This window comes from Miscanthus floridulus, chromosome 15, assembly GCF_019320115.1.
Source record: "Miscanthus floridulus cultivar M001 chromosome 15, ASM1932011v1, whole genome shotgun sequence".
Classification (NCBI taxonomy): Eukaryota; Viridiplantae; Streptophyta; class Magnoliopsida; order Poales; family Poaceae; genus Miscanthus; species Miscanthus floridulus.
The window spans coordinates 14,215,267-14,285,559 of record NC_089594.1 but is presented as its reverse complement, the minus strand read 5'-3'; the positions used below and the strand labels follow the sequence as shown (position 1 = coordinate 14,285,559).

Genomic DNA, 70,293 nt, shown 5'->3' with positions numbered 1-70,293 from the left:
TCCACGCCCTTCAGACTCCGACACGACCAAGCCATAAGAATGCTGTTCACCGTCATGGACCATGACATGGGGGGGGGGGGGGGGGGGGGGGGAGGGCTAAAATCTTTGCTGTCCACCTGATTTGGCAACACAAAGGTAGCCCTGTGTTTTATATACTTTTCAAGATAATAAAGATATGGAGAGCAGAGGAAAGACTTTGATGGAGCGGTATGAGCTGGGGAGGTTGCTGGGGAAAGGCACGTTTGGCAAGGTGCACTATGGAAGGAACCTTGAGTCCAACCAGAGCGTTGCTATTAAGATGATGGACAAGGACAAAGTGCTCAAGGTCGGGCTTTCGGAGCAGATTAAGCGTGAGATCACAACAATGCGGTTGGTGGCGCATAAGAACATTGTTCATCTTCATGAGGTCATGGCGACACGAAACAAGATCTATATTGTCATGGAGTATGTGAAAGGTGGAGAGCTCTTTGACAAGATTGGCAGGAGTGGCAAGCTCACAGAGGCTGCTGCACACAAGTACTTCCAGCAGCTCATTGGTGCAGTAGATCACTGCCACAGCCGAGGTGTGTATCACCGGGACTTGAAGCCTGAGAACCTGCTGCTGGATGAGAATGAGAACCTCAAGGTGTCGGATTTTGGACTGAGCGCGCTTTCAGAGTCAAAGAAGCAAGATGGGTTGCTCCATACTACCTGTGGAACACCGGCATATGTAGCTCCAGAGGTGATCAGCAAGATAGGCTATGATGGTGCAAAATCTGACATCTGGTCTTGTGGTGTTGTCCTGTTTGTTCTTGCTGCTGGCTATCTCCCTTTCCAGGGCCCAAACTTGATGGAGATGTATCGGAAGATACAGCATGGTGATTTCAGGTGCCCCAGTTGGTTTTCACACAAACTTAAGAAGCTGTTGTACAAGATCCTGGACCCCAACCCAGGCACAAGAATTTCAATTCAGAAGATAAAGGAGTCTACTTGGTTCCGAAAGGGTCCTGGGGAGACCCGTGCAGTAAAGGCAAAAATTCTTAGTGAGAATTCCAACACAAATGCTGCCCCGGTGCTTGCTACTAGGCGCAAGAAGATTGCTCACGAAGATATGAAGCCCCTGGCTGCCACAAACCTAAATGCCTTTGAAATTATCTCATTCTCAACAGGGTTGGACCTGTCTGGTCTATTTATCAAAAAGGAGTGCAGAAAGGAGACAAGGTTCACTTCAGATAAGCCTGCCTTGGCCATCATCTCAAAACTTGAAGAGGTTGCAAAACAACTGAATCTCAGGATAAGGAAGAAGGATAATGGCATTGTCAAGATTCAAGGGAGGAAGGAGGGGAGGAATGGTGTCCTTCAGTTTGACACTGAAATCTTTGAGATCACACCATCCTACCATCTCATTGAGATGAAACAAACAAGTGGTGATTCAGTTGAGTACCAGAAACTGTTGGAAGAGGACATCCGGCCAGGGCTGAAGGACATTGTCTGGGCCTGGCATGGAGATGATCTGCAGCAAAAGCTGGAGTAGCTTCGGATGTCTCACATAGATTTTGTTCTGAAAATTCGTCGGATTTTCAGCTCAGAGTGATTCTGTTCTACATTTGATGTCTTCTTTTTTAGCAGCTACATTTTTTTATGTATTGGAGAAGATGGTGGTGATGTGAACCATTAGGCTATATTTTGTTCAGCAATAATTGTTGAGAAGCTGAGTTGTTGTGTTACATTTTGAAGATTGTTCCAGTTTTGTAATGGCTGTAAATATCAATAATGAAAAAAAAATGTTGTTGATCCTTAAAAAAAAAGCCGAGCTTTCCAGGAGATGCATTAGTAATTTGATGCGTCTATGTTGGAGACTAATTTGAAAAGCAGATCCAATCAAATTAGTTTCAGTAAACCAGTCATGATTATACCAGCAAGTTGTACCATGATTAAGGGAATAAACTCTTTGGGTTCCTATAGTCTCCAACATAGATGCTTTTATCCTAAAAAATGAGGTATCATGATGGATGACTGATGCAATGTATGTCCATAAACAAGAGATGAAACACTGATGATATAAATCTTGCCTGTTCTCAACAATTTACTTGTTATTTTTTCTTGGCTCATCTGTATCTGTTGGAACTGTGGGGATATGCTAAGGGCGCAAGGTGATCGACAGACGGCAGGTAAACATGTATTGTGAAGTGCAGTTAAAAGTTTCTATGCACGGGGACAGAAACTGTTGTAATAGGACATCAGGCCAGGGCCGAAGGACATAGTCTGAGCCTTGCATACAGATGATCAGCAGCAAAAGAGCTTTAGATGTATCACATAGTTTTTGTTCTGATAATTCGTTGGATTTTTCAGCTCAGAGTGATTCTGTTCTTTGTCCGTGTCTTGTTTGTTAGCAGCTATATTCTTTTCCTTTTTATATATTGGCAGAGCACCAGGTGAATGGTGATGATCTGAAGCATTAGGTTATATTTTGTTGAGCAATAGTTTCTGAGAAGCTGAGTTCTTGAGTGACATTGTGAAAATTTTTTCATTTGGTTCCACGAAATACAATGTTGTTGACCCATAAAACAGGGTGAGCTTTCCTGTACTATTCTAATGGTTTTTTTTATGTAATATAGTACGAAACGTTTACAAAAAGCTATGCGTACCTTAGCACCTGCATATAGCATGGCCGTTACAACATTTGACAACAGGTGAACTTGGAGATCTGAAAGTGTACTATAATTCGAAATGTGGTGTGCTATCGATGAAGACTGAATCTCTTCTTTCATGTTTGCTTGATTCCAAATGTAAAGCACTGACCCTTGTGCTTATTAGGATCTTGATGCTTCGTTTAGAGTTTGTCCAGAAAAATAAATATCAACTTTTTGGTCCTATCAACACTTAGTGCTGTGCTTTGAACCTCAATTTCCTTATTACCAGACTAACATTTCACGAGTGAGAGGAGTCTCAATAGCAGGTATTTTTTTCTTGCTCGGTCAATCTGAACAGAAATGAAAAAAAAGAAACTGGGGATAATGAGGTAGAGGTAGCACCTTCATTGGAAATTAGAAACTAGACCAACAAAGAAATCAAGGTAAAATATGGTCCACACAAAAGAACATATGAAAAGATGAAATGCACATCACATGTTGATAAGTTTAATCTTGGGGCAATATTTAAACTCCACTAACTAGTCCACTTGCTCTAAAAAAATAATTGTCACCATCATCACGGGGATTCAGGATAGATCCAACAGCTCAGTTTTCACATTCCTAATCGACCACCAGAAGTACTTTCCAAGAGATAACATTAGTAATTTGACGCTCAAACGTCGATCCAATCAGATTAGTCCTAGCGGACCAATAGCGGTTATGCCTGGTTGTACCATGATTAAGGGATAAACTCTTTAGGTTCCTAGTCTCCAGCATAGATGCTTTTGCCCAAGATGAAGGTGCCATGGTATGATAGATGCCTGATGCGAAGTCTCTCCAAAAACAAGAGACAAAACACTGACGCTAGAGATAAATCTTGCCTGTTTTCAACATGCAAATGATTTACTTGTTAGTTTCTTCAATGGCCTGGCTCATTTGTAGCTGTTGTTGGGTCTGTCAGTGACGAGGATATGCTTAGCACTGACTATGATACTCCAGCTTGCAAACATGTACTACCAAGTGGAGGTGAAATTTTTCTATGAGCAGATATTGCTAAACCTCCTTCGGAAAAAAAAGAAAGAAAGAAAAAGTAAAAAAATGATATTTCTCCTACTAAACCTAATCCTCAGCTGCTGGAGTCGATCACTTAGCTTTCGTGTACATTATTTTATTGCATATGCATCGATCGTGAATAATGGTTGGTGTGGGAGTTCCAGAGAGTGAACTTTGTATTGTACTGGAAATCTAGCAAAATTTGAAACTGGAGTTTCAGAGATTGTATTTGTGCAATGGTTAAACTGAATAACATCAAGCTATAAGAAATACTATACTCCGTAAATACAACCAAAGAATATTATCCTCTTGCAACACAGATGCATGCAGTACTACCTTCACATTCACATATCTTCATTGAGTAGAGACTGGAGAGTATGTTACTGCAACACAATCTTCAGAAGTTGGGTCCACCCAAGCCCATCAAGAGTTGATGATGACCCAACTTGAGATGCTTCTAGCCTTCTGGGCCGCATCCGCATGAAAAACGGAGCTACAATGGAAGAAGGCAGCAGCATCTTCTGAAATCGCGGGTGGCGGCAGATTGCGGCCCTAGTCATCTCCAACATATATGCTTGCTCTGCTCTGCACCTTGTGTTGCACTCACCATTGTTCCTTGTGGCTGATAAAACTTGTATAAAAATTGCTTCATTTCATTGTACAAGTCCAATTGACTCATCACAGCTTATCAAGTGTCAGTACTGCTCTGATGCGTTGAATACCGAATTACCGATGTAACCGATCCGATCCAATTTGCTTGGAGTTGATCGACAGCCACAGCTATTCTAAGTTAGATGCTTCTACCTGATGAGAATGAGACGCGTTCTGATACGATGTAAGAGATGCAACCAAACTATATTATCATCTTGCTACCTTGCAGCATTCTGCAGTACTGCATGATGCATATGCATACAAATCTTCAGTGCAAAGAGAAGAGGCTGATTGAAATCATCGCTGAGTAGAGGGCATGTTTACTGCAACACAATATTCAGAAGTTAGACGGTTAGACCTGATCAAGGGTACATGACCCAGTTGCTACTAAGGTCTTTGAATGAGGTGTTTTTCCTTTTCAGTTTTCACTCAAAACATGTAGCACCAGACAACAGACATACGCTTCTGGTCTGGGGAAGAGGAATAACAAGATGTTCGGCTCTTCCTGCCTGTAAGCTACAACAGCAATTCTCTCAAGGTTTTGCTTCATTGTCCAGAGTATCATGGGCACTAGAGTTTTCAGATCCCAGCAGGTTCTGCACCATGAAAGAAACACAATATCGTTTCAGGCTGCATCCGTTACCGTTTCGACATTGGAGGATGCCACCAGTAACAGCATGCTCAGAACTGAAGACCAAGGCAGCCAGAAAATGGTGTTTCATAGCTCTAAGGAGCTTAGTTCATGTCATCTAGTCGACATTTCACAATATTACCGTGTCGTAGCACGTTAGAAAATACAAGTTTTGAACACAAACAACACAAAAACAATACTGATGCCAAAGGTTGTTTGTGCAGCCGGTGCCATACAGGCCTCAAACAAGTCTCTCCAGACTCCAGTATAGTTTTGCTTGCAGCCACAGTTCTGCATCTGTGGACCAAAGCTGGTCTTCCTCATTCTCAACATCCTGATCTTGCTGTAAATCTATACTCCTACGTGTTGAATAAATGAGAAATTCATCCAAAATCTGTACACATCATTGGAAGTTATAGACCAGAGTACCAAGCAACAAATCCCAGATCATCACCAAACACAGACATGTCATAAGGATGAAAAATGATGTTCCTATGCAAGTACCATCACAAATACCAAAAACCACCAAGAGAACTTACAAGCATGGTAACAAAAGTAACAAAATGGAGAACCAAAAACGGTTCTTTCAAACAACGGTACTGACAACATCGTTTCGACAAAACAAGGGTACACACTTGCATCCAACAAGCTTCTTTAACAAACTATCATATTGCAATCCAACAATCTTATTTCACAATTTCCATATTCCAGCTACTTGCTTTTTATTCTATATTTCAAGTCTCACATTTGAGCGTGGATTAGTTGAAAGACAAAACCTGCAAACCTCGACCCAAATCTCATGGCCAAAGTACATACTTCCAGCATAGCACCCACTTCCAGTCTTACACAACACAAGGCTCAACACATGAATAATTTTGCGAAATCACTTTAATATATAATCCCCGTGTAACATCTGCCACCATCTCATATTACACACCAACACCATTATACCAATATGTAACAACAACAGGATTGTACCAGTCTTCACCTATGTGGCACTCCATCCGCAAGATGAGATAATTTACGAACAATTGAGCATTCGTCACCGGGCCTTATCGGATTCCGATTTCGCAGGTTGGGCAACAAGGGTGCGCCAGAGGTACCGCCCACTTGCCATGTCCACCATCGTCCAGAACCCTGTTTTCACAGCCGATCCAACCTAGATTTGTGTACAAAAGAAAGAACTCTCAGATTCTCAAGTAATTGTTATTAAAGAAACATTATTGTGCCATTAGAATTTGTGCACAAGGGAGACAATGGACTGATGATTCAATATTAAAATCAAGTAAACAGTACAACAAGTGACCATCTCGACTCATGTTTCTATGCAGCTGATATTGTAAATCAACTCAGACACTAGATCCAAAAGCTCCGTGCACATGACATAGAATGGTGGTTAGCTGAATTTAGGAGGGAGGATGGGGAGTGGGCTCCCAGAAATCACAATGGCTGGCAAGCTGCACCCAAGCAGATTGCTCATTGCTCAAATCGATTGTTACATGGAGCAAATTTAGCGTGTTAATTAGGAAATACTGTGCAAGAAGAAGAGCAAGGTTAGCTTATCGTCCACGGAATGTCTGTATGCAGTGATAACTGAAGTTGTTCAAATTAGCTCGAGACTATGACTAAGCATACTACCTTTGCAAAATCCCCTAAGCTGAAGGCCATGGACCGGCAGCTCATTGTGGGGACCGCCAGCTCATTGTGGCTGCCTCGAAATTGGAGTGCCAAGGAGGGAGTTTGTGATAGCGCTAGTAGAGTAGGAGTATTTACCCTTGTGCGCCAGCAAGAAGCTGCCAAGAATAGGGGGGCGGAGCCATAGGGGCCGACAGCCCACAGCGACAGGCGAGAAGGAAAGGGCGAGAGGCAGAGAGGCGTTGGTTGGTTACCTTGGAATGCAGGGGCAGGGGTGCCCTGGGGGTTCCCGACTCGTCGGCGTCGACGTCGAACTGGTCGGGCTCGGCGTTGAGTCCCCTGATGAGGAAGAAGCCGGCGATGGTGGCGGAGAGGAAGATGAGGATCACCCGCAGCGGGCACATCTCTTGCTGTCTTCTCCGGGCTCGTGTTCCTCTTTCTCCCCCGACCAAGGAATCGAGCAATCAATCAATCTGGCGTGGATGGAGGGAAACCGGAGTCAGGAAAGGCGACGCCTTTCGGGCTTTATTGCTTTGCTCCGAGCAGGGGGGCTGGGGCTCTGGCCGTCTGGCGACGGGGAGAAAAGGAAGAGCAATGGCGGATTGGGGGACGAGTCGGTCGCCTAGGTTGGTGGTGGGGATTTTTTTGACCTTCTCCCGAGGCGGAGCACGCAGGCGCCCACCTAACGCCTTCTCCCCCAACTTCCCTCCAATAAACTAACAATTGAATGGAACCCGAAATGGCAAGGCGAGGAACGGCGGAGGTGGACGAGCAGGAGCAGCTCAATCAATCCAAGGAGGGGGAGAGATTTGCGCTGTTGTTTGCCTTCGCCTGTTCGCCACAAGGACAGCAGGAGGATGAGGAGGAGGGATCCGCGGAGGAAGACGACGGCCGCGCCGCGCGTTCCCATTTATATTTCCTTCCCCTTCTTCCTCTTGGTGGTAGTTGTGGAAAGTTGGCAGAGGCTGGCGGGGCCCGCTTGCCAGTGGTGGCCAGAGGCCACGTCAAAACACGCTGGGTTGACGGCTTCTGCGTCCTGGGCCCACTTGTCACTGGGCCGTACCGTGACGACCGCCGTGATGCGATGCGGCGGTCGCGGAGACCCGGTTCGTTTGGTGGCCCCTTTTCCGTCTTTGACAGTGAAAAAAAAATGCTGTAGCGTGTGGCTCGGACGAATTCCTGCAGATGAAATCTCCGACTTGTGCAGGGCTAAAGATGGCAACGGGGACCCACGACCGATACCCGACGGGTATTTACTCTATTAGGGTCTAAATATGGACTAAACACACTACCCACGGTACGTAAATGGACCAAACCCTTCACCCATCGGGTACGCGGGTATGGGTATGTTCTAGCAATCCCCATACCCATTTACCCATGGGTGAAAAATACTCGGCCCAAAACTAAATAAGCCCACCAGCCCATGTAAAACCCTAGGTTCACCCACCGGTCCCGTCTGGCGACTTGGCCGTTAGAGTCCTAGACCGCTCGAGGGAGGCTCAACGCCTGGCCTCCCGCCGCCGAAAAAAATAGGCGCGTGAGTAAAGCGCGTCATTACCTCGTCTCGGCGCTGGCAGCCTGGCACCGCAATCACCACTTGCCAAAAAAACACCGCCGTCCGCCCGCCCCTCGTGACCTCGTCTCGCGTATTCGCATCGCATCAAAGCGTCAGGAACTCGCCACGCCATGCCGGCGATGGAGCAACTCGAGCAAGAATGGTGATATGCTATTATTTGTCTAATTTTATGTGCTCTGGTTAGTGGTGGTTGTTGTTGAATTGTTGATTTTCATGTGCGTGAATAAATTATTGGCGGGTACGGGTGACCCGCCGGGTATGATTTACCCGGCCAGGTATGGGTCTGGGGAAAATTCCCCACCCATGACGAGTATGGGTATTCTGGCGGTACCAATTTTTTATGCGCGGGAATGGGTCTGGGGTGGCCGTACCCGATGGGGATTTACCCATTGCCATCCTTATGCAGGGCGGAAATATTCGATTTGAATAGCTCGACGAAGCAAGTTTTCATTTCTTGCATAGTTGCATTAGATAGGGTTCAAGATTTTTTTAAAAAAAGAAGCTACAAATACAAGTGGGCTTCTTCTATCAATGATTGTAGTGTTTTGTCTTAGTCACATAGTTTCAAATTATAAAATATTTTGATTTTTCTAGCTACATTACGTTTACTACTTAGACATAATATAAATCTAAATGCATAGCTAAAGCTATATATTAAAAAAATCAAAACATCTTACAATTTACAATGGGTAAAGTTCTATATATGCTCGCACATGCTCTCGCTACGGAGCCTGCCTAGAGCAGGAATGACGCGGAATTGCGGATAAATTGAATGAAATACCTTTTCCTCGTCCCTCAATCGACATGAGAATTGGTGTGCGGAGTATGTATAAAAAATTCCTTGAACTTTAAAAAAAAACACCAAACATTTTTATTTCATGTCCTAATTAATTCCTTCTCTTCCCTTCAAGACTGTTTCAGCCGTTAGCGGGACCCAACTTCTATTTCCACGCATCCTCCTATGGGTCATGCATGTCAATGTCAAACCATAACAAGTGGTCCATTTTCACACCAAGCAATATGTTATTGCGCTTCCAGAAGATTGACCAGAAACTACCTAATTCAATACTCCTTCCATTTCTTTTGAATAAATCAATTCCTAGATAGAGTTATCTTAAATCTAGTGTTTTAGTGTTTTTAAGTTTGATCGAATTTATAAAAAAAAAAGAGCACAAGACTTATGACACCGAATCAATATCATTAGATACACCATCAAATATATTTTCATCATTTGCTCGTCTGTAAAATTCGGTCAAACATAAAAAAAACAAGTTTAACTTAAAGTAGCTCTAAAATTCCCTTATATTTTAGTTATCTTAAATCAACAGTCCTAGATTATCATAGCAAAGATGTAAACTATAAAAATATATTTCAAAGTGTATTTAATAATGCTAGTTTGATTTTATAAATATAATTATCATTTTCTTATAAATTTGGTGAAACTTAGCACAACACGTGTATTTGGCGGGGTGGGTATCATGTAACGAGAAGTGCAGCAACTTTAGTATTTTTCATTTCAAATCCTGCGCAGTAGGTTTATCCTATCGGTTGGTGGCACAAGTTAAGCATATTTTAAGTATCTATGCAATGAATCAGGAGTAGTACCAATGGTTGTCAACGACCGGTGATTAGCTAGAGTGGAGTAGACATGGCGAGCACAATCAATGAATCAAGCACAGCTACCTGTCGTCCTGGCATGATTGCGTGGCGGCTCAGCTCATCCAGTGCCGACCGGCCGGCGAGCCCATGTGCTAGCCCAACCAAACCCAACTGCCACCGTCCTTTTTTTTTTTTTTTTGATGCGATCGATGCCTGTTTCTATCCTGAAAGCTACGGTTGGCTTGATTCAACACCAAAGAGGTCGGTCTTTGAACCATTCTAGGCATGCACGCATTGATACATAACAATAAAACAGACTAGACCCCAACACGATGCAGGACCTGTTCGTTTTGTTCTCAATCCAAGTGGATTGATGGGGATTGAGCCATTGAGGAGGATTGAAGCACCGTGAACTGGTAGCCTCAGACCCTCAGTTTATACTTCTTCTACTTGTCACTGAGAGAGTGTCGGGGACTAATACTAGGGTACCTAAAGAGAAGAGACTAATGGTTATCAACATTAATTCATCCGAACAGTCAAGAGCGCGATTACGGCTCCAGCCGACCCTCAGGCACGCGGGCTCCGCCTTGACCGACCTCTGGGGAGCCTCTAGGGGAGGGCTCCGCCTCGCCCGACCCCAAGGCCACAGGCTCCGCCTTGCTCGACCCTTGGGTTTAGGCTCCGCCTCGTCCGACCCTTGGGTTTGCGCTCCATCTCACCCCGCCTCTGGGGGAGGGCTCCGCCTCACCCGACCCTTGGGTTTACGCTTCGCCTCGCCCGGCCTCTGGGGGAGGGCTCCGCCTCGCTCGACCCCAAGACAGCGGGCTCCGCCTCGCCCAACCCTTGGGTTTGCGCTCCGCCTCGCTCGACCCATGGGTTTGCGCTCCGCCTCGCCCGGCCTCTGTGGGAGGGCTCCGCCTCGCCCGACCCCAAGGCCGCGGGCTCTGCCTCGCTCGACCCTTGGGTTTGCGCTCCATCTCGCCCCGCCTCTGGGGGAGGGCTCCGCCTCACCCGACCCTTGGGTTTACGCTTCGCCTCGCCCGGCCTCTGGGGGAGGGCTCCGCCTCGCTTGACCCCAAGACAGCGGGCTCCGCCTCGCCCAACCCTTGGGTTTGCGCTTCGCCTCGCCCGGCCTCTGGGGGAGGGCTCCGCCTCGCTCGACCCCAAGACAGCGGGCTCCGCCTCGCCCAACCCTTGGGTTTGCGCTCCGCCTCGCTCGACCCTTGGGTTTGCGCTCCGCCTCTCCCGACCCCAAGGCCGCGGGCTCTGCCTCGCTCGACCCTTGGGTTTGCGCTCCGCCTCGCCCGACCCTCGAGTTTGCACTCCTCCTCGCCCGATGGAGACCCATGCCGCCGCCAACCACTCTAGGTCCAAGTGCATGGGCCTAGGTCAAAGCTCTAGAATCAGGGAGGCGACCGACACGCCCCGATGTAACCCTCGGCCACGACGGGCCATACCCGAGGATTCACATCAGGAACAGCGTCCGGCGTATCGGTGTTGTTCTGCCTAACCCTCGTATGAACACTGACAGGCGCGTCAGTTCACCACGATGTCCGCTACAACGGAGTGAAGCGCCATGACTGGCAGACGACGCCTGTGCATGGCGCTAGTGATGGACAGGGCTGCGACATGGAGCCGTCCATGTTGACATCTACAGGGTTGGCGGGACCCACATGAAGGATAAGAAGGACCTGGCGATCCTGAAGGCCTTCGGCTCTCTCTCGTTCTTCTCTTTCCCTCTGTTGTAATCCATGTTTTTCCTTGGCCTATAAAAGGGAAAGTAGGACACCCCACGAAGCGCATCGCATCGATCCAGGCTAGACCTGATCGAACCATCACGAACCCATCGAACCTCGAACCGATCAGAGCACAACACAAGCACACGGTCGAGCAGCAACCAAGCTCTCGGCACCCGTTCATTCTTTCCACCAGAGACTTGGGACCCGTCCCTCTCTCGCCCATTTGTAACCCATACTACAAATTTTCCATGCTAGTAACATGAACAACAGCGATGAACTAGACGTAGGGACATTCTGCCCAAACCAGTATAAACCTCGTGTCCTCTAAGCACACCATCCGAGCCAGATGCGCAATACTAGGAATTTACTTGGTGGTAACTCAAAACACCGACAGTTGGCGCGCTAGGTAGGGGCCTTTTGCGCATCTCGACATCCACACCAGGCCTAGGATGGTTAGTCACAACGTCAGCTGGGTCTCGGGCGCGCACGTGCGCTTTGGGGACCTGGACTTCATCATCACGACGGAAGGACAGCTGGTGCAGGCTCCCACTGCCGTCCAACCTCTCCACTTCACCGGCCTTGACGTGATCGACGAGGCGCTTGAGGAGCTGCAGTTACACACACCGAAGGCCCACGCCCCCAGGAGCGACCAGCTCCTCGGCTTCGACTAAGGGCGGTTAGAGCGCTAGTTCGGCGCCTTCCTAGGCCCCCAACCATCCTAGGAGGACCTGTGCCACCTTACCTTCTCGTTCACCAATGTCATGGCGTAGCTTGCCGGAGGAGAGCCGCTCTCTTCGGAATACCTCATCCGAAGTGCCCCGACAGCGCTCCCATTCGATCTCCGCAATGCCACAGAGACCATTGGGCACCTTGTGGCACAACGCACGCCTCTATCCCCCGTGAATGACGAGTTCGTGGGGATGACCAAATATGTTGTGGAATCTTTCCACGACCTCCTTGCGAGAGAAATGGAGTCGCCCTCCACCTCTGACTCCAGATGGGTGAGCCATCACCCCTCTCGTGAGTGTTTCATGATAGGTACCTCCGAGGGACATGTTGAAAGCATCCATGAGGAAGAGGCTACCCCAACGAATGACCTCGACAATGAGGCCGAGGGGGATGCAGGGGCCCCACCTTGCCTACGGGTGGAGCAGTTGAAGGCCCAACACCAAGAGCTCGAGGAAGCGTGACTCTAGCTTGAGCGGGAACGTGCAGAGCTCGATCGAGAGATCGAGCGCCATGGAGACGGTGGGCGTGCACGCGCCATGCCACTTCGCTCGGGCAAGCCAGAACATCACTGTTGTGGTGGCCTTGCTCTGGGGGCTTCCGAGGCCCGCGACACCCGAGGATCGTCGGACCCATCGCGAGATTTGTATGCTACTCGAGCGTGCGGCGGTGCAGCAGGCCGAGAGCTCGCTGTCCCGACGACGTGAGCTTGATGCCAGCCAGTGCACGCCCTCAGAGCGACCCAACAAGGACATGTTAGTCCACCAGGCGTCGCAAGGCGGCAGGCCATGCACCGTGGTCCTAGTGCATGAGCATCTCGACCTCCACCGTGACACGTGCGACACCCTCGATGCCCGCAGATGTGCCCATGGTGATACGAGGGAGGGGGCTAGCCACAGCTACCACCCTCGACATGGTAGACGCTATGACAGCGGCGAGGACCGAAGCCCGAGCCCCAGCTTGCCGGGACCTTAGGCCTTCGGCCGACACATCCTCAACACCGTCTTCCCACCACGGTACCGACCACCGATAAACATCCTAAAATACACTGGGGAAACGAACCCTGGACTATGGCTAGAGGATTATCGCTTGCTTGCCAAGCCGGTGGAGCGGATAATGACGGTTTCATTATCCGCAAGCTTCCATTGTCCCTGGCCGATTCGACGCGAACGTGGTTGGAACACCTTCCGCCCAACCGAATCCAAAGTTAGGCAGACCTAAAAGAGATCTTTATGGAGAACCTCTAGGGCACATACGTGCGTCTTGGGAACCCCTTGGATCTAAAAAACTATCAACAGAAGTCTAGGGAAATTCTTTGTGGCTACTCTGGCGCTTCTCCCGGCAGTGCAACGAGCTGCGCAACGTAGCCGACGCTGATGTCATAGGAGCCTTCCTGTCTGGGACCACATGCGAGTCCCTAGTTCACAAGCTGGGACATAAGGGCCCGCGAACCACCAAGGAGCTCCTCGACATCGCCACCATCCATGCCTCGGGCGAGGAGGCGGTCGGAGCGATCTTTGACCGCCTCAAAGGCAAGGCAAAGCGGGACAAGGACGCCGGTGAAGGCGCTTCCAACCATCCTGGCAAGAAGAAGAATAGGCAGCGGTGCGAGGGCTTGCTCATGGCTGCCATCCACCGCAAAGGGGGTCTGAAGCCCACCGATGGTACCCCGAACCACTTTGAGAAGCTGCTCAAAGGGCCATGCCCGAAACCATTCTTTCTTCGTCGAGCACTTATACAAGGACTACGACCTCTTGAAGCGGTTCTTATTCGAAGGCTCCAACAAGGGGGGGCACATGAAGGAGCCTAGCTAGATGAAGCGCGCAATGTCACCCTCCTCTGCTTAGCCAAGTACCAGCAAGCGTTGCGCCGGTACCACAACTGTCGAGTACAAGGTCGAGCCTTCAATGTCGGGGACCTGGTGCTCCACTTCGTCCAGAGCAACAAGAACCACCACAAGCTCTCTCCACCATGGGGGGACCATTCGTCATCATGGAGGTGCTCCGACCAGGCGCCTACAAGCTCAAGGCCATCGACAGTGAAGTTTTCGTCAATGCCTAGAACATCGAGCAGCTACGTCGCTTTTACCCTTAATATGTGCACACTTTCTCTTATCAGTTTCGCTATCAACTCCCCAATCTTTAGAGCTCCCCAAACCCATCACTTGAGCCATCTAGGTAAATCATGTGCCAATGGGTCACCCAAGTCAATCGGACAGCTTGAAACCCCTGTCGAGAGACGGGTCACCCTTAATTTATGTACGTTTTCTCTTATTAATTTCGCTATCGAGCCCCCGACCCCAGCAACAGCAGGGGGTCGGGCCTTACTCGGGGGCTAGCAAGAGTGTCTATTTGGTACACATTCTCTATGTCCGACCCCTTTTCTCACACTAAAACCTAGAGGCAAGGTGTGTGGAAACAAACTCTGAGTAAATCTAGTCGGACCGCAAGAAACCTATGCCTAGCGGCTACGACATTTTTGCTCACCAGCGTGATCAGAGTTTTTATCCCCACACCCCGAGCTTTAGCCTCTGCCTTCCCAGAAAGGGTTCAGAGGGGCCCACCTGTGGAATCTCCATCGAGGAGAGGCCAGCAGGTCACCCAAGTCGATCGGACGGCTCGGGCCGCTGCTAAAAGACGGGTAAGGAGCAGTGGGATGCCCCATGTAGGTTATGCCAACTCTGTCACAAATGATGGATCTAGACCCTACATGGACATATCTGGTAAGAGCTCCCTGAACCCATCACTCGAGCCATCAAGGTAAATTTACCAACCCCCACTTTTCTTTTCCAGTGCATGATCATTCATTCATCCATTCTCATGCATGCATTCATACATTCATTCATACATTGATTCATTCATTCATACATTCATCCATGCATTCATTCATACATTCATCCCATACATCCAAGCATCGCATATGCAATTACTCATCACAACGCTTCGCGTCGCGTCACAAAGCGGTAGTTGTCTCATACGATATGAGCGGCAATCGACCGAGGTTCGAAGGTCGGCCCATGAAGGGCTCGAGGCCGCCTCGCATCAAACAGAGCCAGGGAAGAAAAATGTAGATGAGCCCCAGTGGACCTTGCCTGACCCTACTCAGAAGCAGACAGGGACATCTCAACCTTTCTCGTTCGATCCTAACCTCGACCAAGCCCACATAATCTCCATCGAGGAGAGGCCAGCAGGCTACCTGAGTCGGTCTCCAGAATGACTCGGACATCTGCCGGGAGCAGGTTAAGGAGCAGTGGAATGCCACATAAGGGCTATGCCAACCCCATCAGCAAACGACGGACCCAGATTCCACTCGGACATGCCCGTTAGCGAGCTCACTGAGCGCGATACTCGAGACATTGAGGCAAGTGTCGTTAGCTCAGCCCCTCCGGTTGCGGAAACCGTGGATGGGGTGATGCATGAAATTCAGCTGACCCCTACCGACCCCAACAAGGCTCAGTGGCTCGAGCCGCCTGACCCTAACTCAGGAATCCAACTGACCGAGGTTCAAAGGCCGGCCCACGAAGGGCTCGAGGCCACCTTGCATCGAACAGAGCCAGGGGAGAAAACGCAAATGAGCCCTAGTGGCCTTCGCCCGAGCCACTTAGAAGCGGACAAGGTTATCTCAACCTTCTCGTTCGATCCTAACCTCGAGCCGATCCCACAGAATCACTATCAAGGGGAGGCCAGCGGGCCACCTGAGTCGCTCTCCGGAGAGACATGGACATCTACCGAGAGGCAGGTTAAGGAGCAGTGGAATGCCACATGAGGGCTATGCTGACCCCATCACGAACGACGGACCTGGATTCCACTCGAACATGCCTATTAGCGAGCTCACCGAGCGCGTCACTCGAGCCATCAAGGCAAGTGACATCAGCTCAGCCCCTCTGGTTGCAGAAACCATAGACAGGGTAACGATCACAAAGATGAGCTGACCCTCAACCAGACCCCCGCTACGTGTGAGGGCTCGAGGAAAGATGGACTCGCAAGGAGACCGAGTGCACAGTCATAGAATGCTGGCTCAGATCCTAGCGAGGGGGTACGCATGCAAACTAAGACTAGTTTTGCTATCCTCTCCTTGATCTTCAGTGACACCCAATCCCTACAATAGCAAGGGGTCAGGTCTCACTCGGGGGCTAATAAGAGTATATATACACCCTTTCTAAAACAGTCACCGTACCCGACCCCTTCCTCATGTTAAAAAACCTAGTGGCAAGGTTCACGGAAACAAACGACTGAGTAAGGATGGTCGGACTGCGAGAAACCTACGCCCTAGCGGCTACGGCACCTTGCTTACCAGCGTGATCAGAGTTTCCCTCCTACACCTCAAACTCTACAGTCTTAACAAACAGAAGGGTCAGAACGCATTAACCCCTTTTCACACATAAAAAGAGAGAAAAACAAATTTGTTCACACCGAAACAAAAGAATAGATTTGATCAAACGAAATGACAAGTTTGTTTAAACGATACATAAGGGTCAGAACTTGTTCGCTTGTTACAAGAATGACCACCCGACCTATCTAACTAACTAGCCCCTCCGAGGGAGAACTGTCTTCTATCTTTTCCACCAGGTCCTATGAAAGGGGAGCCACCGCCGTCTCCATCACCTCCACCTCATGGACTTCATAGCCCAGCGTGTAGCCATGGCTCATTGCCTCTAGATTGATGTTGTCCCCATAATGAGAACGAGCAATCACGAAGCACTGTTTGACCCCGGCATGAAGGGCACTCCTCTCGAGCTAGCGCACTCGAGCCGTGATCTCAACGGCACGAGCCATGAGCAAGCTAGTCCCCTCCGACCACGCCACTTGAAGGTCATCGCAGACCACTCCGAGGGCGGTGGTCAGGATATCAAGCTCATCATTCTCTGCCTAAAGATTCCTCCTCACCTCGGCAAGGTCCATAACCAGCCCGATAGAAATGCTCTCGGCCTTCAGCTTCTGAGTCATCACGCTTTCAAGCATGGCCTAGAGTGAGCCGACCTTCTGCTGCATGTCGTCATGCTCTTGGCAGGCCTGGTCACACTCTCGGAAAGCCTGATCGCGCTCCTCGTGAGCCACGCCACGTTCCGAGCGGAGCCTCTCCATGGTTTGGAGCTGTTCAACCTGCTCCTTGCGTAGCCGAGCGACCGCCATGGCCTCTAGGCTCGCCCTCCTCTCTAGGGTCATGAGCTTCTCCTCAGCCCCCAGCTTTAGTTCCCCTTCCTTCTCAACCTCGGCCAGAAGGTCAAGGATCCGCTGGTGGGTCTCGGCGTCCTTTTGGAGCAACTCATCCCGCTCCTTCCTGACCCTAAAGACTTCCTTGTTGCCCTTCCGCGACCTCACCGATAGGGTCTCGAATGCCTTCTCGGCCTCATCAACATCCTGACGGGCCTCGGCCACCCACGACCGAAGATTGTCCGCCTCCTCGGCGAGGGGGAGTTAGCTCGACCACCCTTTGTTGGGCGGCGACAAGTTGAGCTGTTACCTCCCCGCGTAGTCGCGCCTCCTCGACGAGGCGGTCCCAGGCCTCCTTCTACTGATGAAGGAACTGAGATTTCCCCCGGCTGCGAGCTATGAGGGACTGTAGGAAGATGATGGTTAGGATACATAAAGCATACAAAGAAGGATAAGGGCAAAAAGTAGGACCAAACAATACCCGGCCGGAGGGAAACGACGACGTCGCGCAATGCACCCATGGCGTGGTTCAAGGCCTCGAGCATGGATGTGATCCCTACGTCGAGGCTCTCCTGCTCCATGCTCTTGGTGGCATCGTCAAGAGTGAAAAGCGTCGACGCCGGATCCACTGGAGTAGGGGCTCGCCCCATGTAGGCGAGCCACTACCCATCGACGTTAGGGCCAGGGACGACTCTCTGCCGGCTCCAAGCACTGTCGATCCCTCTTGTCGTGAGCCTGTGACGTCCCCACCGGGACGCCCCCTTCGGCAACGGAAGGGGTCAGCGGTGCGGACGCTGACCCCTCCCAGCACCACGACTCTCGGGGACCCCTCGGCCGTGTCCCCCTCTATTCGGCCCATGCCAGGCGCCATCACTTGGGTCACCGATGGCACGGGTCGCTCTGGTGCCTCAGGCGCCGCTGCGGTTGCGCCTGACTATGACCCATCTGTCACGGCCGCCGCCACCTCCACCTATGTTGGTGGGGTCATGACCGGCTGCGTCGCGCTCGCCATGGTAGGTGCCACGAGCGCGGTCGGTAGCCTCATCCGCCCCGTCGTCGATAGCGGTATCATGGCCATCGCTAGCTGCTCCGCACCCTCCAAAGGCGCCCCTTGAACCCCCACGTCCATCCGTCCTTCCAAGGGCACGAGCGCCACCGTAGGCAACACCTAACCGGATGGCGATGCTGTCACACTGGCGCCGCTCCCACTCAAAATGGGTGCGACACCAGCCGACGGCTGCCACCTCAATTAGAGGGCGACACTCTTCTTCGGCGCCAGCGCCAAAGGATTACACTGCCTGCCAACGCTGCAAGGGACGAAAAGCATAAGTCATGATGAAATCCGACCAAAACAGGAACAAAATAGAGGAACTGATAACTCACCTCAGCGCCATCGGGCGGTAGATGTGTTTGGGGGACGAACCCCTCGACCTTTGCTTTGCCTCATCGGAACAAGGCCATTTCGAGTCCGCCCCCTACTCCTAGGTAGGGGGGGCTCGCTCCCCTTGGCTCTTGGGGCGCGACGACGGAGCTGCCTACCTCCGCTGGCACCTCGGGTGCGACAGTAGAGCTGCCCGCCTCTATTGGCTCCTAGGGCAGGCCAACGGTATGGCCCACCTCCGTCGGCTCCCTAGACGTACCCTCCCCTCTGTGGAACGGGAAGGGTCCTGACGCCTATAAGGACAAACCGATACCTATCAACGCATCCTCGTTCTCCAGTTTGTCCCATTCAATATCGTCGGCTACCTCGTCATCGTCACCATCATCATCATCATCACTATCAGTGTCCTCCCCTCGTTCTCGTGCTTACAGCTTCCACTGCTTCTTCCTTTTCTTGTCCTCCGCCTTCCTCAGCTGCTCGCCCTTGGCGCAATTCACCGTCCTCATGGCTGAATCCCTTGGCAACGACGCCAGGTGATCCATGTGGATGAGGTCCCTCGGCTGGTCCCGCCCCTCTCAAAGTTAGTATCAAGGGGTCGGGAAATCGATTGAAGAGAAGGCAAGAGAAAGGAAAACTTACGAAGACGACGTGGCCTGGCTCCGGCCGCATCGGAGGATCCCCAGCACTGGGTAAATGAATTCAAGGGGGCACCTGCGTCATCCCGCGAAGGCTCCATTGCCTCCTTGATGCGTTGCACGATCTCAGAGTTGGGGAGCATCCCCTCGGCGAGCGTCGTTCTGTCAAACGACGCCTCGGGCGCCATCGCATATAGCGGGAGCGCGCGTGTCATCAACGACGCCACCCTCCTTGCGTGGTAGGCCCCTATGATGCCTGACCCCTTCAGGCCGCTCTCCTTCAGGATGTGGATGGCGGTGATGTGGTCTCGGATCTTCTGCTTGTCCTTCTCTAGGACGCCCCATTTCCTCCACGGCTCCGGGGCCTCTTCGATTAGGCGCCCGGTGAACTCTGGTAGAGGGGCAGCGACGTCGTTCTTGAGGTAGAACCACTGCGAGTGCCACCCCTTGTTCAACGTCGAGAGCCGCATGGACGGGTACTCGCCGACCGGATTGTTCCGAAGTTGGATGCCAGCGCACCCCATTGGCATATGCAGCTCCTACCTACCGCTTTTCTCCCTCTTCTTCTGGAGGGTGATGGTGAAGAAGTACCTCCACAAGTCAAAGTTGGGGCTGATCCCTAGGAATCCCTCACATAGGGTGACGAACGCCGCCATGTGCTGGATTCCGTTGGGATTGAGATGCTGCAGCTCGATCCTTGTAGTAGTGCTGCAGTCCTTGAAGAAATTTGTGGGTGGGGGTCACAAACCCACGCTCGTGGAAGTGGGCGAACAACACCACATAGCCGTCAGGCGGCGACAGCAAGTCCTCCTCACCGGACGGCAGCCACTCCTCGGCCGAGGTCCTCGCGCAGAGAAGACCACGACGGACAAGGCCCTCCATGTGCTAGAAGGTGATGTCGGAACGACACCACAGATCCTTTGGAGGTGGGGGCGGATGGATGTGGGCTCAACGGCGGCGGAGATACGGAGGCAGGAAACCTAAGCAATTGGCGGCGGCGGTCATGGCTGCGGAGGCAATGATGCAAGGTATGGAACCCGGAGGGCTAACCCTTTGGTTTTATAGGGGCGACGGGTGCGAGGAAACCAACCACCCGCCTAAATCTCTGCGCCTGCCACGATATGCCACCATGTCTCGCCGAACGTTTCGCCTCTCCGGATGGGCCACGACCCATCACAGGTAAGAGGAATATAGAGCTAAAAACGCTACTACGGCCCGTCTAGGCCCAGGAGTTCGAAGGTTGGCCCACCGACGGGTTCGACAATCGCTCCGGGTGCCTTTTAAAGTGAGGGGTGGAAAGGGATGGGTCCACTAGCGGCCAGAACCTGGGCGCGTGAGCGCCGCAGGCATCCCAGCCCACGTTCGAGTCTCGACCGGATTCGATCCATGGTTTTTCCTCGAAGAAAGGCAGAGAGCCCTCGGGACCGGTTGAACGGACCCGAGAACTATATGGATTAATCGCTGAGAATCTAGAGCCGGTCACCAGCTGACCCAAGCCGGATCCCCACGAATGGGATGTCGGGGCCCTACTCGGACTAGCCCGTTAACGACTCACCGAGCACCATGATTCGTCCGTAGAGGAAAACCATGACACGGCTCGGCCCCTCCGTTTTTATCGAAAAAAACGCTTGAGGGAAGGCAATCACAAAGACGAGCCGATCCTCGACCGAACCCCTGCTATGGGTGGAGGCTCGAGAAAAGTTAAACTCACACAAAGGCCGAACGCTAACCGCTTTGGCGATAGACTAATAATCTCATAAATATGTTATGTCATATATGTGATACTACCAGAGATATGTAATCCTGAAAAAAATATTTTTTAATAAGAGGTCATGAGAAATAATTATTGTATTTTGATGAATGCAAAACCGCTGATCGATTTGACCGGTAAACCACTGGGTGGAACGGGTGAATCCCCGCTGATTCGACGTATGGTCTGCCTTTTTGTTCTATATATGGCTCGTACTGCCTGGCCGTGGTGGAGACGTGGAGTGCAGCAGGATAACATGAGCAGCCGCCCTACCCGACGGCGACGGCGATGGAGCTGCACCAAACTCCTCAGGATATTCTACTCCTGTTCTGCCATTCTGGAATAGTTTAGCTTCATCTAGCTCATGGCGTCCAGTGCAGCATGCGAGCAGTCAGCAAAATCTGCTGCGTGCGAGCAGCCAAGCACGAGCACGAGCACATGGATGGATAGACCTTTCTTTCGTCTTATACTCTGCATACATCAACCAATGGATGGGCTTCGTCAGAATGCGTGCAGATATAACATATGAAACCGGTGCACATTTTCACCAGAGCACAAACAAGTTGGGCAGGCTGCGTGGTCGCTAGTGCCTACTAGTGGCCAGTAGATGCTCACCAGTGAGTCTTGCAGGTAGCATATGCATGGCCGTCGCACCCACCAGTCAGTCCACCACACAACTCCACAGGCAAAACCACCTCCCCACTTCCCAGCCCACCACCTATCACAGCATCTCTGCAGTCTGCACTTAGTCACACATACGGGCTTACGGCACCAAGCTGGATCAGTAAATGCGTGCACCACTTCTCCCATGATAAACCCTTTCTTCTGTCTATCACAAAACAAGAGGATATAATAACCCCTTTCTTCTATTACAGCATCCACCTCCCTCCACTACCTTCCACTTTCAATTTATCACAGAATCAGCCCACACAATAACATACACAATGTTAACGGCAACATAAAAACCAAAATCAACCCAGAAACACAGCTGATGACTACAGCCGTGGATGGATCGATCGCCTGTGCACGACGACAAGTCCCCATATCCCCATTTTCATTGAATCCCAAAGTCAGTATGACGGAAATAATGCGCAAGAGAAAGAAAAAAACATCAGGTAAAACAAGGCCTAATGCAATGCATCGACGCATGTTAACAGGTGAGGGTGAGTGCTAGGAAACAAAATGACCTCATATCTTTTTTTTGCATCATCAAGGAACACAGTCCAGCTTATCTCCTCGGTAAGACGGTAACCCTACAAGAGAGGAGGCAAGGAAGCCTTGGCTCCACATTTTTTTCCCTTCCTTCTATTATAAAAGTCTGCTCATTCTATGCTCTCTTTTTCATTGAATGTTTCATTGAATGACCACAGTGACTGTACATCAGGACTTGCTGAAGAAAACAAGCCAACACCACCGCCAACATGTGCACCGGACGGTGACAGGATATGCCCGCCACCACCTTCCTGAGCTCCATTCAGCGCCAGTTCCTCCCTGTGTAAACAATAATCCCAACAGTCATGAGCTCTGGCGTTTTCGCTTTTATCAATCAACAATGGTAAAAAGAAAAAAAAAATAAACGTGAGTTCAGGTATAAGATATTGATAGTTTAGGGTTCTTCATGAATTCTATCACAGAAAGAAAGGCGGAACAAAAGGAAAATCTACATATGTTTAAATACTTTCTCTTGCCTTCAGAACAGCCTGTCTCATTCAATTGATTTTCATAGTTTTCCACCTACAAGGTCTAGTGAAATTGCACAATAGCCAACCATAACACCCAAAGGGCACAACACACATGGTAATAGGTAAAGATATCAGGCACACAAAGTGTCATGCAGGTCATATGTACTCAACTTCAAGCTAACAGGTTCCGCGGTGCAAGCCAAGCTATAAACTCAAAACAAGAAAATTCAAACACCAATAGACTGACTCCAAACTAAAAAAAAAAACAAGCAAGCTATCTTGCACCTTGCACAAAATATGCAAATGAGACTTAAAACTTCACAACATAAGACTTGAAACTTCACAAATAGGATGGCCATGGCCCATGTGTTCAACTAGTTCTACCAAATTACCATCATCTATCCATTTTGCAGCCCGCTGATAGGCTGAAGGGCCTCAGTCCTGCGTGTAGTATGGTCTCTAGGAACTAGAACTCCAACAAGACTAGAATGAATGGGCCATGCTGAGCAAACTTAACATCAGTTTTTTTATGTTCCTCTGAGCCACATTTTGATGTGGGTAGCAGCCCACTTGCGTAAATTGTGTGCATGTATCTCCTGCAGTCAGTCATGGGATAAGATTGAACACCCCATATAGGGCCATGTCTCGAATCCTCCCTAGAATCTAGTTGTATCCTAACTCCTAAGTTCCTAACTAGACTAAACTTCCATAATACATGGACTCGGCCACATGTTCTTGAGCCACGGTACCTTTACATCTTTAAGCATCAAAGGGGACTGCCCTACCCATTCAAACAAAAAAAAATTAACAAACAAGCTAACAGTTACCACCTTAGAAAACGTTTTCCACTGCATGCCTAATGAAGCAACAGATTGAGCTGACACCCTATAATAAGCCTCATTAACAACAAGGTCGAACAGGATGCAGTCACCAATCATCAGTTCATCACTAGTGAATATTTCTATAAGAACATTAAACCTTGGCAAAATATAGATCAGTAGTTCCCCATAAATAAAACCATATGTTCAAGGATTGTGGCACTGCATAATCCACAGGCCAATATTTAATTCTCCATTTTGAACTTGGAGTCAACTGAGTTTCAGTCAATCTAAAGCTCATATAATCAATTTATCATGTCTTCATGGCCACAATCACACAAGACCATCCCGATCTTACTATATACATAAATTTAAACTAAAAAACACTTGCTATCAACCAATACATAACAAATTGTCTGCAACAGAACAGCTTAGCCTGCAGCGAGATCTAATTTTTCACAATCTCATTCTAGCCTAGATTTTTCCCAAGAGAAGCAGCCCATCAACCAATACATAACTCAACAAATTGTCTGCAACAGAACAGCTTAGCCTGCAGTGAAATCTAATTTTTCACAACCTAATTCTAGCCTCTAATTTTTCCCGAAGCCCACAACATTAAAATACACTAAACCAACACAGCCAACGAAAGATATGAATGTAGAAGGCAAAGCTGAAGTGGACTGATAGGTGATAGCTACTAGTCCATGTATCCGAACAGCACAGGACTAAACTTTAGTCACCTAACAATTAGTTCCAGTAACTAGTGGACTAACAACTAGTCCTAGCCTCCTAGGTGATCCAAACAGGCCCTAATGCATTGAACATTATGGTTCAACAGCTGCATATAATTTCAGAAGAACACAACATTATGACCAGGGGCAGAACATTAGCTAACAATCCAAGAGTTCATGATGACAATTACCCATCTGCCTTTGGTTTCTGTACCCTTCTTACTGGTCAATTTAGACTGAGCATTTGAGCAATGAATGTGTCTCTGAATTAGCTTAACAAAAAAAAATTACTTACCACAAAATTTCTAGCAGGCCTGAAACAAAACTGTAGCCAACTCAATTGTTAACAATGCCATTGTTGCAACAAAAATCTTGGCTGACTATATTTAGTGCAATTGTGTTTATGTTCAGTAATCACAACCAGTCGACCAAATTATGCAACCAGCTCAGACACAATCCTAGCTAGCTAATTATTCATGATGGCAGTTTGTCAATTCAACTGCAGTGTAGAACTGTTAATACCATATGTCCATACATCAAGGAAAAACGATCCATGAAAGAGAGAGATACCATAAACACATATCTGCAGTTTAAGTGTTCTAAAAAGCTTCAGGTGCTAGGCACGAAGCAGGGTGGCATCTAGACCCTAGTCATGGTTAAGCAGATGCTTGGATAGACTACACGGCAATTAGGTGCAAGCAGGATGGTAGCGCCCAGCATATAGTCACACTTTTTAGTAGCAACTTTAAACACCAAAATTGGTTTGACTGATTCATGAAACATATGCTAAAACCTAGAAGAACCCGAACTGCATGTACTTCTTATAAACAAAATACATGGTAAACTTCAACCTAATGATTGGAGAATAAAGAGCATGGTACCTTTAAATTTTCAAAGAAGAAAGGATCATCCAAACTCACACATTCAAATGGGTTCAATAATTTGAGTATCAGTTAAACACTCAGTTATACTACGATAATGCACTTTGCTTTTCAATGGTCTCTCATTTCTATACATAAATTCCTTGTTTGAAATAAGTAGTATTCCACGATTAGACATGGAGATTTCACACGTGTGTGTAACTATGTATATACAAATTCACACAAACAATATTGAATAATTATCATAAAAAACTGTCAATACTTTGGTGCTTAAACGCATCGATACATAGAGCTAAGCAGTGAAGTGGAAAACCTGAATGACAGCATGAAACAAGCATTGCATCTGGGGGAAGGACAAAACTATTCTCTAATGAGTTATTATACCAAATTTCCAGCCCAAGTTAACAGTATAAGATGATCAGCAGTGATGAAAACCTTTGTGGCAGAAAATTTTCTGAAAAGAAAAAGGACATCAGAAAGTACTTACTTGGGCCACAAAGAACCAGGCGGCCCAAAGGGGTGTTCGCGGGCTGATTTGTTTGGAGACCCAAAAACCAAGTCGTTGTGTAATTTTCCAGGCATTTCATGTGAAAGGAACAGGCTTGGTGTATCAGGTGGCAATTGCTGGAAAGGTGCTTTCTGCAGCCATGGATCACTGTCATTCAAACCAGTACCCAGGGAACTTATTGCTCCACCTCCGCTGCTGAAAAGGTTGGCACTATGGTTGAATTGATTTGTGTTTTGCCGAAGCCACTGGCTCTGAGGACCTTGCAGACCTAAACTTTCCTGAACCAATGGTGTGCTCCACATTTGCCATGTGCCTTGTTCACTGCTAGTCTCAGGCAGAATGGAACCACCAGGACCTCTTGCAACTGATGAGTGCGGGGGCTTGATAGGCTTTTCTTCAGCCATACGAGATCTTGAGAGAGGAGACTCAATTGGTGAAGGCCTCCCATGTGATTCTTTCATAACGTCACTTGAGAGGAATCCACAATCTAAGTCTGGAGGGAAGTTATCTAGAGATTCTGAAACTGGCCCAAGTAATGCAATTGCATCTGGATCATAGCATGGGTCCTCAAATTGCTCTGGTTCTTCAAGCAGTGTTGATTCCGCATCATCATAGAAGGGCATATGTCCAGCAGGAAAATGTAGTGGGTTACTGGGAGGTGCTCCATTAAGCGGTGGAAAACCTGGAAATTGCATGGACTGGCTTGAACTTGGCTTGTAGTCCAGAGGAGGATACTGAGAGAGAAATGTATGAGCATTGTTTATTTGAGCTCCATTTGGTTCTGGCTTCCGAATCATATCATGAGCTGAAGTTGTAACATCAGGACAAGGGGACACTGATGCTGAACGACTAAACAGCTGATGCCAAGACTTTTTAAGGCCAGTAGGGTGTGGCTGCACATTTGGACTAACCTGCATATAGCATAATTGGAAGATTTGAGATGGAAATTCAGGTAAAAATATAACTAATGCAATTGGTTCGAATAACAAGAATTTACAATAAAATAGCAATGCCCTTGTTACTCACAGGTCGATTAAAATTAGTCCATGCATTTCTAGTTTCTCCAGCTGTAGCAGATTTGCCTGTAGCTTGTGTGGCTGCATGCTGGACATCTCTTTTGATTGCATTACCCTGGTCAGTTGCAGGAACTACAGGTCTACTAAGCTTGCTAGCTTGAGGGGCAGGGGCCTGAGCACTTCTGCCAAAGAAGGAACCACCGCCAAACCCTCTTGAAGAAGATAAGAAACCACCTGTCATACGGCCAAAGTATTTCGATCTGCTCTCCCCTGTTTTATTACTGTGATTGTTAGAATCAATGTAATGAGGCTTGTAACCCTCACGCCTGTCCAAGTCACTCTTTCTGTCAAAGTCTCGCTTCCTATCGCCTTCTCGGCCCAATCTTCTATCAATGTCCTCACAATCTGAATTGCTCTTGCTTGACCCCTTGTCCTCTTTCTTCTTCCTCTCCTGACGCCGCTTCTCTGCCTCCTTCCTAGCATCCTTCTCCCCAACAGGGGTAGCGCTTTTTGACCGCTCCTCGGCCTTTGCTTTTTCATCCCTCAGCTTCCTGCGTTCCTCTACTAGCTTAGCCATCTCCTCTCGCTGCTTCCTTTCCTCCTCCTCCAGCATTTCCCTCTCCAGCCTTGCCAGTCTCTTCTCTTCCGCCTTCCTTCTCGACTTCTCGGTCCTGCTCTCCTCGGCTTTTCCTCCATTCTCTCCTCTCTTTGCCAACCTTTTACCATCTATGCTCAAACCCTCACCATCCCCTGAGGATGTAAACCTGAATATATTCCTCAATAACCACATCATTGCTGTCGAGCAAAAGGACGAAAGCAAGGGCCACGAGAACCCCAAGAAGGAGCTGTTATTGGCGGAGGAGCAGCGCAGGTCCAGCCAATATCCACAATCCTGAGCACAAGGCCATCCGGTGGGGGCCTTCCCAGCTGAATTGAGGTCGAGCACAGGGCGCTTAGAGACATGGCCGCAGTAAGAGCACATGAACTTACCGCCGCCGGGGTTCTGGTCCTTGTACGGGTTGCTGCAGTTGCGGCAGCGCCGGGTTGCGGTCTTGCGGAGCTTGTGGAGCTCGAGGGCGTGGGCGCGGCGCTCCTCGCGGAGGCGCGCGGAGCGGCGGGCGCGCCAGAGGGAGAGGCGCGGGAGGAGGATCTCGTACCAGAAGAGGGTGAGAAGGAGGACGGAGACGCAGGCGAGGCGCGGGGAGGTGACCTCGAAGCGGTAGGCGGCTGGGAGGAGCAGCTGGGTGGCGGCCCAGATGACGATGAGCGGGACGACGAGCCACGGGAGCATGGTGGCGACGCGCCGCGACCAGCGCTGCACGGCGCACAGCGTACACATTGATTATCCGCCCGCCTCCGCCGCCCTCACGCCCTGCTGGATCGCCAGCGCCGTCGCTCGGCTCGGACCCTTGAAGGCGGGTGGGTGGGGGTTGCTTGCTCGGTCGGTAATGCTGCGATTCGATTTTGGGGGAGGAGGGGAAACCCTCGAATGGGGGCGAGGCAGCGAGGGCCGGGGAGGGGAACAAAAGGCGGCTGCTTTTTGTGGAGATGCGAGATGCGGAAGCTAGGAGAGCGTGGGAAGGGTGGATTCGAGGGAGGGGAGCTCGAGGTGGGCGATGGCCATGGCGAAAACCCTAGCTTTTCAATCCCTTTCTCTTCCTCCTATTTGGATTTGGATTGGCTGCTTGAATTTTTTCTCTCTGTCTCTAGGTGCCTCGGTGGGCAAGGAAGGTAGACCAAGAAATTCTACAGATAACCCTTCATCCACTGTCTTCCATTTGTGTCTAAATAGAAAAACTTCCAATTTTTTCTTTGCAGCTCTTGTGTTTATATATAATATCTCTCCACTGAGCGATTTGCGAAAAAAAACATTAATTTACATTATCCATAAGCATAAAGAGATATATACTTACGCGTGACGTAACTTATAAAGTAAAAAATAATGAGTTTCGCATATAAATCGTGCACGTTTATATTATCAACGTAACGCCTCATCTAGCACGTGTGGCGCACGCAACGGCGGTTTGCGACTTGGAAGAAGTTGTTATTAAGAAAAGCACTAACCGATTTACAAAAAAATATTAATTTAGATTATCGATAAGTATAAAGAGGATGTATACTTATGCGTGACGTAACTTATAAAGTAAAAAATAATGAGTTTCGCATATAAATCGTGCACGTTTATATTGTTGACGTAATGCCTCACCTAGCACGTGTGGCGCACGAAATGGCAGTTTGCGTTTTGGAAGAAGTTGTTATTAAGAAAAGCATTCATATTTTGTCTTGTCATGGAAACTCTTATGTTTATCTCCACTAACCGCTTTACGATTGAAATTATCAATTTAGTCTATCGATAAACACAAACAGATATAAATGTATACATGTCGTAATTTAAAGTAGGAAATGATAATTTCACATATAAGTTGTGCATGTTTGGCAAGACAATACCTCATCTAATAAGTGTGGCGCACGCAATGGCAATTTGTGTTTTGCAAAAAGTTGTTGTTAGGAAAAGTTTTCATTTTTCCCTTATATCATGACAACTCCTACATTTATATCTACTAACCGTTTTGCGATAGAAATTATTAATTTAGACTATCGATAAACACAAAGAGATACAAAACGTATACATCATGTTATAATTTATATTGATAAGCATAAATATATGCTTATGCGTGACATAACTTGTAAAGTGAAAAATAATGAGTTTCGCATATAAATCGTGCACATTTATATTATCAACGTAATGCCTCATCTAGCACGTGTGGCGCACGCAACGGCGGTTTGCATTTTGGAAGAAGTTGTTATTAAGAAAAGCATTCATTTTTCTTTTCATGGCAACTCTTATGATTATCTCTACTAACCGCTTTGCGATTGAAATTATTAATTTAGTCTATGATAAGCATAAACAGATATAAATGTATACATGTCATAATTTAAAGTAGGAAATGATAAATTTCACATATAAGTTGGCATGTTTGGCAAGACAATGCCTCATCTAACAAGTGTGGCACACGCAATGGCAATTCGTGTTTTGCAAAAAGTTGTTGTTAGGAAAAGTTTTCATTTTTCCCTTATATCATGGTACCTCCTACATTTATATCTACTAACCGTTTTGCGATAGAAATTATTAATTTAGACTATCGATAAACATAAAGAGATATAAAACATATACATCATGTTATAATTTAAAGTAGAAAATGATAAGTTTCACGTATAAGTCGTGCAAGTTTACCAAGACAATGCCTCATCTAACAAGTGTGGCATACGCAATGGCAAGGTGGGCGATGGCCATGACGAAAAACCTAGCTTTTCAATATCTTTCCTTTTGGATTGCTATTGCTTGATATTTTTATCTCTTTAGGTGGACAAGGAAGGGAAACAAAGAAACTTTGCAGGGTGAGAAACCAGATAATGCTTCATTCACCGTCTTCCAATTGTGTCTAGATAGTAAAACTTTCTATTTTTTCTTTTCAACTCTTGTGTTTATATATCTCCACTAACCGATTTGCGAATAAAAACATTAATTTAGGCTATCGATAAGCATAAAGAGATACAAACTTATGTGTGATGTAATATATGTCCACTAACCGATTTACGAATAAAAACAATAAGTTAGGCTATCAATAAGCATAAAGAGATACAAACTTATTCATGACGTAATTTATAAAGTAAAAAATAATGAGATTCACAAATAAGTTGTGCATGTTTGTTAAATATGCCTCATCTAGCATGTGTGGCGCACGCAATGACAATTTGTATTTTGCAAAGTTATTATTAACAAAAGCTTTCATTTTTTCTTGTCGTGGCGACCCTTATGTTTATCTCCACTAACCGCTTTGCGATTGAAATTATTAATTTAGTCTATCTGTAAGCATAAAGAGATATGCATGCCATAATTTTAAGTAGAAAATGATAAATTTCACATATAAGTCGTGCATGTTTGCCAAGACAATGTCAATAAGTGTGGGGCATGCAATGGCATTTTGTGTTCTGCAAAAAAATTATTGTTAGGAAAAGTTTTCAATTTTTTCCTTATATCATGGCAACTGATACATTTATATCCACTAACCGCTTTGCGGTTGAAATTATAAATTTAGACTATTGATAAGCATAATAAAGAGAGATAAACTTATGCGTGACGTAATTTATAAAGTAAAACAATGAGGTTCACATATAAGTCGTGCATGTTTGTCAAGATAACGCCTCATCTAGCACGTGTGCCACACGCAATGTCTCATCTAATAAGTTGGCATTATATAATGAGATTCATATATAAGTCGTGCACGCGCAACAGATAAAGCTTTCATTTTTTACTTATATTATAGTAACTCATACATTTATATCCTCTGACCGCTTTGCAACTGAAATTATTAATTTAAACTATCGATAAGCATAAGAGATATAAAACGTATACATGTCATTAATTTAAAGTAGAAAATGATAAGTTTCACATATAAGTCGTGCATGTTTGCCGAAACAATGCCTCATCTAACAAGCGTGGTGTACGCAATGTCAATTTGTGTTCTGCAAAAAAAAGTTGTTAGGAAAAGCTTTCAATCTTTTTCTTATGTCATTGCAACTCATACATTTATATTCATTAACCGCTTTATGATTAAATTATTAATTTAGACTATCAATAAGCATATAGAAATATAAAACATATACATGTCGTAATTTGAAGTAAATAAGTTTGACATATAAGTCATGCATGTTTGCCAAGACAATACATCATCTAACAAGTGTGGGGCACGCAATGGCAATTTATGTTTTACAAAAACGTTGTTATTAGGAAAAGCTTTTAGCTTCTTTCTTATGTCATGGCAACTCTTACATTTATCTCCACTAGACGGTTTTTGATTAATAGAAACATTAATTTAGATTACTGATAAGCATGAAGAGATATAATACTTGCGCATGACGTAATTTAAAGTAGAAAATGATAAGTTTCACATATAAGTCGTCCATGTTTGTGAAGCTAAAGTCTTGCCTAGCATGTCGGGCGCCCACATTGGAAGTTTGTATTTTGCAAAAGAGTTGTTAAGAAAAGCCTCCATTTCTTATTCATTTCTTGTCATGCCAATTCTTATGTTTATCTTCAATAACCGTTTTTTTATTAAAAAAGATAATTTAGACCATCCATAAACATAAAGAGATATAAAACTTGTGTGGGGGTGTAACTTAAAGTAGAAAATGATGAGTTTTACATATAAGACATTCACGTTTGCCAAAGATAACACATCATCTAGCAAGTGTGCCACACACAATGCCAATTTGTGTGTGTGTTACAAAAAAGCTTTCAATTTTTTATTATGTCATGGCAACTCTTATGTTTATCTCTGAAAGGATCTAACAATGCCTAGAGGGGGGGGTGAATAGGCATATCTAAAAATTTACTGCAAATGCTAAGTTCAAATCTGTCAGCCACTGTCGGAAGTCCCGACGTTTGGGTCGGAACTCCCGACGTTGTCAGAAGTTCCGACGCAAACGTCAGCAGTTCCGACGCCTACGTGAACTACAAAAGCAGTGCCAAATTTAACTTTGCGGATAAATAAACTTACAACCTCACTTCCTAGTGGTTTGGTGAAGATGTTGGGTCACTCCCTTGACGCCGTAATGCCTCCAAACCGTAGATCGAGTCCAAACCCTAAAATGGAGATTTTGGAGACAAAGAGACAAACACATACAAGTAATCTCAAACAATCACAACAACAACAAGCACGCGGGACACAAGGATTTATCCCGAGGTTCGGCAACCCCACAAAGGAGCTCCTACGTCCTCATTGTTGAGGTGACCACTAAGGTCGGAGTCTTTTCCACCTCCTTGCCTCTCTCAAAGCGACCACAAAGGTCACTTGAGCTTTCCACTAAGAAATCGAAGGGTGATACAAATTTCCCAAGGCTCTTCCACAAGATGGAAGCTCTAGGGCAACGCCTAGCCGGCTAGGGGCAAAGCCCCAAGAGTAATAGACGCAAAATCAACCGGCTTGACGAAGAAATCAAGTGCTCAAGCTTTCCAAAGTGATGCTCTCACTTAATCCACTCTCCTTTCACTCAAAACCTAAGGGAATCGAAGATGAGAGCAGGGGAGGAAGGAGAGGGGTGCTTGTGTTGCTTGTGAGATGTTCAGCACGAAGTGAGTCAACTGTGAAAAAGAGTCCGTAACGGTTAGAAGTGAAGAGAGGAGTATTTATACTCCAAGTGAAAATCCAACCATTCAGATCTACGTCGAAAGTCCCGACGCAGATCCCGGGAGTTCCGACTACAACAGAAAATACTGTTCACAACAAGTCAGAAGTCCACGGGTGAAAGTCAGTGTCGGAACTCCCGGCAAATGTCGGGACTTCCGACGGTCGGAACTCCCGACGATCGTCGGGACTTCCGACGAGCACAGTTAATCAAACAGCCAGCACTGCTGAGGCCGGGACTCCTGGCTTGGGTCAGGTCAGTGTCGGAACTCCCGGCGAACGTCGGGACTTCCGACGGTCGGAACTCCCGGCGAACGTCGGGACTTCCGACGTGCATAGACAGCGAGCAGTCAGAAGCACAGGTGTCGGGACTCCTGGCTTAGGTCGGGACTTTCGACTGTCGGGAGTTCCAACTTACGTCGGGACTTCCGACACCGAAAGTCACAGAAAAATATTCTATGTGCTCGTGAAGTGCTAGAGTGACACACTTTTGATTTTATTTAAATGCTTGAGCACTCTATCTTCCTCAGACCAACTAAACTTGCATCCCTCTTTATGGTGCGGCGGATCCTAAACTCAAAAACAAAATTAAAACCTTTGGAGATCGTTTTGAATTCGTCCGCCTTTACAACTTCAAGAATTGAGGGATACCATTTCATCTTTATCAACTCTTTGAATCTTTCATGGGACTAATAGCTGCAACATATCTCATTAAGATCACATTAGTCCCTAATTTGGATGTCATCAATACACCAAAACCCACATAGGGGGCAAATGCACTTTCAATCTCCCCCTTTTTGGTAATTGATGACAACCAACTTAGGCTTTTATAGGAATGAAAGAATTTAAAGCTTTTTGAACCCCAAAATTTATGGAGAGCTCCCCCTTGATGTATGCATGAATTTGAATTTCAATTGGACTCATGTATACATGTTTTGCATACACCAAGACAAAAGCTCCCCCTAAATTTTGTAATCCATGGGGTGCAACAAGTATGTGTGAACAAATAAGTATCGGTGAAAAGAGATGCAATATGATATGTTATTTCACACAACAAGTAAAAAGAAGTATGATGTCCAAGATTTCAAAGTAGAAACTTGAAGTAACATATGACCATAAAAAAACATTCATCATGACAAGTAGAGATAAGCACAAGCAAATACGATAGATAAAAACATAACGCATCCTACAATCATCCATCACACACATATAAATAGATAGTTGTCCATCACACGATTGCCACCACACGACATAGTTCATACACGCTAAAGGTTTTAAAGTTCCAAAACATAAAGACCAACTAACTTATTACAATAAATCAAAGCCTAACACTCCCCCTTTGTCAACAAGTGCCAAAAGGGTAGGCCGCATGAGAAACCAACTACTCATCATCGGAGTCATCATCATCGCCTTGGTCACTTTCCTCACCATCGTCGTCTTCTTCATCATCTTCTTCCTCTTGATATTCCTCATCGTCTTCAGTTGCTTTCCCTTTGCCATGTGGGCGAGAAGAAGCATCATCGTCGTACGCCGCACAAGCCTCATCATATAAAGCCAACGGATCACGAGGAGGCACAAATGGCGGCAGAGGAGAAGATACAATTCCTGCTTGCTGTTCCAATCGATATAGCCTCTCTTGCATGTCGTGCTCACGTTGAGCACTAGCACAACACTGTCCAAACATGTAGGTCATTAGAAACTTGAACTTGCTGGGCTTCTTTCCGGAGGAGGACGAAGAGAGGGGCTCGTCACTGGATGACCGAGCAGCAGCAGCAGCAGCAGTGGTGGCAGCACCACGGCGAGAGCGAGAACCCGAAGGACCTTTCCCTGGGGCACGGGCTGCCTCAGCTTTTTCTTTTAGTTCTCTAGCAGCAATGATAGAGGTCTTGTTGGATATCTTGAGGACCTTATGCTTAGAGTCATAGGGAAAACGGATGCCAGACACATGCTCTATGATATGCATGATGTACGGTGCATAGGGCAGGTGCTTCACCGGATCCTCAGAAGCATCATGAATCTTATACCAGATATAGCGGCTGATGGAGAACTTCTCAAACTCATCTCCAAAACGCTGAAGCACCTTCTGTGAATCATCACAAAGAAAGGTGGAGTCACCTACCTTCGGATACAATATCTGTCTCAGGATGTTGTTCAGAACATAATAATATGGCTTCAGAAATGTGGTCTGTCCATCAGCCCTATGACCCTCAAGATACATGTGTTGATATTCCTCCAAAGCAAGATCCTCATACTCAGTTAGCTGATTTGCAGTCCGGTCGCTGTGACCCAAACCTAGAAGGCGAGAGAAATTGACAAAGTCCACCTTATAGTGCTTGCCTTCCGTGGTCCAGTGAATAATGTCCACAGCACCGGTCTGGTCTCTCATGATGATAAGAAGCATAAAACTGACAAATCAGCTCATTGTTCCAATTCTTCCGAAATGCTAGCAGGTAAGACAACCCCATTGATTGTATATCTCGAACCATCTGCTCCAACTCGGGTAACGAATCCAGCGCAGTCAGATCTGCGTCGGAACTCCCGGCGTACGTCGGGACTTCCGGCGGTCGGGACTTCCGGCGTGAGCCAGGACTCCCGGCCGTCGGGACTTCCGACGAATGTCGGGACTTCCGACGCAGGGAAACAGAAAAACACCTTAACCTGCACACGCTCTGCCATGGGGGGCAACAATATGATGGACACACATATTTTCACAGGTGACTAGATTTCATTCATCCAATACAAAACAATAGTCACTCATGAAAATTACAAAGTAGTTTTTGAAGGTGGCACACAATGTTTTCACAATCCTTTTCTCCTAACTAGATCAAACAAAATTTGTGTGCAAGGGATCAAGCCACGTTACGAGAATCAATGATATTTAGTTCACTCCTCAAAGCACAAAATCTTGACTCATCTAGGGGCTTTGTGAAGATATCGGCTAATTGTTTTTCGGTGCTCACATGATGAATGGCGATATCTCCTTTGGCTTCGTGGTCTCTCAAACAATGATGCCGGATGTCTATGTGCTTTGTTCGAGAGTGGTTTACGGGGTTGTTTGCCAACTTAATGGCACTCTCGTTGTCACACAAAAGTGGAATCTTGGTTAACTCACATCCAAAGTCCTTTAGTGTTTGCTTCATCCAAAGTAGTTGGGCACAGCAAGCGCCGGCCGCCACATACTCGGCTTCGGCGGTGGACAAAGCAACGGAATTTTGCTTCTTAGAGCTCCAAGACACCAAGGAACGACCAATAAATTAGCAAGTTCCGGTAGTACTCTTTCGGGTTACTTTGCAACCGGCATAATCCGAATCGGAATAGCCAAGTAACTCAAAAGTAGAGCCCTTAGGATACCACAAGCCAAGATTAGGAGTGTGCACTAAATACCGAAAAATTCTCTTAACGGCCATCAAATGACATTCTTTCGGATTAGCTTGAAATCTTGCACACATACACACGCTAAGCATAATATCGGGCCTAGATGCACAAAGGTAAAGCAGTGATCCAATCATGGAGCGATATACCTTTTGATCGACGTCCTTTCCTCCTTGATCAAGATCAAGATGTCCATTGGTTGGCATGGGTGTCTTGATGGGCTTGGCCTTGTCCAAGTTAAACTTGTTCAACATGTCATTGGTGTACTTGGTTTGACTTATGAACGTGCCATCCTTGAGTTGCTTGATTTGAAATCCAAGAAAGAACTTCAACTCTCCCATCATGGACATCTCGAACCTATTTGTCATAATCCTACTAAATTCCTCACAAAAAGCCATATTAGTGCTACCAAATATTATGTCATCGACATATATTTGGCAAACAAAGATATCATTATTGACTTTGCGAGTAAACAAAGTAGCATCGGCCTTTCCTATCTCAAAACCTTGTTTGAGTAGGAAATCCTTTAAACAATCATACCAAGCTCTAGGGGCTTGTTTGAGCCCATAGAGCACCTTGTCGAGCTTGTAGACGTGGTTTGGATACTTGGGGTCTTCAAAGCCCGGTGGTTGCTCCACATACACCAACTCGGATAGGGGGCCATTGAGAAATGCACTCTTCACGTCCATTTGATATAACTTGAAATCATGATGGGCGACATAGGCAAGTAGAATACGAATTGATTCTAGCCTAGCCACCGGTGCATAGGTCTCCCCAAAATCCAAGCCTTCAATTTGAGTGAATCCTTGAGCCACCAACCTTGCCTTGTTCCTTGTTACCACGCCATGCTCATCTTGCTTGTTGCGGAAAACCCACTTGGTTCCAATCACATTTTGCTTGGGTCTTTCCACCAAGGACCAGACTTCATTCCGAGTGAAGTTATTTAACTCCTCTTGCATGGCTATCATCCAATCCAGATCATCAAGTACCTCTTCCACCCTACGAGGTTCCAAAGGAGAAACAAACGAGTAATATTCACAAAAACTTGCTAAACGGGAACGTGTAGTTACCCCTCGTTGAATGCTCCCCAATATGTTATCAACGGGATGATCCCGTTGAATGGATTGATGCACTCTAGGATGTGGCACTTGAGTTGATCTTTGGATAGGGCCATCATCATCATCACAGTCATGATTGATTGGAGGATCACAATCATGAGCTTGCGGAGGGTTGACTTCACTTCTTTCTTCACTGTTGAGTTGTGGTTGAGCTCGCTCATTGTTGACACCATCTTCATGAGATTGACCTTGTGCTTCATTTGATCTCCCATCTTGATTGTTTCTTGTTGCGGAGGCTTCACCATGTTCATTTGATGAAACATGATGAATGGTTGGATCAAGATCATTACGCACAACATGGTCTTCATCTTCGTCTTCAATGGGCTTCACTTCACCAATAGCAAGCTTCTTGATTGCTTCATGTGGGGCTTCCTCATTACCTACATTCTCAACATTGACTTGCTCCTTTTGAGAGCCGTCGGTTTCATCAAAAGTCACGTCTACCGCAATTTCAATCAAACCGGTGGTTTTATTGAAAACACGATATCCATGTTCGTTAGTACCATAACCAAGCATGAAACCTTCATCAACCTTTGGTGCAAACTTAGAACTTTTGGATTTCTTGTTAAGTATGAAACACTTGGATCCAAAAACTCTAAAGTAGTGCACCTTAGGCTTTTTACCGGTTAGAAGTTCGTAGGCGGTCTTTTCTCTTATCTTGTGAAGATATAAGCGGTTGATGGCATGACATGCCGTGTTGACCGCTTCCGCCCAATAATTAGTTGGGGTCTTGTACTCATCCAACATTGCTCTTGCGGCTTCTATGAGCGTTCGGTTCTTCCTCTCCACAACACCATTTTGTTGTGGAGTGTATGGAACCGAAAACTCATGCTTGACTCCTTCTACATCAAGAAACTCTTCAATGTTGGTGTTCTTGAACTCCGTCCCGTTGTCACTTCTAACTCTCTTGATTTTGACATCAAACTCATTTTGGGCTCTTTTAGCAAACTTCTTGAAGATTCCTTGGACTTCACTCTTTTCACGCAAAAAGAATACCCAAGTGAAACGAGAATAATCATCAACAATTACAAAGCCATATTTGTTACCACCAATGCTTATATAAGCGACGGGTCCAAATATGTCCATGTGAAGCAACTCCAATGGCCTTTCGGTTGTCACAACATTCTTGACGGGATGTTTAGCTCCAACTTATTTTCCCGCTTGGCATACGCTACAAATCCTATCTTTCTCAAAAGAAACATTTGTTAGTCCAAGGATGTGTTCGCCTTTTTGAAGTTTGGCCAAGTTCCTCATCCCAACATGGGCAAGTCGGCGATGCCATAACCAACCCATGCTAGATTTTGCCATTAAACAAGTCTCGGGATTTACTCTATTTGATGTGAAATCAACTAGATAGAGTTTTCCCTTTAAATGACCCGTAAATGCAATAGAGGAATCCTCCCTTCTATAGACTTCCACACCCTTATCCGTAAAGAGACAATTGTAACCCATCTCACAAAGTTGTGAAACGGACAACAAATTGTATCTCAACGAATTCACAAGTAAGACATTGGAAATGGAATTATCATTTGATATTGCAATTTTACCCAAACCGAGTACTTCACCTTTTCCATTGTCACCAAACACAATATTTCCACTTTGATCATGACTTGGTTGAAATGATGTGAACATGTCCTTCTCTCCGGTCATATGATTGGTGCATCCACTATCCAACACCCAACTTGTTCCACCGGAGGAATATTCCTACAAAAACAAATTATGCTTTTGTTTTAGGTACCCAAAAAGATTTGGGTCCTAAGGGGTTAGTCACATAAAACTTGGGCACCCAAACACTCCTCATAATTTCCTTTCCCTTTTGGGCACCAACATACTTAACCACAATCTTGCCATCCTTGCCCCAACAACACATATAGTCACTAGCATAGCACCGTGGAAGTGGTGCTTGTGGCTTGAGGACATCGGATTGCTTTGTCTTGATTGTCTTGGTATTTGTAGGTTGAATCTTTGGAATGTATATCTTGTTGTTCGCCTTGCATATAAGCTCATCAAGAGCAACGCCCTTGTTGAACTTCACACAAGGCACACCATTTATTATATTCCTTCCATTTGCCTTTCCATCATACCTATTGTAGCCAATGCCTTCCTTGATTGATGGGTGCCTTGATGACTTGTATATAGTCTTGTTAGATTGCTCTTGACACTTACACCCATTCTTCAATATCATCTCCAACCTATGAATCTCCTTGTTTTTCTTCTCTAACTCAACAAGGTTAGTTGCATATGCATTTACATCAATTTTATAGCATCTTTTACAACCATCACTAGTGGAGACATTAGAGACTTCGGTTGCCTTAGGAGAAGTTGAAGTGCTAGCCCAAAGAGTACTATAGTTTAGTTCAAGATTTTGATATTTTTCTTTCAAGCTTGTGAGGCTTTCTTGAGCTATACTCTTTTCATTCTTAAGGCTAGCTATTTGATCATTAACCGAGGAATGTTCCTTAGTCAATTTCCCAATTGAGTCATTGGCTAAAGACAATTCAACGGTTAACTTCTCAACCTTCATCTTTTCCTCAGCGATAGATGCTTCAAGTGCAAGGTTTTTCTCTCTCTCTTGAGTAATTATATCTCCTTGCAACTCTAAGCATCTATCCCTCTTCTCTAATTTCTTCATTAGCATTTTTATTTTAGTGAATGCCTTTTTACCAAATTTCTTTATCATGGTTGCTTCAATTTCTTCTATGTTATCATCACAACTATCATACTCATCACTAGAGGAAACGGGTGTAGTATGTACCTTCTCCCCTTTAGCCATGAGACAAGTTGGAGTATAGTAGTCGTTGTCGATGAGGTTGGAGAAGAGCCTCGGTGGTGAAGATAGGTTGGCGAAGAGCTTTGGTGGTGAAGTTGAGTAGGGGAAGATTATGGTCGGTGAAGAAGAGTGGTGGATGGCGATGTTTGCGGCTCCCTTCTTCTTCTTCTCATCATCACTTGAGTTACTATCACTTGACTCCCATTCTTCCCCAATATGAGCTTCACCTCTCTTCTTGCCTTTGTTCTTCTTATCTTCATCCTTGTCATGCTTGTGCTTCTTTTTCTCATTAGGACAATCGGCTATGAAGTGACCAACTTGACCACATCCATAGCAAAATCTCTTTTTGAACCTTCTCTTACCATCACCATAGGTCTTGCGATTGCTTTTCTTCTTCATAAACTTTCTAAGATTTCTAATCACAAATGCAACCTCCGCATCGGAATCTTCTTCTCCACTTGAGGAATCATCCTTCACTTTCTTCTTCTTTTCTTGACTTGAAACTTGACCTTTATGTTGTTGAGTTGCTTTAAGGGCGACACTCTTGTTGAATCCCATTGCATTAGGATTTTGATTGTGAGCATTGATTGCATATTCATCTAGACACTCATGATGCTTGAGCTTTGAAAGAACTTCTTGAGGTGTCATCTCATCATAACCGGGCCTTTCCATGATCACGGACGCTAGCATGTTGTTCTTGGCTCTATAGGTTCTCAACATCTTTCTAGCAACTTTGTTGTCATCCCATTCGTTGCTACCAAGAGCTCTTATGCGGTTGACCAATGCCATGAGCCTATCAAACATGGATTGTGTTGTTTCATTTTGCAAGAATACAAATCTTTCCAATTCACCATGAAGTAACTCTATGTTGCCTTTCCTCACACTTATATCTCCTTCAAATGATACTTTCAAAGTATTCCAAATTTGCTTTGCACTTTCCATTCCATTTACTTTTCTAAACTCATCCGGAGCTAAGCTTGACACAAGCAATGCTACGGCTTGTGCATTTTGATGAAGGTTGTGCACTTCTTTCGGAGTTATCTCTCTATCTTCATCGGTAGGAATCATCACACCAACATCCACAACTTCCCAAAGTCTTGCGGCTATTAGATGCATCTTCATCTTGTAAGACCAATCGGTGTATCTTGTTCCATCAAAGTGAGGTGGCTTGCCAATATTGACGGACGGAGTATGGAGTGTTGAACTTTTCATGATTTGTCCATAGTCAAAACTCATGTGTGAATATATTCCTTTTCCATGAGCATGCTCACCGGCTCCAATATCACTAGCGGCATCTTTGTTTGCTTCATTCTTGTCACTAATATCATCAACCTTCTTGCTCAATTCTTCCTTCAACTTGCTCATTTCATCTTGCATCCTTTTCATTTTATCTTGAAAGAGCTTGACTTGAGTACTCATCAACTCTTCAGCTATTTTCTTGGCCATTTCGACGGCAACGGCTTGCATCTTGTCGGTCTCCGACATTGTTTCTTCTCACGTGGTGAAACGCAAAGAGAAGACCTCTCTCTAATACCAATTGAAAGGATCTAACAATGCCTAGAGGGGGGGTGAATAGGCGTATCTAAAAATTTACTGCAAATGCTAAGTTCAAATCTGTCAGCCACTGTCGGAAGTCCCGACGTTTGGGTCGGAACTCCCGACGTTGTCAGAAGTTCCGACGCAAACGTCAGCAGTTCCGACGCCTACGTGAACTACAAAAGCAGTGCCAAATTTAACTTTGCGGATAAATAAACTTACAACCTCACTTCCTAGTGGTTTGGTGAAGATGTTGGGTCACTCCCTTGACGCCGTAATGCCTCCAAACCGTAGATCGAGTCCAAACCCTAAAATGGAGATTTTGGAGACAAAGAGACAAACACATACAAATAATCTCAAACAATCACAACAACAACAAGCACGCGGGACACAAGGATTTATCCCGAGGTTCGGCAACCCCACAAAGGAGCTCCTACGTCCTCGTTGTTGAGGTGACCACTAAGGTCGGAGTCTTTTCCACCTCCTTGCCTCTCTCAAAGTGACCACAAAGGTCACTTGAGCTTTCCACTAAGAAATCGAAGGGTGATACAAACTTCCCAAGGCTCTTCCACAAGATGGAAGCTCTAGAGCAACGCCTAGCCGGCTAGGGGCAAAGCCCCAAGAGTAATAGACGCAAAATCAACCAGCTTGACGAAGAAATCAAGTGCTCAAGCTTTCCAAAGTGATGCTTTCACTTAATCCACTCTCCTTTCACTCAAAACCTAAGGGAATCGAAGATGAGAGCAGAGGAGGAAGGAGAGGGGTGCTTGTGTTGCTTGGGAGCTGTTCAGCACGAAGTGAGTCAACTGTGAAAAAGAGTCCGTAATGGTTAGAAGTGAAGAGAGGAATATTTATACTCCAAGTGAAAATCCAACCGTTCAGATCTACGTCGGAAGTCCCGACGCAGATCCCGGGAGTTCCGACTACAACAGAAAACACTGTTCACAACAAGTCAGAAGTCCACGGGTGAAAGTCAGTGTCGGAACTCCCGGCAAACGTCGGGACTTCCGACGAGCACAGTTAATCAAACAGCCAGCACTGCTGAGGCCGGGACTCCCGGCTTGGGTCAGGTCAGTGTCGGAACTCCCAGCGAACGTCGGGACTTCCGACGGTCGGAACTCCCGGCGAACGTCGGGACTTCCGACGTGCATAGACAGCGAGCAGTCAGAAGCACAGGTGCCGGGACTCCTGGCTTAGGTCGGGACTTCCGACTGTCGGGAGTTCCGACTTACGTCAGGACTTCCGACACCGAAAGTCACAGAAAAATATTCTATGTGCTCGTGAAGTGCTAGAGTGACACACTTTTGATTTTATTTAAATGCTTGAGCACTCTATCTTCCTCAGACCAACTAAACTTGCATCCCTCTTTATAGTGCGGCGGATCCTAAACTCAAAAACAAAATTAAAACCTTTGGAGATCGTTTTGAATTCGTCCGCCTTTACAACTTCAAGAATTGAGGGATACCATTTCATCTTTATCAACTCTTTGAATCTTTCATGGGACTAATAGCTGCAACATATCTCATTAAGATCACATTAGTCCCTAATTTGGATGTCATCAATACACCAAAACCCACATAGGGGGCAAATGCACTTTCAATCTCCATTATCCGTTTTGCGGTTAAAAACTTTAACTTGAACTCTAAATAAGAATACAGAGTTATATACCTTGTGCGTGACGTAATTCAAAGTAGAAAGTGGTGAGTTTCACATATAAGTCATGCACGTTTGCCAAGATAAATCCTAGTTTGGCAAATATAGCACACAGAATAATAGTTTGGATTTTTGCAAAAAAAAAAGTTGTCAGGAAAACCTTCTATTTTCATCTTGTTTTTATCATGGCAACTTAATGTTTATCTTCACTAATTAACCCGCTTGCGATTAAAAACTTCAACTTACTACCGATAAGAATAAAGAGTTTATAGAACTTGTGCTAATTTAAAATAGAAAATGATGATTTTCACATATAAGTCATGCATGTTTGTCAAGATAACACCTTGTCTAGCAAATTTGTGTGCATGCAATGGCAGTTTTGTGTTTTGTGAAAAGAGTTGTTTGAGAAAGTTTTCTTTTTTCTTTTCTTTTATGGCAATTCTTTGTGTTTATCACTAGTACTTCACTAATCGGTGTGAAATTAAAAGGTGTTAGCTTAGACTACTGATAAGCATAAAGCGTTATAAAGCTTATATATTATGTAATTTAAAGTAGAAAATGATGAGTTTTGCATATAACTCATACATGTTTGCCAAGATAGCATCTCGTCTAGCTGGTGCGGCGGACGTAATGTCAATTTGTGTTTTATGAAAATATTTCTGTTAGAAAAGACTTTTGGTTTACTTTCCTAACAAGATTTTGGGAAACCTAATTGATCTCGAGAAAATACAAAAAAGTACAAATTTATACAGATTTCATCGTTAACATGATTATAGCTCAAGAATACCATGACTTTCATAAGCCTTGTGCTTACGTCCATTAACCGGTTTTCCCATTACAAAATTTAACCTAGAATTACTGAAAATCTAGTTATAGTGAATACTGGTGTGTGATATGAATACATGATGTAGGATATAAACAAAAGTTTCACTTCGAGCTAGGCCATGCACGCTGTAATGGGAAAAGTAGTCAAGTAATAACACCTTGTCTGATAGATACGGTACACATGATGCATTTTATATTTTGACAGAAAAGTTTCTTGTTAGCTTATGAAATTATTTGCTTCTCCAGATTAAGTATATAAATTTTAGTTCTGGCTTTAGTTGTTCTAAGTTCTAAGTGTTGTGGTTCATCAAGTGGTGCTTGCCAGAGAGGTTGTAGTACTTCTCCTTAGCTGCTTATTGTTTGGATAAGCTTGTGGCGGTTTTGCCAATGGTGTTAATTGTTTTCTCAAGAGTAGTTAGTTGTCTGTCATTTTCTATGTATTTGCCTTTGATCTTTTTAGTTTCCAATGTTTCAGTGTTTCTAATTGCCTGCCAGTCAGAATTTTCAGCTGCAATTGTTGTGTTTGGCTGGTCTTGTTTAGTTTGTGATCTTTTGAGTAAGTTGTCTAGTTGATTGGTAGTGTATTTTAATTGTCCTTGCTGTGCCAAGCTTGTTGAGTTGTTTTTAGTTATTTGTTGAATAGTTCAATCTCATGGTGGTAAGATTTTCATGTTCATTTTTTCCTAAAAAACTAGGTCAATATTTCTAATAAATGTTATTTGAGACGATCTTTTTCTAATAAAATTCTGCAAATCTTGTGTCATTCTTTTAAAAAATACATTGACAAGATGAAGCATCAATCTCTATTCACATTACCTCTCTGAAATTGATTGTATGCATCGCAATTTTCAGGTGACTAGAGTACGCATCTAACCTAAACAATATAATCAACGGTTAACATTTTCAACTTTTCATCATTTGCGAGTGAATGTTCTAAGTGAATGTCTCATCTAAAATCAACATAACTCTGTATTTCACACTTATTTTTCTCACAAATTCACTTTGGAAGCAAAGGAATGAAAGTCCTATATAAAACTCAGAAACATTTTTTGGGAGGATAAAATTTTCAGACGTATGTGTGCCGTTGGTTCTGGGCTTCTATTCAGGCCATTCACGGGAAAGCTATCAGGCCCAAAGCTCCTTCCACACTGTTCCCCGTTCCTCACTCCACGCGGAGTCGCGGACCAGACATTGAGATCCTGCAACTGCAACAATGGCGGCCATGGCGAACACCTCTCGTCTCCCCACCCCCTGCATCCTCCCAACCGTCAGCGTCGGCGCTAAGAGCAGGAGGCTAGCTATAATGGCCGCCGTCAGGTGCGGCCCCGGCGGCAGCAGGAGCCACCGTAGGAGCCTTGGGGTCTTCCTTTGTCGATCTTCGTCCACGGCCGGAGCCCAAGGGGGCACGAGGATGGAGGACTATAACACCGCCATGAAGCGGATGATGCGTAACCCCTACGAATACCACCACGATCTCGGTACTGACTCGTTCCAATTGTATTGCTTTTCTTGCGATGGCCCCTTGTCGATTGCTACAGATGTGGAAAATGGGTAAAGGCTGGAGCTTGTGACGTGTGCTGATAATTTATCCATAAGGATTTCAACAGTGATGTTAGTGATTCCACGCAATTAATGCGGTACTTGGTGAAATTACTAATGGGTTTGCTTGAAGATTGGATTTTGGTACATAGCCTCCAATTTTCTTTGTCAAGTTTAATGTATATAATATATTCTTTTCGAGATTAGTCGTAGCTAATTTTAAGACCGCATATCGTTAGATGATGTCATTGCTGTGCTCACAGGGCTTTCGGATGCTTGCCCCTACATATCATGAAAATTTGATGCCTTGGTGGTTAAATGTATATTTGGTTGTGTAGATATTAGTTCATGCTTTGTCCGATCCATCCACATTTTTCAGTGATCAGTGTGGCAGTTGGTACAATTCTTGAATTGATTTCTTATTTCTTGATGTGAAGATCCTGTGATCTGGATTTGCCCATTCATGACAACAAGATGCATACCCTTCTCTATTCAATACAATAGGTACACTCTCTTGCCGATTCTTTCAAAAAAGAAAAGGACAATAAGATGCATTACGAAGCCTCATTGTCATTTTGGGAGCTTTGTATTACCAAATTGTTGCCTATATATTGCAGAACACACTATAGACTGCTGCCAACTTGAAGGGTAGAGCTTAATCTTGCAGTGCTGTTAATTGATCGTCTAACGTGTTATTATTATTGATAGTTCGCTTGACTAACTTTATAGCTTCCTAGACCTGTTTGTCTTGAAAAGAAATATTGATACTCATTATTCTTATTAAGTTTCTAGTAGTTCAGAATAGTAGCTCTATGTCAGGACACAAATAAATACATTTTCCTTAATCTATTTCTCATTGACCAAAATCTTCTCTTTTTTCTGAAATATTAACATCACAGGCAAGTTGTTGTGAAACTCTCACATAAATGGTAGCGAGATAAAAACTTTTTGTAAACATTTGGGGCCTCTTTTGTCAGAGTCAATTACATCTCCTCTAGCTTAAGTTTTTTTTTTCACAAGATGGTATACTAGTTGCAATAAAGGGCGTACCCAGTGCAGAGAGCTCCCGCTCTGTGCGGGGTCTGGGGAAGGGTGTTAGTGGCAAGCCTTACCCTCGCCTGTGCAATGCGAGGAGACCGCGACTCGAACCCGGGACCTTCCGGTCACAGGCGGTAAGACTCTACCGCTTGCACCAGGCCCGCCCTAGTTGCAATGATTGAAGGATTAATTATTTCACTTGGAATATAGGTATGAACTATGCTGTCATAAGTGAGGACTTGATTGTTGGCTCACAGCCTCAGAAGCCTGAAGATATCGATCACTTGAAAGATGAAGAGCGAGTAGCCTATATTCTTTGTTTACAGCAGGACAAGGACATCGAATATTGGGGCATTGATTTCCAATCCATTCTCAATAGGCGCAAAGAACTTGGCATTCAACACATTAGAAGACCAGTGAACTTCTTATACCCATTGAGTGTGTATAATTCTATATGCCTAGATTTCTTCTGAATTTCTGATAACTAAAGAGATACTAATTAGTGTTCCTCTTAGCTCAGTCTGCATTTCAGTTATTGACACTAGTAGCACCTGGCCTTTTCTATATGCTTACGATTGCTTGGTTACAGGCAGTCGACTTTGATCCAGATTCATTGAGGTCACAATTGCCAAAAGCAGTTTCGGCGCTAGAATGGGCTATATCGCAATGCAAAGGGCGAGTTTATGTCCACTGCACTGCTGGACTTGGGAGAGCACCTGCGGTTGCAATTGCTTACATGTTTTGGTTTGAGTATATGGATGTAAGTTTGTTCCATCTCATCATATGCTGAGTGCTACAAGATTACAACTGTTGTTGCTTATCTATCCTTTACTTGCAGCTTAATACAGCTTATAAGAAGCTAACATCCATAAGGTCCTGTGGACCCAATAAAAGAGCTATCCGTGCCGCAACCTATGATCTAGCTAAGAATAATCCATCGAAAGAGCCTTTTGAGAATCTTCCAGAGCACGCTTTCGAGGACATTGCAGACTGGGAGAGGAAGTTAATTCATAACCGGGTTCGTGCTCTTCGTGAAGCATGAGCAGAAGAAAATATTAATAGTAGCCACTTAAAGGTGAGTGCGCATTGCTAAAACACTACACATACAGTCTATATTGCATTCGTACAATAATACCTTCTTACAGGACAGGAAGCAGAGTAAACTCATGATAGACCAAAATATCCTTAGCAGCATAACTCTGCAAGTGCAACTCCTTTCAGGCATCAAGAAGGGAAACTTAGCTTCCCAAGGACTGCGTTTCGTCACCAGGAGATGAGAAGATTGATCAAAATGTTCTCAATAAAGTTTATACAAGGTCTTATTTGTTGCTGGGTAATTTTATAGTTTGTAATATCTAATAAGAAGGGAATAAAGAGGGCCTTACATGAGCTTCTAGTCCACTTCATGTCTTGGCCTTTGCGGTGACTGCAAATGGGACGCCAATCAACCTGTGGATGTATGCCACGGTATAATATTCATTTTATGAACATCACTTAATTCATTTCTGTAAAAGTTTATTATTTGAAGATATGGCCAAATTGCAAATCTACCATATCTTTGGCAAGTTTGATTCTTCATGTGCAGTTCACTTTTTTCTTTTTGTTTCTTTTCTACTTTGCTGCGTAGTACTCTCTCTGCATGCTCCCTGTGTGTTGTGTTTTAGTATATGGTAACTTATGTCTACAAAGAAATTGCCATTCCTGGAAGGTTGGGAACAGGTAAGAAGCTGCTGTGCCACCAACAATTCTGTCCTGGTGCCAAGCGATGTTCCCTTATCAATCATGCTAACTCCAATCAACTAGTACTGGATGAAACACTTGGAATGAACACATGCACAGGAATCGTTCCTTATTCCGAAAAAGCAAAGGAAACTAAATAAAGAGTAACAAAAACATCTGCACAGCTTTTAGGGAAGCAGCTGGAAATTTGCACAGGAATCGAGTTACAGAAGATGCAGAGAGGGTGCGTACGTCGTCTATCAGTCTGTGTGACTGTGTATGCCCAAACAGGGGATGATCACTTGCCAGTTGTTGCCCAAACAGAGGATGCGCTTCTCACTCTTGATAGCTCATGTAGGACCAGTGTAAAAAGTTGAACAGATCCTGGATTTAATTTGTTTTGTACATGAAGATGGCTGTCTTTGACAGTTGACTATGCATGTCCCAGAAAGCAGCCATCACCGAAATCGAAGCACTCTGGTTTAGGCCTGCTATATGCTTGATCACTCCTTGATCCTTGGAACAGACTGAATCTTTATTTCTTCTTATTTTTTTTAGATGTATGTATTTTGCATCTTGCTGCTGTTGTTAGGAGTGTTTATTAGTATAAGTTACATCGACAAGGAAATGCCATTCCAATAGGAAGTTTTGTTTCCTTGAATTTCTTGTCAAATTTCCTTTCTTCTCTTTTCTCAGATAACTGGATCACAGTATTCTTCAGTTGCAGATAATCGGAACAATACGCTCAAAGACATACAATTACTGGATTATATTATATATTAATAATAAATTCTTCCGTGTAAAAAAGCATTGTCTTAGGTCCAGTTTAGTTTCAGAAAATTTTGCAAAATTTTTCAAGATTCGCTATCACATCGAATCTTTGGACACATGCATGAAGCATTAAATATAGATAAAAAATAAAACTAATTACACAGTTTAGACGAAATTCACGAGACGAATCTTTTAAACCTAATTAGTCCATGATTGGACACTAATTGTCAAATAACAACGAAAAGTGCTACAGTAGCATTTTGCAAAAAATTTCGCCATCTAAACACTACCTTACAAGAGACCTGATTTGGTAATAAATTTCTGAAGTGCGTACATCCACGGCTAATGAATTTCTGATAACTTGAAACTATCATGTACTATATGATTGTATAGATGTTAAACTATATATATGGAAGCATGCATGCATGCAGCTGCTAGTAAGTTTGTCTTGTGTACTTAATTATATGAACTATATATGATGCTGGCTGAACCATTCGTGTCCGGCCTCCATTCAGATTGAAGTTGCTCGTCAAGGCGACACGGCTGCTGCATATATGGAATAATGGAACAGATAAGACAAGATCAGACATCTACTACTTCCACGAGCAGTAATATAATGTGAACCATGAACTGAAAAAACAAGCTGTTAAATCTTGAAGAAGAACTAGCAGTCTAGCAGAGTATTCCTTGCCTGAATTCGGCTTCTCCCAGACGTCAGGAATGCGGCCAACGAGTGGCGGGCTTTGCTGCCCAGCTGCATCCATCCATCCATGGCAGCATCACCATCATGCAATGCAACAACGGTCAGTTACGTAATGCTCGTCCACTGATCGAATCATGCAAGCAACAGCCAGCCGCCATGGAAGAAGAATCGATCGAGGGAGGAAGAGATAGAGGACTCACTGAAGCAGATGTAGAGGACCTGTGGCGGCAGGACGACGCCGCAGGCGATGGGCAGGTACATCATGCGGACGGGGTCCACGGGCTTGGGCAGCATCTTGTTCACGTCGCCGAGGATGACGGGGCACAGGCACCGCAGCGTGTGGTCGTCCCCCTCCGCCGCGCCGGAGCTGGAGCTGTTGAGGAACGCGCCGAGGCCGTTGCAGCACTCGCTCTGCGGCGTCGGCGTCTCCGGCTCGCTCCCCGTCAGGAACGTCCCGCACGTCATCAGCCCCGCCAGCGGGGTCACGCAGTCGGTCGGCGACGACGGCGGGGAGCCGCCGCCAGAAGAGCCGCCGCCCATGCCGCCCCCTAGGCCGGGGAACCCCGGCAGCTGCGGCACCATGGGCCTGGCGCAGGGCGCCGGCGTCCCTGGACCCGACGACGACGGCACGCCGGGCATGGGTGACGACGGCACCCCAGGGGAGGAGGAGCTGCCGGGCACCGGCGGCGACGGCCTGGCTCTCGGGTACCCCGGGAACACCGGGTTACGCGGCCTGCTGCCCGGACGGCCGGGAAACCGGAGCGAGTCGGCGTCCGGCGCGTTGCTCGCTGCCACCGATGTGAGCACGGCAGCGACGGCGAGCACGGTGGCAATGCACTTCGCCATGGATGCCGCTGCTGCCTTCTTGCTACTGATGATGGATCGCTGTGACAGATCGATCAGATCAACCACAGGATCGGAGCGAGCAGATGAAATGCAGCTTAGATAGCTAGAGAACTCTGTGCTGTGCCCATCCGATGATTCACTGCCTCGTCTTTATAGTTCAACTCATGTGCCATTTCTTATACGGTTAGCACGAAGAACGTGAGACATTGTTCTACTGCTACTGTCGATAAAAAAGTGTTCATGTTCCAGAAAGCAGGCATTTTTCTGAAAAAATATGGAAGAAGGTCAGGTGTACCACCACCTCGCACAATCTGTGTTTTCAGCCATTTAATCTGGGATCTGGAAGTAGGTGAAATGCAGAATGCTGTGTCTGCCAGGACAACAGTAGTTCCAAATGGCAGAAGAATGCCCAACAAATCCGGCCCTACTACATCATTAAAGTAACTCAGATTACATGCTAGAGTTCCCTGCAGTGCACATCGAGATGGAATACTGAATTTGTATACTGTTCTAATCTATGGTGTACTATTCCTCCCCTCTTGTATGCTAAATAAACTCTTATGTAGTGTAGTAATGGTTGGTACTATATACTGAAGGTTTCTCCATCAATCAAGCCTGAAATTTCTTCAGAATGTGTAAACTAACTATTAGTGACAACCTAACTTCTCGACATGTCTGTTCAAACATTCTGGAAGCGCATCTCCAAGGACACTCGCAGCAGCTCCCTGTGTTCAGTCAAAACTCAGAACCTAGTTTGCAGTGAGCACAAGAACATGAAAGATGAAGGGGCGCCATTTTTTGGTTGCTTACCTGTTCAGGATTAGGACTGGGCAGAAGCAGCCTGAAGCCTGGCAAGATTAGTCTGGAGCCGGCCCAAATGAAATGCAATGATAAGCCACAGGAAGCAGAGCTGACATTTGAAAAGAAATACAAAAAAACTGTTAGTTGCTATCTCCCAGAACTTATAATAAACAAAAAAACATGCATGCTGTGTGCAAACAACCTTTATCAATTCTTTCAGGCGATCCAGTTCAGCACTAGCTTGTTTCACATGTATAAAGATACTTTGTGCAAGTGATAACAAGGACAGAAGGGAGGCACTATGAATGCAAATCACCTCCCTCACTCAGAATGGCACTAGGACTAGGATTATATATTATATATGTTGATAAAATTTCCTGACATTTGTCATTCCGAGTGATGCATGACCCGTGGACCACCCTGAGTCACTATTTGAATATAAAACAACACATACCACACTAGAAACAAAGTAATCAACTGATCACGTTACAATTCATACCGGCAGTGCAAACAGGGTGACCTTGGATGTTTTCTTCTCAAGACTACTGAACAACCACCTGTAAATTCCAGCGGCTGTTGCATCACCAAGCCTCGGACAATCACATCTATACAGACCTACATAAAAACATAAAAAATCAAACATATTTTCTTCTAAATTATGGCAAGATGGGTAAAAAGCAAGAACAATGTCGTATGGTTTACCAATATGAAAGAAACTGTGATTAAATGATCTGATGCTCAAAAGGTAGGCAGGCAATCGCAAAAACTGACTCTTTCCCGTTAAAATGTCTAATGTATCTGAAAACAGACTTTTGAATTTATTACTGCTATTTAGTAACTTCCATTTTTTTAGACAATTAGCTTTCTATCGTAAGAGAGCTGTAGATCTCATAAAGCTGCAATGCTGAATGATCACTTCACACCAAGCTATGATTTCATTACCATTTTTCACAATATTATGTAATAATTATCTTGTGTGTGAAAGAAGTCATGACAATAGGAAAGATGGGCTAAGTCACAGTGCCTGATCATTTTGCACGTACCAACTCATCACCTTTTTGTTTCCTATAATCAAGGATTCAAGGTTTTAGAAGGTTCCAAGAAACATCTTTTTACCTTTGCTTTGTATTTTTCATCCTGTGAGACAACCGTGAATAATAACTCCCTTCCAGGTCTAGTCAAAACATAAGTAATTACCTGCAAAGAGTCAAAGGTTAGTTATATTCTTGAATATAGCTGAATTTAGAAATGACAGGATGGAGTAGGAAGAATAATGGATAGAGGTACACAACAGGCTCCTATTATTGAACTACATTAGTTATTTTATTATGCCCAAAACTGGCATAAATAGATGAAAAAATTGGTTGCAGCAAAAATACTACTGAGATGCACAAGCTCTTTTGTATCATGTCTATATAATACTACCAACTAACAACAACAACAACAACAACAACAACAAGCCTGTCAGTCCCAAGCAAGTTGGGGGTAGGCTAGAGTTGGAACCCAACAAGATACACAAGATTTGAAACATCTCAGAATATGCATATTCATTACTAGATGATTATGACTACTCTGCTTTCCTTAATGCAGTTTGGTCTTGCTGCATAGTTAGCATGTTGGCATCAACCTGTTCAAAAAATAGCTATTAAACTTGTACCTTTCTAATTGTTTCAGTGACAGCCACAGCAACCCAAGTTGGCCATACAGCAAGGGCAACCAAATTTGAGGCAGCAACAAAGGGAGATGCACAGATAGCAACTGTGATACCAGCTACTGTAAGAATATGACCCTGAAATATTTGTCAAAAACATACCAATAATTAATTAAATAAAAAAGGAATGTTTGTGAAGGGACTAGGCTTCATCAGTTTCACTTTTGGTTTTACGCTAAAAAAAAGTTTCACTTATGGTTTAATGTATCATAAGGTATTGGGGCTACTGGAAGAGTGAACTGAGAATAATCAATAGATGCAAAATACCGTCAAAGTGAGCTGTCCCACAAGAATAAAAACTGCTATAAAGCTGTTTATCAGAGCAAATGTTCTCCTTCTGGCCGTTGGGCTTGATATTGTAGTAGCAACTATAGTCACTTTCTGAAAATCATGGAGAAAAGGTAATCAGGAGTAAAAGATGGCTCATTTGTATTATGATTATGACGTGCAATAAAGAAACAAGCTCAATGATGCATGGCAATACACATATACAGAATAAACATACCTGAAAGTAAAATACAGATGAGACAACTGCACTTAACCAAAGAAACAGAGATATGTATATAAGGTAGGGTGATCGCAAGATCAGCCAGAAACCTTCAAACATTATGAAAAATTCAGATTTGGATTTTTGAGATTGGATAGCTGATCTAGGTGAAGTGACCAGTGAAGACATTTCATCATCAGCCACTGTATTAGGAGATTGTCCTGCCCTGCAGTTAGCAATAGATTGGAATGTCTTAGATTGCAACCCACGAATATGGGAAGCAGCAAAAGATAAAATAAAATCATCAGTGAAGCCTATATATTTATTGCAAAAGCTGACTTCTCTAATAGAGGTCCGTAATACAAATTGTCAATATAGATTGTCACAAAGATATAGTTGATCATGAATAGAAGGAAAATGTTGCGGCTCGAAGTTTGATAATGGAAATCGACCCAGAAATGTTTTCTATAGAACATGAGACGAATGGGTAACATGTAATTAGTGTCCAAAAAGATTTCATACCCTGTTTGACATAATTCAGCCGAAGCATGATTTCCATCATCAATACAAATTCCTTTTGATGACACAGCAGCAAGTTCCATTAAGAGTGAAGAAAATAGGAGCAAAACTGAGGAACAATTGGGAGATGTGAAGTCACGTTCCATGAAACATTAGAAACTAACTCATTAATTTACTCAAGAGAATGATACATACATGGTCCCAGCCATGCCATACTTGCAGCAAACAATGAACCAAAAAGTTGACCTAGCGTAGCACCAGCCCCAATAAAACCAAATAATCTTGAACCTGACTGAACTAAAAGAGAAATAAGAAACTGAAGAACAAGAAAAGGGTTGAACAGGCAAAGTAATAAGAACTACATTATTATTGGCGCAATAGTAAATGGTACCTCACTGTCCATGACATCAATTACCCTTGCCCAAGTTGACGATATTGTTATGAGATTTAGCAAAGCAACCTTCGGATGAAGAGAGTTATTCAAATCAATTATCATCTTGAGTATTGAAAATATGAAGAGCATCACGTCATTATTAGGAAAGGACATACCCAAAGGAACAAACTTATTCTCACAACTATGTAGAACCAGCTCTGATTTCTCAATCCTGCAGATTTATCTGAACCTCCTTCACTTGACTTCGACACCGGACAAGAGAACAAAGGACAACAGCTCTTTTGTGTCAGGAATTGTTGCTCAAGATTCCAATAAAAGAAAATTTGATGCACATAGGAAGTGGTGAAATGAAAGAAAGTACTCCTGGACAGTTTTTCAAAGATTGAAAGGAAATGTGGTAATATTGATGGATATGGACAGCAAACTGCCATCAGCATCTATTACCTGGGAGGTAGATCCAGACTGCCCTGGTGTAGAGGTATACCAAAGCACAAAAAATGCAAGAAGAGATATGCTGAAAAACCTGTGTATCATCACCAAAGCCTGAAACATGATCATTAAACTAACTTCACTATTTTTATACTTGAACAGCATGTGCAGCAAATAAGTCCATGTTCCAGTGTCACCTTTAACAGCAACGCACAAAAGCACACAAATAATGCAAGAATCCTACAGACAAAGGAGGGCCAGGTCCTGTAAGAAGTCCACCTACATCTTGCAACATATAACAAAGACAAAGATTGCATCTTTAAAACCTAAGACAAAAAAAAAAATCCTAATTTGTGTACATGAAACAAGATACTACGAATCAATCATGGGGGAAATGATTGAACCGGACCAGGGTGGAGCCAGACATCAATTCCATTGTGCTCATCTCTACTGTACCAATGGGGTCATTGCTTGTTTTCTATAGGATTAGCAACGCATTTTATAGGGGCCAGCGGACCAGTACAGACCCACATTATCAATTTATCATCGGGTTAATTTTATGATTCCCAAACTAATGGATGCGCCCAAGTGAGGAAAGCGAGGTGGCACGGACGGACGAACCTTGGGTTTAGGGATGGAGGGGAGGGAGAAGGCGAGGGAGGCGATGGGGGCAGCGACGACGGTGAGGATGAGGGAGCCGGCGAAGAGGCCCGGGAGGGTGTCGAGCCCCAGGGAGATGGCGCCCTCATCCGCAGCGGCAGCACCACGAAGTAGGCGCTCAGGATCTGCGTCTCCAGCACAGACAATTCAGATGGCGTATCGTAACCTTGCAGGAACGAACGGGGGCCGGATGACCACGGCGAGCGGCGAGAGATGGATCAAAGGTTGGCTTACGAAGAAGAAGGTGGCGGCCGCGCTCATCAACGGGGGGATCTCGTGGGGGCGGACTGCCACGAGGGAAGCCACCGCCGCCTCGGCGCGCTCCCGGATGAGCCGGCGAGGCGTCGCCATTCCCCTGCTCCTCTCCGGACGGCTTTGGTTGACTCTGCTCTTCCGCATCCGCAGTCCTATGACTCCTGCATCGGCCGGCTGAGTCTGGATGGAGTCGTCATTGTTTAACAGTTTAAGCGATCCAGCTAATCCGGTGCTCAAATTGAGCAAAATTCGATCTCTCATCGAAGTGCAAGACATCATTTTAGGAGCAAAATGCTTTCGTTGATCGAAACAACCACTTTTGAACGAAACGAGTCGTTGTTTTGATGGAAGTTTCTTGTGCTCTTTCAGAAACATTAACACTCTTCGTACTCTGAAATCTCAGTGCAAACAAAATTGAATACTGCAGTTTCATGCCACCAGCGCTGAAATTTTCTGGATATAAATATTTTGATGACTGCATCCGTAGCCAATGTGTTTATCATACAAATGTTTTACCCTTCATCTCTCTGGATGTCCATACAAATTTACTTGAGACAGCGTGACTATTATAATATACACGATGACAAGACACATCTTCATGCATATATATATGTACAACACGGCACTTGGACACACTATTTCCAACCACTGCTAAACGCTTCGTGTGTTCTTCTCCAACCTTCAATTCAAGCGTCACTCAGCAGCGCTCCTTTCAAGACTGAGCTGAAAGTCTTCTTCTGGCTGGCTGGACACGCCTGTAGGATCGCACAAACATAATTTTTCTCGAGGAACTTCTCACCGTTCACCAGGATGAGGGGAACGTATTGCAGGACGAGTTTCTTGCACTGCCAGCATGAAAACAAGATTAGCCCATGCCATTGTTGCATGTCATGACAAATCAACTGAGCAAGTAGAAAACAATTCCTAATATAAATTGTGCATGCCCATCTCTCTTTTTTTTTTCAAAGAATGAGTGTTTCTGCAAATCATTTAGATTGTTTATTCTGATAAAATGTTTATATACACACATCAAAAGCCAAATAGCTTACCTGCTGGACGTGACCTTCGATCTTATTGCACTCCTTGAGAAGAATCTGAATAATCTCAAGCTGCAGACATCAATCAAGTGGAAAATGTCAGACACAGGATGGCAACTCAAGGTAAGGAATACGTAAATGGTGTGAAGCTATTACCTCCGCATCTGGATCTTGCAGTTTGGACATAATTTCATCAAGCAGACGGTGGCAGAACACACATGTGCTGTTACTTCTCACGCCGGAGAAAAGAGCTGTGTCCCTGCACAGGCCATACTGTTTGCAGAACGCTTCTGGTTCGATCTCCGTAATCTTGGCAAACAGGAGAGTTGCATAAGAGTCCATCAATTCAACACACTGCAGAGATAGGGAAATTGTCAGAGAAAATTAAGACAAACCCACATAGTATATTTCATCTTAAGGAGCACCTTCCCAGCATGGTATGTAGTATGGAAAAAAATAAAATGTTCATGCATTTAATATCTTGCAACCATGCCAGTATTTTAAATTTTCTACAATACATACACATCTAGTTAAGTAGTTATAAGAATAAACAAAATATGTTGAGGATGATCACCTTCTCTTCAAAGGAGAATGACATAGAGCAGGCGTCATAAAGGAACTCCATGACTTTATCTTGTGTCTGTTTCAATGTTTATAAGTCGTCCGATTAATCGCGAGATTAATCGCCCTAGTCGGTCCCTGGTGCTCGATTAGGAGGTTCGACTCGATTAGCTCGACCAGAAAGCTGGTCGTCCGACTAGGCTATGGACGACCAGGGTGACTGCTCTGTTTTTTTGGGCGGCCGAAAAAAACACGCGCGGGCGGAAAAAACGCGAGCCTGCCGATTTTTGGCGGCCGAAGAGCGGGCAGGCGGGCCGCAGTCCGCGAAAAGCACGAAGGAAGAGCGCGCGGGAAGGATAAGAGGGAGAGCGTGTGCAGATACTCGAGAAGACGCACAGAGGAAAAGTACCACTGGCGGACCCAGCTCAAGAAAGGAGGTAGGGCGAGCCGCCGCCTGAGGACGCCCGTGGCTGCTGTCTGCGGCTGCCGTCCGCGGTGCAGCACAGCTACCCGCCGCCCGCCGGGATCTGGGAGGACACGAGGAGAGCCGCCAGCCGCCACCCTGCCGGCCACCGGCCGCCGGGATCTGGGAGGACCGGAGGAGAGCCACCACCCGCCGCAGCCCGCACGCCGGCCACCGCGCCCAAGCGGCCAAGCCGCCGAGTGCCGCATGCCGCCAAACGCCCGAAGCCGAGCCCGCACGCTGTCGCCTCCGAGCGGATGTGTGCCCTGCCTCCTGGCCCTGCTTGCCCTAAGGCCTCCTAAATGGATCTGTGATGGGCCATTGGGCCTGGCCAGACGGCCCAGTCCGCCCCAAGGACCCCAGCGCCCGCCTCCGCCGGTCTCCCTCCTCCCTGCCGGTCTCCCTCCCCACCGGGCAGCTGCACGCCTGTTCCCGCCGCCCGCTCCCCTCCCCGCCAGGCAGCTGCTCCCGCAGGTAAGCATGTCCCCTGCTCGGCTGCTACTGCAGGTCTGCCCTCCCTTGCTTACCTGCTCCTATCTCCTCTGCTCACTGCCTCCTCCCTCCTATCTTTGCTTTGTCTGCTCGACTAATCGGCCTGGTCGACGACTAATCACGATTAGTCACCTGGTCGGTCCCATGGCGACTAGGTTCGACTGGACGACTTGAGATAACTGACAGCTTCGCTCGTGAAGCTTTCACAGGTTGAGCAGATTGAGCCGCTACTTTTGCGATGGACAGGAATCTTGGTTGCAGAAATTTGTTCCTTCAAGGTTGACCCATCATCTGGGAGTTCAACTGTGCAAGACGAAGAAAAAGTGAGAGGACAATAAATTGGGTATGATCCAATGTACAGGCAAAAGATCCAGTGGTGCTCATAAGGATGGGGTGTTTCATGGGTTGCAGTGGATGGATGCCATGATGAGCCTATGCTATGTTATGTAGTATCTACATAAAAATATATATGCTACCCTAGCAACTGGCATAGGATGATCAGAAAATGAAACATGCTCCATTTCAACTAATTTAGTAATCGTGTTAACTGTTTAAGTACACCAACAAACATCTAGACATAATACGACCACCACACCTTTTGGGTAAAGGATATGTACAGCTGAACCTAAGCAAACCGACATGATTTTTGTATCTATCTATGAAATAACAGTAACAAAGAGTGCGGTGATTATAGTTTTGCAGCATAAGTGAGTAAGTCAACGGTGCTGATATGGAGTCCCCGAGTGAAGAACATAGCATAAGGGTGCCGAGTCAGTTACCAGCATCTACAAGACGCCTGGCCTCTGCAGCAGGTCCCCAGGCGGCGACGAGCAGCAGCAAGAGGAGCGTGAGACAGAAAGGCGCTTTGGAACCCATCTGTGTGGTGAATTCGCGATGCGTTCCTTGACAACCTGCCACGGGAAGAAATATATTACATACAGTACAGGGCTTTCAAAAATTCCAGTTAATTTCAGCTATCTATCCAGGAACCGAGGGGCGCCCCCCTTCCAGATCCAGCAGAACACGGGAAACCAACCCCGACGAGAGATCGACTGGGAAGCCGATCGGCGAGGAAGGGCGGGGGAATGGAGAACCAACCGAGGAAGGGGCCAATCAGTCAAGCTGATCGAACAAGGGGGAAGAACCCCAAAACTCGTCGGCGAGATTGCAGATTACGGACTGGGTGGGGAACCAAAAAAAAAAAAAAAACAGCTATTTGAAGAGGAGGAAAGGTTCGCCTCACCTGAAGGTCGAGACGGAACCGATCAATCGAATCGAATCGATGAGCAGCGAGGTCGCGGGCGGAACTTGAACTCCACCGTGCCCGCGTGGGGTTGGGCGGCGGACGGGGCGGCGGTGCCGCGGTGGGGGAGGTGGCGATGAATTCCTGTCCTTGTCGGCTCCGGTTGGTCGTTGCGGTTGCGTACCGGATTCCAGTTCCGTTTTGTTGAGGTCGTTTGGCAAGGCAAGAAACGGAGGTACAGAGCCCTGTTGGTGTGTGGCACTTGGAAGGCTGCAACTTATTTGCGGCCCGGTCCGGCCCAATTTTTCCAGCCTGCCAAGCCCACCGGACAACCCACTCGGCGCCTTAAGTGGCCCAAATGACCGCGATGGCTGTCATTTTTGTAAAAAAAAAAAGTTTTTTTAAAAAAAGCTCTTCGTGAAGCATTTTGATTTCGAATTCTTCCTCTATGTTTTCATATATAAAATTGCTTTCAACTACACTGATTGTACCTCTTTGAAATTGCACAAGTTAAACCACAAACGAAAAATGGACGATAAACTTGAAAACTTTGAGATTGTGTGCCTCTCAAGAGAAAGTGGTGTAAACATTTTTTTTACAATGTTAGACTCAATGTGGTGTAACCAAGTTTTGCACTCAAAGCCTCAAAGGAGTGACCTTGGTTAACCCACTTCTCACTTAAATGGAAAATGGAAGTAGCTAAAGTTTTGATTCCTGACTGGAATGACTCTGGTGTCACACGAGGACCGAGCAAAGCCTCGACAGCGTGTTTTGTGTTTGAGAACACGGTTAGTGCCAGTACCCAGTTTTAAAATGCTTTGCAGTGCTCCTGACAATACTAAGGAAAAAACAAAAGGAAAAAAAACATGACACGACCATCAGTACTGGTTGTTTAATTTATGTAATATCGACCTAGAGATCTTATTGCCAGGATGGTCCAGCTACGGTTGTATTTCGATCTCCTTGGACGCTCATCATGCGCGTTGTATAAACCCTATTCCTTCTAATACAAAGATATGCACACTCGTGCGTATTCGTGAAAAAAGGAAAAAAAGCCAAAGTGCATTCCTTATGCCAAATCCAACGACCAACCCCAAAACATTGAACATGCCACAAGATTCAACGTTTCGGAACCAGTCCAAAAGAGATCTACATCACTGAAAGAATATATCGACAGTTGTACCGTTGGGTATGACATAGGATGCAAATTCACCACCTTGAGACCTTGATTCCTCTCCGCGACCATCAACGATGCGATCGATAACCCGAAGTAGTTATCCTCGTAGGAGGCTCCCAGAAACAACCCTGCCCCTTTAAATAAAGATGACAAATTGGCCACTGCCGATGAAATCGACGCCTGCAACGACAATCTTATCATGGCAATCACTGAACTCATCGTAGGACACATGATCCCAACCAAAAATCATTTGATTTTATCAAAAATTTATTTGGACTTGAAGCCTAAAACACTAGAAAACTACAGAAGGATTGCCCCCCCCCCCCTCCCCTTCTTGTCTCCGAAAGACGCACCGGAGAGAAGGAGAGGGGGCCCTTGGCACAACGTTGGCGGTGGCGGAGCGAGGAGCAGGCAGGTGGCAGTGGCCCTACCCTAGGCTGTAGCCTTCTTGTCTCCGGAAGACGCACCAGAGAGGAAGAAGGAGAGGGGCTCTAGGCGTGACGGTGGTAGTGGCGGAGCGAGGAGCAGGCAGGTGGCGGTGGCCCTACCCTAGGCGGGGGCGGCGTGAATAGATGCAGCGGTTACAAAATGAATCATCCTATCTGACGCCAAGGCGGTGCTGAATTGGAGGTCCTGGTCGGCCATTCAAAAATGATTCTCGAGGTGCAATCACACCACTTTCTGCTAAACCCCAGCTGCTAGGATCCCTATGAGAAATTGCCAAGATAAAGTGTCGAATGCTTTAGAAATGCGTACGTGTGCGTGTGTGCACACACCCATTTGTGTCGAATACAGGAAAGTTGAAAGTGTCGAATGGAGAAAAGGACAGGAACCCACACACAACCTCATCGCAGAACTCGCAAATGAAAGGCCCCAGCGGCAACTCCAGTTGCTGTCCAGCCATGAGCCATGCTTCACCCTAGCTAGCTAGCTACGCGCGGTGTGTGTGTGTGTGTGACGAGAGATGGAGAGGATGGTTTGTCTTGCTGCTCGCCGTGGCCGAGGAGACGCTGCGGTGGGCCGTTTATAGAGAAGGGGCAACAGCAGGGGTACAGGTTCGATCAGCTGGTGGGTTACCACTTATACGAAAGGGCAGCTGCGATCAGTTATCCTTGTCGTCGAGTGAGGAGGAATCGATGGTCAAGGTTGATTGCCGTTGGAAGCTGTGGGCTTGCGTCGAAGAGCAAATTCCATCGTGGAGAAATCCTTTTTCCTAAACAGAGTTTACAGAGCCTCATACTCCCCACCCCATCACACACATGCAATAAGTAATAGGTAACATTATCAGCCGGGTTTATGATATTCATCTCCATATTTGATATCTTTTTTCATTTGGTTGACAGGAGAGAATTTGCAACTCTTTTGCTCAAATTGTGAAGTCCTATTTTTGCAGGGAAATTTGGGGCCTTCTTTGCAGCAATTCCACTACCAATCTTTGCAGCAAGTTACTGCATCTTGTTTGGCATTGTAGGTGGGTCAAACTTCCTTCTGTGTTTTTACATATTTGTATTGATGAAGTCTATAAAGGCAAAACTTAGTGCAGATTCATCATTCACAGACTAATTATCAGTGAATTTTTGTTGATATAGTGGGAGTCTCATTCATGCAGTTTGCCAATTAACAAGAACTCGATTAGGAGCATACGCCAGGTTGTCGTGTTGTCAAGTGGATTTCGCCATCAACACATTCCCTATCATCTCTCTATCGCCAATATAGAGATAGACGAAGGGAGTTATGAGAGACACGTTTCCTTGTTGATGGCGTCGATTTTGAGGGGGTCAAAGATGATAAGGTGGCAATTCTCATGATGCATGTGAGTTCGTTTTGCTTCCTCTCAACTCAAGAAAAAGCACACATGCAATTCTCTAATATGTGTGTCACACACACACAAGCACACACACATACATGCGTGTGTTAATCATTTCACCGTGCGTGCTGTTTGGATTCACCAACTAAATTTTAGTTGGTTAAAATTTCAAAGCTAAACTTTAGCCAGCTAAAAGTTCTCTTAGCTAAACTTTAGCTAGAGTGTAGCTAGAGTGTTTGAATCCTACGACTAATAGACTCCGGTAAACTTTAGTGTGTTGAAACAACTAAACTTTAGATGGTCTTTTAGCTAGGTTGTTTAGATCGTGGCTTGAAGCCACCTCCTCTTCATCTTCTTCCTACTCGAGTTTCATCTTCTTCCTCCTGCCGTGCAGGTTGAGTTGAGTGGTACGTGACGAATCGAATCCCAGGAGGACCATCAAGCTGTGTGCAGACATCCACCCATCCTGCCCGTGGCCTCCATTTCTCTGTGCGCAGGGAATACGTGCACACCAACTCACTCACCAACCAAGAGCGGAAGTGGAAACTGACAAGCTGATGAGATATAGCGACAAAAAACTGACCCTTTCTATCATCTTATAATCCCCCGCTCCGGCGCTCCCCTCCACACTCTCCCCCCAATCCTTCCCTGCGCTCCCTACCCTAATCCCTCCCCGTCGTCGGCGCCCAGATCGCACCCGCGCCCGCACCGACCGCCTCCGTGAGTGAGGTCCCGCCCCGCCCTGTCCCGCGGCGCAAGCTCCTCGGTCCGTCGATGTTGCCTGAAGCGCCTCCTGTAAGCGGCTAGCTGCTTGAAGCCACCGGGAGGAAGAGGCTCTCCGCTCTCGTAGTGTGTTTCGTGCTCCGGCGACCATGGCGGACATCATCGACGTGAACCCGACGGTGCCAATGAACTTGCCCGAGGCCATGCTGGCGCACCCAGACCCCTCGTCGATCCCGCACAACACCTGGCGGCGCCTCGAGAGCGTTGCGCTCGGCGTGGTGAATAGGATCTAGCCCACCGTCACCTCCGAGCACCACTCCAGCACAACTGACTCTTTCTCTCACATTAAAAACCCCCCACTCCAGCGCTCCCCCTCCGTGCTCTCCCGAATCCTTCCTACGCTTCCTACGCTAATCCCTCCCCCGCTGCTAGCGCCCAGATCGCACCTGCGCCCTAGTTTCTGTTTGTTTGTAGGGCTATGACTTGAAAGTTGGTATCCACTGTGATGGTTGTGTGAAGAAAATAAAAAGGATCCTACACAAGGTTGAAAGTAACGAAGAAACGTTTAAAAATATAAATTTCTCTATTCTTTTGTTACATTTCCACATGTTCAACCACTCTGCTTTGTCTCCCGTACGTTCTTTTCTACGGATATGTGTGTGAGTGTGTATGTGTGTATTTTAGAAGTAGAGGACTATCTTCTTCCTCTTCCTACCTCCTATATTTTTTCTTAGCCTCTTGATAATAATCCTAGCTCAAACACAAAATCTATTGTTTCTCTCTAAATATATTATTTTTTCTGTGTACTTTATAGAAAACTACAAAGTCTTCCCTATATCCATCAAGCAATAGTTTCTGTTGTGTGCCAGACACCGTATGTGATAGATGTGATGTGATAATTTCTTGCGCTTACAAAATTTCGAGCCTTCTAATAAAATGTTCTCATGCAGGGTGTTGGAATGTTCAGGGATCTTTGATGCTCTAGCAGGTTCATCTGTATCAGTGTAAATAATCTTAGCTTTCTCCCTATTTGTGAGGGTTTTTATTCTAGATAAGATTCTAGCACCTTAAAAATTTCCAGCTTAGTTCCTAAAAATGCGTGTAAAAGTTTTATGGTTGAACCTAGAATGTTCTACCCCGTAAGACTTAACTAAGATAAGAACTTGTTATTAGAAGACATAGTTAACCATTACTGCACTTCTTCTGAAAAAATGTTCTTTTTTCTATTGAAAAAGTGCTTACTTGCGGCCTGGTATGGCCCAATATGTCCAGCCTGCCAAGCCCATAGGACAATCCACTCAGCGCCTTAAGCGGCCCAACTGACCACAGTGGCTTATATTTTTGTAAAAAAAAAAAGAATTGAAAGGGAGAATATATTAATAATATCCCAGCTTCTACATCCCAATGCATATAACTGTTCTTTATTACAAACAAGAGTATTTTTGTCCAAGAAAACTCAAAAACAAAATTTTGAGCCAAAGAGAGGAAAAAAAATGAAGTTCGTAAAAGCCGCATCTATAAACTGATTCTATTGCTAAATCTCCAACCATGTCTTGAAAACACATCCATCGCCGTTGTTTCAAATATTCCTGCAACCCATCTTCATCATCCTCGTGAAGCATTTTGATTTTGAATTCTTCCTCTATGTTTTCATATATAAAATTGCACAAGTTAAACAACAAAGGAAAAATGAATGATGAATTCGAAAATTTTGAGATTGTAACTCTCAAGAGAAAGTGGTGTAAACATTTTTTACACTATTAGACTCAATGTGGTGTGAACAAGTTTTGCACTCAAAGTCAAAGGTCTGACCTTGGTTAACCTACTTCTCACATTAATGGGAAAAAATGGAGTAGCCAAAGTTTGACTCCGGATAATTTTTTCTGCTATCTTTTTTCCGAGAATAGCCTAAGAAATGAAATTTAATTGAAGGAAAGAAATAGTTTAATTGAAGTAAGAAGTCCCCTGGCTTCAATTAGCCTCCATGTTATTTCGAATGGGCCTCGAGCTACTTGTAATCCGGAATCCAAAGGAGTAGAGCTTTTCGTACTACCATTGCCCGGGTAGGGCTTTCTTCCCACTGCTTTCGTCAAATTTATTGCTCCTCCTCTCAACTTTTTGTTCTTGTGAATACCATACGTAGTAGTTCTTGTGAATATCAATCTAGTTGCAGGGCTAGGCTGCCTTGCAAGATTTGCCTCGTGCCGTTGGCAAAACACTTTTATTATTGTATAATATGTGACTCGGGTGTCACACAAGGACCGAGCAAGGCTCAATGGTCAGCCTGTTCTGTGTTTGAGCACACGGTTAGTGTCCATGTCCACCAAGTTTTTAGACGATGGAAGTTTTTTTTTAAGGGGAAACGATGGAAGTGCTCTTGGCAGCACTAAGAAAAAAAAGGGGGAAAATTGTTTTGTCAACGGTTTACGGGGCGGATTTGGGTCTAGGAGGCGTGGCACTAGGGCCACGGTTTCCGAATGTAGTTTTCTGGCCTGGTTCTGGACATTGGGCCAAATCTTCTAGAATCCTGGCCCAACAAAGAGAGAAGAGAAAGCCGAGTCGCGCAAGCCAGAGCGCGCGGCGCCGGTCCATGGCGACTGCCCGACTCCCGTTTCTGCTTCCTCCGGATGCCTCATCGCCGTTGGTAACCCTAGCCGCCGGAATCGGACGGTCGGACCGCCGAGCCGCAGACCCTGTCGTCCTCCACCTCGCAGCCCCCTGACGCTCGCCTTCGCCAGACCGCCACGCGCCCACGCCGGCACGCCGCACCCCTGGGCCCTGGCCACACCCACGAGCGCACACGCTAGGCGCTACTGCCTCCCGGCGTGCGCCGACTGCTGCTCGAAGACCGCCTCGACGTTTGGTCTGGGAGCAGAGCGTCCATGGTCCGTGTGGGCAGCGGCAAACAGCCACCACCCATCGAGCTGGCCAGAGGCAGGCAGCAGAAGATGAGAAGAGGACATGCTGACTGCAAGTTTACAATAGTAGATACATGCTGAGGATCGGTAATTTCCTGTTCTCAAATCTAAGTTCCATTTTAATGTTGAACTCTTTCCGGTCTAGAAATACCAAATTTGTGTGTAGATTCAGGTTCATACACACGATGTTGTTGATAAAGTTATGAGAGGCCAGGATCAACCAAACCATCATTTGTCAAATATTTTTAACCACTTTCATGTTTCAATTAATAATGTCATGGAGTTAAGTATGAAATTGAGATTTTATCTAAAGTTATGCATTTATGAGCAAACTTTGTTATCTATCGGTATTAGAACTGCTGTGGGCAGTATTTTGACCGCGTGCCGGCGGTATGTCCGCTTAGATAGTGGCCCTAGTAGTCAAAATTGGCGGCATATATACCAAGAATCCATTTCATGGACAAATACAAACGCTATATTGAGATATTGAATGCCTTTTTTTAACCTTATTGAGTGCTTATTTTCTTGCAGAAGAGAGGGTAATTCCTCTCAATGATTAATTGTAGAACAGTTGAATAAAACACGCTTTATAAACTACGCATTAAGGGAAACATTCCCCAGAACTCCACGCGCTAACTCAAGAGCTGCGCGTAGCCTAAGCTACTAATACTCGCAAAGTAAACAACTCACGTGCTTGGCACCAGCTCGTTGCCAGCGGTCTGCTGCCAGTTTGATGACCGCGAGGAGCGCTGGGATGTCATCTAAACCCCCTGAATAATTTTGGGTTTCTCTCTTTCCATAGAAGCCACACTACTACATAAATGATTCTATGAGACACGTACCGTCCAATCATTAACCGTCTCCCAAAATGCGTGAAGATTTCCAAAATCATTAACCGTCTCCCAAAATGCGTGAAGATTTCCAAAGACGGACGTTTTATTTACAGAGGCCGTCAGAAATTTTCCACCTCATAAAATTGATTTACGGAGGCGATCAAAAAATTGTCTGTCTCCTCAAACGAATTTATAGAAGAGGCTCACACCTGTTAATTGTGGCAAGCCCACAAGCCTAAACCATCCCACATAGAAACCCTAGAGTAAGGCTGGACGAAAAACTCGAAGCTCGTTAGCTCGCTCGGCTCATGGCTGGCTCGGCTCGACTCGACTCGACTCGTTAGGATAATAAGCTGAGCCGAGCTAGGATTGTAGCCCCTTAGCTATAACGAGCCAACTCGAGCCAGCTCGTGAGCCGGTCACGAGCCAAACGAGCAACGCTTCTAGGAGAAAAACAACACAACTTATATTAGTTTTGTATTAATTCATGTTTTATAAATTACAATTGGTTCATGATTGATCTATATCCTATAAACTTAGGATAATTACGACTTTTATTATTTTACTTTTAATGAATGTATGATACTCGTGGACCACATTATGTATGATATGGAGTATAGACTATGGTTGTATGGTATATTATTATACTTGTGTACATGTTAGCACATATGAATTTTTTGGATGGATTAAATGTATTACTTTTGTATTATTATTATTCTCAAGCTTTAGATAAATATAAATATTATTTTTTGTGTATTTTTTATACTTGGCTCACGAGCTTAACGAGCCAGTTTGAGTTTTTAATGAGCCGAGCCGAGCTGGCTTTTTAGCTCGTTAAGATAACGAGCCTAGCCGAGCTAGCTCGTTATCTTAACGAGCCATAATGAGCCGAGCAAGTCGAGTTGGCTCGTTATCCAGCCTTACCCTAGAGTAACTTGATCCCTTCCCCCCTCTCTCATTTCCCTATCTCTCCCTCAGCCGCACACCCAACCGTTCCCTTCTCTCTATCCCATTCTCTATCTCTCTGTGCGATTGAAGCATTGTCATAGGCCGGGATAGAAGCCGCGGCCCCTCCGGCGTGGCGGGGTGGACGCGGTCACTTCGTAAACATCATGGGGTACTGTAACACCTCGGTGTTAAGCATGCACTAACATTCCATCCCATGAGCATAATTATCATCACCTCATACATAAGCATCATTCATGCATTTCATTTCGAAAGAAATGAAGTATCATTTCATGTGATGCTTAAGTGATTGAAATTCATTTATGGTTCAAACAATGTGAAATGCCATGCTCATGCTTGGATGCCATGATTCTTGTTTTAATCACTAAGATAGCTTAAAAATATTTAGGATACAATATGGAGCAAAGTTCATATTTAAATTTTTACCAAATTTTGCCTTTAAAAATAATTCTCCAAAATTAGGGTTTTGAGTTAATATTGATTTTATTTTGTAATTCAAAATCTATTTGGAATTGGACTTTGGTCATAAAAACAAAGTTGTAGATCTTGAAAAATGGAACAACTTTCATTTTTACACCAACTTTTGAAACTGCTTTGAAATAGTTCAAAATTTCATTTGAAGGAAAAAGGATTTGAAAATAATTTGAAAAAGAACATTTTTCAGTAAATGGGCCGCGCGCCTCGCCTTCGGCCCAGCTGCGCAAGCCGGCCCGGCATGCTCCGCGCCGCGCTCCTGCTCCCGCGCGCCGTGCCCATCGCCGCGCACTCACCCGGCCGCGACAGAGCGCGCACGCCGCGTGGCCGCCATGCGCCGGCGAGCACGCCGCGCGGTAGCCCCGGCCTGCCCCGCGCCCTCCTGTCGCGCCTTCATCTGCCCGACCACGCTGCGCTCCTCTCCACTCACTCCCGCCCGCTCTCTTGCTCTCCCATGCTCGCCCTTCCTTTCGCCGCGGAAGAGCACAGCGCCATCGAGCACCGCACCACTTCCGCCGTCGCCTCGCGTGGGCTCCACCGCACTGCCACCGCCTCCTTCTAGCCCAAAGCTCTGCCTCACTCTGCTCTGTCGTTCCCACCTTGCAGCGCCCGCAGTCGCGCCTTTGGTAAGCCGCTTTTCGCGTTGCGCCACCACGAGTACGTCTTCGCCGGAGCTCTGCCATGGCCGCTGCCGTGGCCATGCTTCGTCAAAGCACCTCCAGCCGCCTAGGTCACCTAGATGTAGTCGCATAGTCACCGTGATTCTCTTGCGCGCCTCCCCGCCCCCTGCCGTGGCCGGAGTCGGCGTACCACCGACGAGCCGTGCCTCCACTCCGCCATGCACGCCGCCGAGCTCCATTCCAAGCTCCTCCCATGCCTTCTCTTGGTGCACCGCATCCGCCTCGTCGCGGGTGAGATGCTGGTGGTGACCGTGCCACCGGCTAGCTCACCGTCGGCGAGAGCTGGCCGGTCAGCTCCGCCCCTGTCTCGGTCTAACCGACAGGTGGGGGCCGTTGACCGTGGGGGCCCGCTTGTCAGCACCCTGACTCGGGTCTGGGTGCACAGCACCGGTTGCACCCAGCATTTTCATCGGCTGATTTTTGAAAGTATTTAAGAAATAATTTTCAGATTTCTATTTAAATGCTTTGGGAATTTATAACTTGCTCAAAATGGCTCCAAAATTGTTGAAACAAATTTTGATAGGTTCCTTGTTACCAGATCTACATGATAAAAATATTGCATGTCATTTTTGAGATACTTTTCTGTGGAGTTTTATTTAATCATTGAAATTGCTGTTTTCTTGAGAAAGGCATAATAAATCATAGAAAGATCAGAAAAATAGGATTCCATGTTTGTTACTCTTCTTGTGTAATGTACTTTCTAGGAAAAATATATGCCATGCATGTCCTGTAGAAAAATTATGAGATGTAGTTCAAGTGCCTTTAATGGCTGATTTTTGTTATTTTTGCTAGAGAGCAAAATTTGTAT

The 70,293-nt window shown here is 45.6% G+C and overlaps 6 protein-coding genes and 1 pseudogene across 7 annotated transcripts; 2 read left to right on the top strand and 5 right to left on the bottom strand.

Annotated features, from left to right (window-relative positions):
• Window positions 1-123: 123 nt before the first annotated feature.
• Window positions 124-1,714, top strand: LOC136508755 (CBL-interacting protein kinase 15-like). Its single transcript, XM_066503535.1, has one exon. The coding sequence runs from the start codon at window positions 176-178 to the stop codon at window positions 1,511-1,513; it is 1,338 nt and encodes a 445-aa protein (XP_066359632.1). The 5' UTR covers window positions 124-175; the 3' UTR covers window positions 1,514-1,714.
• Window positions 1,715-5,633: 3,919 nt separating this feature from the next.
• Window positions 5,634-7,166, bottom strand: LOC136508511 (uncharacterized). Its single transcript, XM_066503194.1, has 2 exons — window positions 6,837-7,166; window positions 5,634-6,106 (listed from the first exon to the last, which is right to left on the bottom strand). Exons 1-2 carry the CDS (start codon window positions 6,984-6,986, stop codon window positions 5,990-5,992), a joined length of 267 nt encoding a protein of 88 aa, XP_066359291.1. The 5' UTR covers window positions 6,987-7,166; the 3' UTR covers window positions 5,634-5,989.
• Window positions 7,167-22,121: 14,955 nt separating this feature from the next.
• On the bottom strand, window positions 22,122-28,509 carry LOC136508414 (stress response protein nst1-like). The gene is made up of 3 exons (XM_066503081.1): window positions 26,788-28,509; window positions 25,741-26,672; window positions 22,122-22,632 (listed from the first exon to the last, which is right to left on the bottom strand). Exons 1-3 carry the CDS (start codon window positions 28,114-28,116, stop codon window positions 22,464-22,466), a joined length of 2,430 nt encoding a protein of 809 aa, XP_066359178.1. The 5' UTR covers window positions 28,117-28,509; the 3' UTR covers window positions 22,122-22,463.
• A 16,886-nt stretch (window positions 28,510-45,395) lies between these two features.
• Window positions 45,396-48,351, top strand: LOC136508708 (phosphoglucan phosphatase LSF2, chloroplastic-like). The gene is made up of 5 exons (XM_066503458.1): window positions 45,396-45,717; window positions 47,027-47,232; window positions 47,406-47,576; window positions 47,655-47,891; window positions 47,962-48,351. The coding sequence occupies exons 1-4, from the start codon at window positions 45,453-45,455 to the stop codon at window positions 47,856-47,858; spliced, it is 846 nt and encodes a 281-aa protein (XP_066359555.1). The 5' UTR covers window positions 45,396-45,452; the 3' UTR covers window positions 47,859-47,891; window positions 47,962-48,351.
• A 1,484-nt stretch (window positions 48,352-49,835) lies between these two features.
• On the bottom strand, window positions 49,836-50,980 carry LOC136507042 (leucine-rich repeat extensin-like protein 5). Its single transcript, XM_066501895.1, has 3 exons — window positions 50,210-50,980; window positions 49,998-50,060; window positions 49,836-49,852 (listed from the first exon to the last, which is right to left on the bottom strand). Exons 1-3 carry the CDS (start codon window positions 50,853-50,855, stop codon window positions 49,836-49,838), a joined length of 726 nt encoding a protein of 241 aa, XP_066357992.1. The 5' UTR covers window positions 50,856-50,980.
• A 177-nt stretch (window positions 50,981-51,157) lies between these two features.
• LOC136508462 (uncharacterized) lies at window positions 51,158-56,318 on the bottom strand (annotated as a pseudogene).
• Window positions 56,319-56,550: 232 nt separating this feature from the next.
• LOC136508187 (uncharacterized) lies at window positions 56,551-59,578 on the bottom strand. Of its 2 annotated transcripts, none has more exons than XM_066502813.1 (4): window positions 59,444-59,578; window positions 57,305-57,502; window positions 57,161-57,220; window positions 56,551-56,956 (listed from the first exon to the last, which is right to left on the bottom strand). In XM_066502813.1, exons 1-4 carry the CDS (start codon window positions 59,447-59,449, stop codon window positions 56,798-56,800), a joined length of 423 nt encoding a protein of 140 aa, XP_066358910.1. In that variant the 5' UTR covers window positions 59,450-59,578; the 3' UTR covers window positions 56,551-56,797. The 2 variants fall into 2 exon arrangements, with proteins under 2 accessions (XP_066358910.1, XP_066358909.1); XM_066502812.1 differs by lacking the exon at window positions 59,444-59,578 and adding an exon at window positions 57,723-58,808.
• Between the last annotated feature and the right edge of the window lie 10,715 nt (window positions 59,579-70,293).

What these genes read in the sequence shown, in the direction of transcription:
- LOC136508755 (XM_066503535.1), top strand. Translation starts at nt 176, where the DNA reads ATGGAGAGCAGAGGAAAGACTTTGATGGAGCGGTATGAGCTGGGGAGG.
- LOC136508511 (XM_066503194.1), bottom strand. Translation starts at nt 6,986, where the DNA reads ATGTGCCCGCTGCGGGTGATCCTCATCTTCCTCTCCGCCACCATCGCC. An exon ending in CCCTGCCCCTGCATTCCAAG is followed by an intron (nt 6,107 to 6,836) that starts GTAACCAACCAA and finishes ACACAAATCTAG; the next exon opens with GTTGGATCGGCTGTGAAAAC.
- LOC136508414 (XM_066503081.1), bottom strand. Translation starts at nt 28,116, where the DNA reads ATGTGTACGCTGTGCGCCGTGCAGCGCTGGTCGCGGCGCGTCGCCACC. An exon ending in GGACTAATTTTAATCGACCT is followed by an intron (nt 26,673 to 26,787) that starts GTGAGTAACAAG and finishes TGCTATATGCAG; the next exon opens with GTTAGTCCAAATGTGCAGCC. An exon ending in CCTGGTTCTTTGTGGCCCAA is followed by an intron (nt 22,633 to 25,740) that starts GTAAGTACTTTC and finishes TTGTTTACACAG; the next exon opens with GGAGGAACTGGCGCTGAATG.
- LOC136508708 (XM_066503458.1), top strand. Translation starts at nt 45,453, where the DNA reads ATGGCGGCCATGGCGAACACCTCTCGTCTCCCCACCCCCTGCATCCTC. An exon ending in TTCAACACATTAGAAGACCA is followed by an intron (nt 47,233 to 47,405) that starts GTGAACTTCTTA and finishes GCTTGGTTACAG; the next exon opens with GCAGTCGACTTTGATCCAGA. An exon ending in TTTGGTTTGAGTATATGGAT is followed by an intron (nt 47,577 to 47,654) that starts GTAAGTTTGTTC and finishes CTTTACTTGCAG; the next exon opens with CTTAATACAGCTTATAAGAA.
- LOC136507042 (XM_066501895.1), bottom strand. Translation starts at nt 50,855, where the DNA reads ATGGCGAAGTGCATTGCCACCGTGCTCGCCGTCGCTGCCGTGCTCACA. An exon ending in GGTCCTCTACATCTGCTTCA is followed by an intron (nt 50,061 to 50,209) that starts GTGAGTCCTCTA and finishes GGATGGATGCAG; the next exon opens with CTGGGCAGCAAAGCCCGCCA.
- LOC136508187 (XM_066502812.1), bottom strand. Translation starts at nt 57,773, where the DNA reads ATGGAGTTCCTTTATGACGCCTGCTCTATGTCATTCTCCTTTGAAGAG. An exon ending in CATTCTCCTTTGAAGAGAAG is followed by an intron (nt 57,503 to 57,722) that starts GTGATCATCCTC and finishes CTATCTCTGCAG; the next exon opens with TGTGTTGAATTGATGGACTC. An exon ending in TCGAAGGTCACGTCCAGCAG is followed by an intron (nt 56,957 to 57,160) that starts GTAAGCTATTTG and finishes TCATGCTGGCAG; the next exon opens with TGCAAGAAACTCGTCCTGCA.